Source organism: Periplaneta americana, chromosome 13, assembly GCF_040183065.1.
Source record: "Periplaneta americana isolate PAMFEO1 chromosome 13, P.americana_PAMFEO1_priV1, whole genome shotgun sequence".
NCBI classification, from domain to species: domain Eukaryota; kingdom Metazoa; phylum Arthropoda; class Insecta; order Blattodea; family Blattidae; genus Periplaneta; species Periplaneta americana.
Window position 1 is genome coordinate 44,370,253 of NC_091129.1, and position 69,755 is coordinate 44,440,007.

At 35.6% G+C, this 69,755-nt stretch overlaps 6 non-coding genes across 6 annotated transcripts; 3 read left to right on the forward strand and 3 right to left on the reverse strand.

Annotated features, from left to right (window-relative positions):
* Nucleotides 1-22,370: 22,370 nt before the first annotated feature.
* TRNAS-GGA (transfer RNA serine (anticodon GGA)) lies at nucleotides 22,371-22,442 on the reverse strand. The gene has a single exon. It is a non-coding gene; the product is annotated as a tRNA-Ser (tRNA).
* A 310-nt stretch (nucleotides 22,443-22,752) lies between these two features.
* Nucleotides 22,753-22,824, reverse strand: TRNAS-GGA (transfer RNA serine (anticodon GGA)). The gene has a single exon. It is a non-coding gene; the product is annotated as a tRNA-Ser (tRNA).
* A 310-nt stretch (nucleotides 22,825-23,134) lies between these two features.
* TRNAS-GGA (transfer RNA serine (anticodon GGA)) lies at nucleotides 23,135-23,206 on the reverse strand. The gene has a single exon. It is a non-coding gene; the product is annotated as a tRNA-Ser (tRNA).
* A 53-nt stretch (nucleotides 23,207-23,259) lies between these two features.
* On the forward strand, nucleotides 23,260-23,331 carry TRNAS-GGA (transfer RNA serine (anticodon GGA)). The gene has a single exon. It is a non-coding gene; the product is annotated as a tRNA-Ser (tRNA).
* Nucleotides 23,332-23,608: 277 nt separating this feature from the next.
* TRNAS-GGA (transfer RNA serine (anticodon GGA)) lies at nucleotides 23,609-23,680 on the forward strand. The gene has a single exon. It is a non-coding gene; the product is annotated as a tRNA-Ser (tRNA).
* A 310-nt stretch (nucleotides 23,681-23,990) lies between these two features.
* Nucleotides 23,991-24,062, forward strand: TRNAS-GGA (transfer RNA serine (anticodon GGA)). Its single transcript has one exon. It is a non-coding gene; the product is annotated as a tRNA-Ser (tRNA).
* Nucleotides 24,063-69,755: the final 45,693 nt, after the last annotated feature.

Genomic DNA, 69,755 nt, shown 5'->3' on the forward strand with positions numbered 1-69,755 from the left:
CTACTGATAAAGCTATCAGTAGTTATTGTTGTTATTATTATCATTATTATTACTGTTATTATTATTACTACCATTATTATTATTATTATTATTATTATTATTATTATTATTATTACTATTATTATTATTACTATTATTATTATTACTATTATTATTATTACTATTACTATTATTATTATTATTATTACTATTATTATTATTAATATTATTATTATTAATATTATTATTATTATTATTATTAATATTATTAGTAGTAGTAGTAGTAGTAGTAGTAGTAGTAGTAGTAGTAGTAGTAGTAGTAGTAGTAGTAGTAGTAGTAGTAAATCAATAACTAGTAAATAATTGATAATAGTCATCTGAAGATTTAAAAAGAGATTAAAATGGAGATAGCCAATGGCGTAGTAATTATTTTATCATTCAAGGGAAGATGTAGCTTATATATTGAGGCACGTAGATAAGAATTATGGTAATATTTGCTGATAAATAATAATAATAATAATAATAATAATAATAATAATAATAATAATAATAATAATACCTGTTATGCCTGTGTATTCAGCGTAATGCTCTGTAATGTCGCTTCTACATACTAGGTTCAAAAAGTTCCCGGAATTTGCTAGCATCATAGAAACAACGTACCTTAAACACTATTCTACAGCATTCCCTTGAAAATAGTTGCCTTCCGCAACAACACACTTTTGCCAACGCGTGTAGAGTTCCTGGAAGCAGGCCTGGATGCCATTTTGTGAAACCCGTCTTAGTGCTCTCGTCGCGTTTGCGATAACCTCTTCAGCATTGAATCTCCGTCCTTTCAGATGACTTTTCAGACGGGGAAACAGAAAGTAATCAGGTGGTGAGAGATCAGGAGAGTATGGTGGGTGATCCAAAGCAGTTATGTTGTGCCTGGCAAGAAAATTCTTTACAATAATTGCGCGATGAGCAAGTGCATTGCCATGCATAAGGAACCAGTTGTTTTCTACCCACTTTTCTGGACGTTTCCTTCTCACTGCGTCCCAGAGGCGACGGAGGGTTTCTACGTACAATTCTTTCGTTACAGTACGACCTTCTGGAATGAACTCATGGTGCATGAGACCCTGAGAGTCGAAGAAAACTTCCAACATAACTTTGCTCTAAGTGTGCTTAAATGCGACAGGCTCATGTCAGTAGATTTACTGGCATGTGAAAGAACTCCTGCGGGACAAAATTCCGGCACATCCGGCGATGCTGATATAACCTCTGCAGTTGCGAGCTTCGTTAAATAAAACATAACATTTAAAATAACTTTGCCTTTGGAAGTGTCCCTAGGAAATTTTTGCTTCCGAGGAGATGTTTTCGATTTCCACTCAGATGACTGTCGTTTAGGGACTGGGTCGTACAAGTAGCACCAGTTTCATTTTGTTTAAGAAATCACCATCTTCATCAGACATACTGATCATGTCCCCAGCAAAACACAGAACTTGATGTTTGTACTTTGCTCTGTGGACATAATTACTAAATGCGACGAACAAACAAAACACTATGATAAACAATTGCCTACAACTCAAAACCAATAATTGCCATTATCAGCAAACTTTAAGGAAATGACATCATGAATGTTACCAACAAAACAAATGTATAATATCCCTTGTTATATATTAATACGAAAAATGGTAGTAAAATTCCGGGAACTTTTTGAACCTAGTAGTATATACTGCTAGTAATTGAACCGTTGAGCAAAGCAACATATTAAATTTTGTCCGACAGAACAGCGAATAAATTCCTCTTCTCATTCTGTATGAAACCACCTGTTCCTGCACGTAGAGACAGATGGTTTGTACAGCGACATGGTACCGCTACTGCTTACCTTCAGTACGTGAGCTAGACAGAGAGCAATGTATAGGAAACTCCCCTTATCAGTATGAACGTCTTTGATTACACGATGTAATCACGTACCCTGTTTGGTCACCGCTGCTGTACTATAAGATGTGTCTCTGGTCAAGAATTTACCAGTTGAAGAGATGGTTTTTCCCTCTCATGCAATAAAATGCACATTATCTCTGTTGCACAGACTTTCAAGAAATAAATGAGGATAAAGGTAACTGAAACACAATGCAGTTGCATTTGCCCCTCATTCTAACATCCTAAGGAGTTGACGGGAGCCGTAGTGGCTTTCTACTTTTCAAATTGTCTGCTAACAGCTGTAAAACCAAACGTACCAACAATGAAACTGTAGCATGTGTGGAAAATAAATGCAAAGACTTAAACATAAAATATATACATTCAATTATTACTGAACAGTATGACGATTACCGAAAATGAATCAACGCAATCCAGTATAGTTACAAATTTCACAGCCATTTTTGTGCAAGTTGTTAAATAACCGATACATTGTCCTAAGAGCTGCAAGGGAAATCGGAAAAATACACATCTTGATTACACAACTTTTAACACTTTATCACTTCGGAATATATTATGATTTATTGCTTTCACATGTTAAATAATATGTTACGGTACCTTGTTGACTAGTTTCAGCCTGTTGTGGGATATCTTCAGAACTTCAGAACAGCCAGTTCTGAAGATAGCCCACAACAGGCTCAAACTAATCAACAAGGTACCGTAAGCTAGTATTTAACACGTGAAAGCAATGAACCATATATTCCGAAAACGGAAACTTAAAATGTAAGCAGAATCGTGGTGATTAAGACAATCATGTGGAGTCAGCTTTAAACTGTGGTTTACCAGTGTTCGTAAACAAAATGCTCGTGTTGATGGACCCCTCATGCGACAGAATGAAGATGAACTTGCTAAGAAAATGAAAAAGGACGATTTTGTAGCAATACAAATATGGTTTCACTGATGAAAGAAACGGGAAAACATCGTGTACAAACGAACGCATGGTGAATAGACGATTTGTTTAAGTCCTGGCAATATAATTTATCCTTTCAGTTTTATATTGTGTTGCAGTGGAAGTCTACTTGATTTCAATGAAAGATTGACAACAATAAATAATTGAAGGTTTTTTGAGAAAGACTATGGGTCCAAAAAATGCAAATTTTAGATATTAAGCATATGGTGAGCGTATTGTAGCGGCATCTACTGAATTAGCTGCTAGGGGAAAAACTAGCATTAGGCCTATGTTATAGGAGTGGAAATTTTCAGTGGTTTTCATGAAACAACCATAGTCCAAAGACTTTTCTTGTGAAAACATTCATTGTCCAGCCAGGACGGTGGTAGCATTTACAAATATCTCATTGACATCATCTTGAAACATTTATCCAATCAATTTTAAACTGTAGAGATTGGCAGTACTGCTTCTTACGTACGCGGCAAAAGCCACCTCAGACAAAAATACTTTGGCACGTGAATTGTTGTATTAGTTATGGAGGTATCTTTAGGTGCAGAAGTAACCCCATGCAACGTAAGCAACGAAAGCAGACGAAATAAGATTTAATAAAGAAAAAGAAGAGTAAACGAGAGACAAACTACAGCCAAAACAGAGTATTTTTTCTTAAAACAATCATTGTCCACAGTTACCTACAATTACATATGTAGTTCTAAGAGGCAATTTAAGTCATAAATGTACTTAATCTTTCCCAAGTTTCTACAACATCTTAAGAAATGGCATGATGAATTTCATACTTGAAGTGTCAACAACACCCATGCCAAATAATTTTTGTTTTTCCTGAAAATTTATATTTTAGGACTATGATTTTTAAAATCCTTTAACTTATTTAATTGCTGATAGTAATAGAATTTTCTTGTAGTTTTATATATTGTATTACAGTGTACTTTATTTTAGTGTAGGGTAAGTAACTTAGAAAACTGAAAACAATTTTTTCGGTCATTTTTATCAGTCGGTTAATGTTATTAGATTAGCGTCTATCAAAAATGATCATAATAAGAGACGTGCACTGTACTTCACATTGTTAGTGAAACATTTCCAGAATCCACACTATGTCTTGTATATCATATTTCTGAGTGAATTCCTCATAGAACGGGAAGAAAAGCGATCCTATTAAAGGTCCCGAAAGATCATTAAGGTGGCGGAATGTTAAGGCTTTCACTTCACGAAAAAATCAGAACTGAACAACAATAAGAATATCAGCTCTACGTGAAGCCCACTTTTATCCCAAGGGCGTACAACTGATACTCATTCCTGTTAGTGGCTGCGCGAAGCCCACAGTTATAGTATAGTCAAAATTATTAAATCAATAAAAAAATAACATTAATTCTGACGGGAATAGAACCAGAAACCTTCCGGCATGTAGCGTAAAGTCATAATCGGGAATCGACTGTACTTCTTATAACTTGTATACAATTCCCTTAATTTTATTTGTCCGATATTCCCCATATTTAGGGGTATTTGTGTACTTTATTGACAAAATATAAGATTTAGTCTATAGTTTTACTGAATTAAGAAAGAAATATAAAATGTAAAACTATGGCATTTCTATAATTTTCAGTATAAGTTATAAGAAACACACGATTTATGTACAACACCTCAGAAAGTAGAAGTATATTATTTGTAAATGCTTTTGAGTAATCCACCGCGTCCTGAAACTTGATGTATCAAGGCTAATGCCAATCACAGTCACCGTGAAAGCCTAAAAACTCATAGAAGTATATTACTTTATAATTTCAAAATATTAGAAATTTACATATGATGCAGGATACATTTTCATGTTATTTACTTAGTTTTTTTTATTCAATGCAGTGGCACTTGACTAGAGTCATTGGCCGTACAATGGCGATAAAAACTAAAAGGAAAGAAAACGAAATAAAGTGAACAATGTCCAAGGAAACTATGAAGGAGAGGATGTCAGCACTGCTGCATTCTTTCTCTGGACTCCCAGTACCTATCCACGAAGCTGACAGATGAAAGCGCTGGACAAGTCTTAATATGGTTTGAGTCCATGTTGTCGGAACATCCACAGAGCATGCAGTGGGTGCTGGATAATACACCCAGGCGGTGGAGGTGATTAGCGAGACAGTCGTGACCGACTGCGGTGCGGAACGTCGCAACAGCTTCTCTTCTGGGCCATTTGGGGAGACTGGAGTTTAGTGCGTCCTTCCAGTGTTTATCTTTAATTAGGTCCTCCAAACTCTTATGGAAACGTTGTCTCATTCAACTGCTTATATGTGTAGATGCTCTATGGAATGGCAGCATGTTAGAATATGAAAGGGGGATAGTTGTTCCTTTCTTTGTCAGAAAGTCTGCTGCTTCATTCCCGGCTATACCGCAGTGAGAAGGTATCCACTGCAGATGTACAATTTTATTTAGTTTCTTGATGTCTTCTCTGCATTGTTGAATGTCATCATTAGCTGGTTGTAGTAAGTAGTTTCCAATTACAGATATCGCTGCTTTTGAGTCACTGAGGAGGACAATGTTTGGAAATGGGGTACAATGATAGACTCACCTCCTCGTTGTGTACTCTGGAAACGTTTATAACAAACGGCTAAGTAGTCTATCACCTAAGCAGAAGAATCAATGTTATTTATTTTATTCCATAGATCTTACATCTGCTTGTAGCTTTGAAATGTGTAACAAGTAAAAAGTTATAATATATATAATAGGCCTATATAAAGAGCAGATTAATTGCATTTACAAGCATGAACAATAAAATACATCAGTTGTGTAAAAGATATAAGTCACTAATGGTACTTGACCTTTCGTCATCCGCTCATATGAAGCCAATTATATAGACAAATTTACCAACAGAATCGTTAACCAGGTTGCGCTATAGGAGGCTGGTCTACGCTACACCCGCGATGAGACGAGATTATGATGGAGATTTGTTGCGATGCCACAGAGGAACCGGAACTCCTGGAGAAAACCCCTGTGTTAACTGGACCACGGACTTGCCCAACACAAGTTATAAATCAGGGATACGCCAGGGATCGAACCCGGGTCCAGCGTTCTAGCCATTAGACTACTATGGCGGCTGTATGGAAAAATATTGTTAATTCTGTTCTGAACTTTTTCTCTCGGCATTTCAAACCTTCTAGATAATTAGATTTTGCATTGACGACAGTAGGTAGTACATGAATACTGACTCCATTCTTACAATATCTGAAACTATGACAAAATAAATGAATGGTTATTTGATTTGTGCAAATGGTGATCTGATTTGTGTCTTGTATTAAAACTATCAATATCCTGATTCATTCCAAATACCCATATCCTCGATATTAACATAACACGTCACCATTGAAAAAAATATAGTAGGAAAGGTCAATATTTCTACATTTTGAAAAATCTTTTATCATTATCTCCTTTTATGCTCTCCCAACTTTATCCTTAGACTTTTTTACATACAATAAAAATAGAGGGTGGAAGTGAAATAACCCTGCAGCTCTCAAGAGCGAATAGCTCATGATGTATATAACAAAAATGTGTAATAACCATATTGGTGGAAAGTTCACAGTTTACTTAGAAAAAAAAATCTTTTCCAAATGTTTTATAGTGTCTTATTCATTAACTGCTTGTATTGCCAGTGAGATCGTGATTTTTGTCCAAATCGACAGAAAATCTAATAATAAGTCATTTATTCCTGTGGCGGATTTCCATAGCGTGGACAGTTTTCGTGTAAATTTCATTTATAAAGAAGCTAATTTCAAGCTACTGAACGACGGAAAACAGATTGCAACGTTGCAGTCATAGAGGGAAAGGGTCACCTAGCGCAGTCTTGTCAAGGTCAGTGCCACTATGAGAAGGTTGACGCTGACGTGGCAATCTCCTATAAAAAATAATCTACTACGAACTACAGCCTTTGGGATACTTACATATTATGTTACAACGTTCTCGCGTTAAATGTTAAATTTATGATATTATAAGCAAAATCGGTATTCTCGTAATCGTGGTAGTCTACAAGAAAATTTGCCTGCCAAATAAGGTAAATATTTACTCTCACCCCTATCGGAAAAAAGTAGAGAACAACTTATATTACGTTGTCAAATTTGCTATTCTCTTTCTTAAATTTATACGAAAGCACTCTTATACACTACTGAAATACGTGAAATATGCAAAAGTTATAGCCTAGATCATTCTCAATTACATTCTCCCCAACATTAGACAGCAATCAAGATATTATATACATTAGTTATCCTGTAAGACGGTGTTAAACGTTTGGACAAAATATACTTTTTTTTTCATTTTTTATACAAAAGTATGAAATTCCCATTGATATGGTAACAGTAGTGTGTTGTGTAAAACATGTTAAAATCCATCCGAATTCCTGCAGGGTTATTTAACTTCCACTCTGTATATTTTCTCGAACATTTTTTTTAATTGTTAATAATATGAGTCTATACTTAATTTTATTAGCAATAAGTAGTAGATTTATAGCTCGTTTTGTACACTGCTTCTATTATTGAGTATCTGAGTACATAAATAGCTCAAAGGAGGACTTGTCCACTCAAAACATAAATTTCGAAAGAGATACGAAAACCCTAAATATATTAGAACAGGTCAAAGTCTACATAGTTTTTAAAATGAATATATTACATTTTTGTTGAATGTCAGATCCAAATTTTGTTTCTGAGTCTGTACTAAAGATCTCAACTCCTTTATCACAGATAAATTTAAAATCCAATACTTGAAGATAATTTTCTACATGAAGTCAAGGAATTTAATTGTGAAACTATGTTAAGTTTAGATAAGCAAGTTGGTAAAAAAAAAAAAGTTTTTTCCCCGTCTGTATGTTTATTCGTCCGTCCATCTGCCTGTTATTATGTCTGTCCGTCCACAACTGTGTGTTTGTGTTTGTTGATATAACGAATTTGTTAGCAAACGAATCTTTGTGCACATTTTTTTTTTTTTTTTTTTTGCAATTTACAAATTATAACAATAAAGTACAACATAGGCTGACGCGATTCATTTCGATATCATGTAACAAAACATGTTCTTTAATAGCGCAAAAATCAATTAGACGAGTGTCTTCCAAAATACAGTATGTATGAAATGCGTAGGTCATGTCACTCTGGTCAAAAATGTCACACAATACCAAGGGAGGTCTGATGTTCTCTTGTTAGGAGGGTCAATGTTGCCAAGCTTACGGCATCAGGCCACATGTGTCATATGTAGTTGCTTTCTTGTGCTGTATCATTGCATCTGTTATTGTTAGTGTAGAAGTGTAAGTCGTAAGCATTTCATATACTCCGCCATAGGCGTACTTTAAATATTCTGGTGAAAACTACAAAGCGCTTGACTCCACTTGAACTCATACCACGACTATGTGGCAACCGAGCCTAGACTGATAGCAACATGATGTCACCTCCTATTTAGTCGCCTTATAAGATGGAAATTCGTATACCTGCAGGAGTTAGCACTTTTACAATGACGTAAGGGGGTTCCCAGACGCTATGTCCACGGATATTTCGTCTACTGTTTCGTACGTCCCTTTGATATTCTGTCCACTATATTTATTCGTCCTCTGGTGTTTTATGTCCACTATTATTTCGTCCACAGTTTAAATGTTCATTATGCTATTTTGTCCTCTGAAAGTTTGATCCACATTTTATGATGTTCTCTTTATTAAGTTGTCCATTTTATTGTCTCGTCCAGTACACTGCGTCCAATATTCCTGCTTGTCCATTTGCATAAACGTTTTAAAACTAATACACTATTACTACTACACCACTACCACTATAATAATAATAATAATAATAATAATAATAATAATAATAATAATAATAATAATAATATTTACTCACTATAAAAACGTACAATATGATGAAATAAAATGTTATGAAATTCCAAGCTAGACTATATCAAATTTTTTTCTCCGATTACTTCTGAGTACAATTTAATGCGGTAACTTATAGCGCGTAGATACAGGTTAATGTTGTTATTGTTACGATATTCTTGATATCTGCCCACTATTTGTTCAATTAGTGTTTGGTTAATGATATGCTTTTTTCTTAATAGGATAGCAAATTTTAGAATGGCCTCCCGACAACTGTATGATCAGTGCTTTGTTTTCTTGTTGGTTATTCTGTAAGTGCTCTAAGAATTTCCAAATGGACGAATGGTGAGTTACTAGTAATTTTTGAAACCTCGAATCCCAGCATTCTACAAATTTACTTGTCCTTTGCATTCATTTAAAACTCGGTCGCATAAATTCCACAATTGTGGTGGATATATTTGTGCAAATGGCCTTCGCCTACCCCTGCCAGGACTGTTTCTATATGTGTTATGAGATCCTGGATGTTTTCATTGCTATGTTTAATAAGTCCTTCAAATACTCTCCCAGATCGTTAATTGGAATGAATGGTAATGCCAGTAATCGACGAATATCAGTCCGGACCACTCCATCTTCATTGTAACTCTCTTTGAGTTTGAGGTTTATCATATGTTGCCATATCGTTTGCCAATAGTGAAACAAACAGCCCTTTACTTAATTATCAGGAAATGTGTGTTGCACGCCATTAATTGAACTAATTTCAAAATCTTTCATTACATACTGCGGATTTAGTTGTGTCAGCAGCATTCTTCAGATGGGCGAAAATTTTTCTATATATTCCCTCATCTTTTCTACTACACAGTGCACACACAAGAAGAAAAATGTAATAAATGCCAGTACCGTGAACTGTATATAGTTGATAAAATAAGCGAGGCACAGTTTTGAAAGTGTCGTCACAAAACAAATTTGTACTTCTATAGGGTAAACTAGGGTCTGTTGGACAGTCGGACATGTTGGACACTCCGTACTTTAACGTGTTACCACGCCACTTGTGGGCACCACATTCAGCTAGAAGTCAATGACGGAAGTAGGCACGATTGGGGCTACTTCCGTCATTGACTTCTAGCAGAATGTGGTGCCCACAAGTGGCGTGGTAACACGTTAAAGTACAGAGTGTCCAACATGCCCGACTGTCCAACAGACCCTAGTTTACCCTATACATGATTCAATCCGTCTCGTATATAAACTACTAGAATTCGATCGGGATCTTCCACATTACTATCATACTGTAAAAACTTTTCCCCATTCAAAGCAGTATTATAGGGAGGGCCGATAATGCAGTCTTGAAGGGGAATTGGCAATGGTGGACGATTTCTCTTTTGAGCCCTGTTTACTGTTCTTAATAAACTATTTCTCTCTGGTATCAATATATGGACTTCCTCTTCGCCACCGATAGCTAATAGTTCCTCCCTTATAATTGAGGACCGTTTTTGCAAAACTTGCTAATTGAAAAAACTAAATTTTACAGGCGAGACAAAACACTATAGTAAGCAAGTTTTGCTGTATCTCTCACTTATAGCAGAAAGAAAGTTTTGAAAAAAACGATCACATTTTGACACACTACAATGAAGAGAAATAACCCAATTTTACTAAGACGCCTTGAACATCATGTAGAGGCCTGCCTTATGTTAACGAATCCATCAAAATCTCAATTTTGCAAATTTTGCAGTTAGCAAGTTTTGCAAATACGGGCCTCAATTAGGGACCGGATTTTTATGTAATATCAAGGTGTGAAATATGTACATATTTATGTAAGAAAAATAAGCTGAATATGTACCAAAATATGTAAAATCATGAAAATATTGAACATCAATATCTGGCAGATACAGGATAGGTAAGACTCTCCAGTTGTGATTTCATAGAGCACCCGACTTTTTTTTACCGCACACTTGACACATTAAAATTTTTCCATCTGTAGTGAAAGCTTCGTCCATCGCAATCCATGGTATTATTTTTTGTAGTTAGGGTTGAAGATACAGGGGCCAATTTACTTACTTAAAAGCAGTAGATAAACTCACTTGCACTTTATATTGTAATTACTAAAACTAGAGAACTGAGTGAAATCAATGACACAACAGTACTGCAAGTACTGTTTCGCTGTACTGGATTAGGAGAAAATAAGAGGAGATCTGGGACATATGCATTTTAGCTGCTCCCTGTAAGAAACAAAGTACCTACTAAAATCTCAAACTGTAGGCATTTACAAACTATTGTTTGAAAAGTAACATTCCTGTCTCATTCAGAAGGGTAGGATTATTCCAGCCGAGAACCATACTTAATAATTGCTCGGAAAATCCCATTTCCGTATACGTCTACCAAATTTAAAGTAAAGAGGTCAAGCAATAACCTGAAAAGCTATTTATTTTAATCTTTCAACATCTTTCCAATTTGTTCCTTTACTTCAGCTTCTTTTCAAAAGTCTGCTACTTTATTGCGCCTCATGCCAGACTTGACACGGGTTTTTCCTGGAAGGATTAGGAAGAGGGTGAGTAAGGTTGCAAATTGCATGGGAACGGCTTGTTAAGACGTGTGCAGAACAATTATAGTTGGAGACAAATCATGTCGTCCCGTCCCACTTCACCGCATGAAGGCAACGCTACTTTCTGAGGGATTCTTACAATACAAGGTAGTTGTATGAGAAAGGTTGCCTTTGTTCATTCATATATATATATATATATATATATATATATAGTGGGCGGTATGGGGTGAGTGCGTCTTTTACTTCCTGGAACTAAGAATGTTATGTTTCGTCCCGAAATATGTCCTTTCTTGCGTAGGTAAAAAGGCTTTTTAAATCTATGTATTTCAAATTGTAAACTTTCCCAGCAGAAGTTTTTTTTTTCCTTTTAGAGAAGTAAAAATGAATAAAACCCGTAAATATGTAGATTTATGTAATACCAAGCCATAATATGTAATGTGGGGCAAATATTTAAAAACATGTAGTATAAAATTTTAATATATTAATGATAATTACAAGATTCGCAAAGATTTGTTATTTATATACGGTTAGGTGGAAAGGAATATAATATGTAATTGCATAAAAATCCGGTCCCTACTTATAATTCTTCATGGAAGTGCAGTAGGAAGTTCTTCTGCCTTGCGTTTCATGCGTCCCGTTGCATTTTTTACTTCCGTTTTAGCTCCATTGGCGATATAAGTGTGCTCTCCTTCTTTCGTAATACGTATTTCAGCAGTGTGATGTCTGTTGGTTATGCAACGGGCATTGCATATTCCCTTTTTTCACAGCGCCAATATGAATCGTTTATTGTAAAAACACCAGAAGGGACATTTCTTACAAACTGCATTTTTTTTTGTGGATTTTGATTGCCAGCATGAATGCGCATCTTTTTATATAAAAACATTATATCTAGCATGACTGTAACATAGAAAAAAATTGGACAAGAAATATGCATTTATTGTAAAACCCCACAAGTAACATCATATTATATGGAGTTTTCCAAATAAACTAGCCTGCCACACTAGCTGACAGCATCACTGTCGCACCCAACTGCTGATTTAAGTCACAGCCGGATCAGTATTTTATTCTGTCTATTGGTGATTAAGTGTTGTCTTTACTATCATTATCTGTTTTGAGTATTTTGTTACAAGATGGATAGTGCAAGTGATGAAAATGTTGCTAATGAGTAGGGCTAGGATTTTGATGAAATTGCATCTTTTTTCTAGAAACTTTGCTGCTTTAGTATTTATATGTTATATGATAAACTGAGTGTTTTAAAACGTATTTGTTAGGGCATTTTTTAATATTTTTTACCTCTTACAACTCATAAGAGAATTTTTTTGTTTTATTCGGTCATTTTTGGGGTATTTTCATTTAATTCTGACCATAAATCCCCATTATTGATGTAAAATATTATTTATTTCTTTGATATTTTCTCTACACATTTTTTCAATTAATACTCATTATTATTTATATTATTTTAATCGTGTTTCTACACAAATATTGTCATTTTAAAGTAGTACATCCCCCACGTAATGGATCAGTCCAACCACCCCTTCAATATAGACTCCTCTGTACCTGCTGGCTCCGGATAAGAATGGCCTTGTAGTGGACTACATGGAACTACATCAGGTAAAATAATTAATTAAAGTCCACTACTTAAAAAAATTATGTAAAATTAAATAAACTTGAATATTGGCACTAGAATTTAATTTAATTACTAGTCTAAATATTAATATTCCTACTAAGCCAATTATGTAACATCAATTTTAGGGCATTTTAAGGGCATTTTTAAAGAGTTTTAATTCATAAATGCATTGTCTTTAGGATATTTTTTCATGATTTATAGGTCATCAGAATCCTAGCCCTACTGATGAGGATTATTGAGAACTCGTCTAAGTTCAAGGTAAAACGAGTCACAGCTAATGATGTGGTTAACTTCAAAGCTTGGTGGCGAAAATTTTATCAGCTATCTAGCATATCTGATTCATCTTATGGTCGTGGTGTACCAAAGAATAAAAAGGTACATTTTGAAATTTCAAAGATGAATGAGTTTTTTCACTACAATGAACAAGAAAGTAAAGTTCTTTGTAAAGAGTTCATTGACAGCTTTGTACAGGCAGAAGTATTCACTATTAGAATTTCTGAGAAAAGTGTTTGTGTTGAAAGTTTACCGTTTGAACTGCCAACGGACCTAGCTTATAACAGCTCGAGGCTACCAATCAATGTTAACAATGGAGGACCTTAAGAAGATTCTGCAGTACATACCGGATGAAGTGAAAGGATTCTACACAGAACTGTACACATGGCCTACCACCAACAAAGATAGTAATGACAGTGGGAACGAAGACTAGAAAAATAATAAGTCCTGATGAGAAAAATGTGTTGCAACAGAAAAAAACTTTAAATTTTTGTGATTTTATACTCTAGTTTTTACATAGACTATAAAGTTTGTTCATACTTTCATTCACTCTCATAGTAGGAAAAAGGCAATGCTTTGCTTAGTTTCAGTTTGTTTGTTGGAAACCCCCATAAAATCCTAATTAATTTAATTATTTTGGGGACTGTATATACTGTATATTATAAAACACAACTAATGTGAATAAACCTCATATTTAGCAACTAATATCACTTGTTAAATACATTTTGACAATAAAAATAAAAGTAATGAAACTAAACAGTTTTTACTGGTTTTCAAAAAGTTTTGTTTTTTCACTTGTGGGGTCTTAGAAATAAACAATTCATATATACTTCTACCATTCCTACTGTGTGAATGAAAGTGGTAAGTATAATTATTGTGGACTAGCATGTCCTGCTCTCTTACGGTTATTATAATATTTTAAATGTTTTCACTTACTTCAAAATTTAATCCTGAACCTATGAACTACGTATTTCCATAATATGAATATTATTACGGTATAAAATAATTAAATACATTTCCATAGTAGCCATTTTTTTGTAAATTGCACATTGGAAGTACTTGTTACCCAAAAATGAACAAAATATCGAGGACAAAATATTTAGTAGGCACAGAAACTAGTAGACAAAGAAAAATTGGGAAAAAATTATGAACAAAATAATTCTTGACCGAAATATTAATGGAAAAAGTTTTAATGCACGAAATGTTTTCTGGACTAATTTCCTTGGGCAAAATAGCTGTGGACGTGAGATAGTGGACAAATTGTCTGATAAACGTACTGCAATGGGTGTATCGTCCTGGAAACCGTAAGGAAGGAGGCTTCGACGGACATGTACTCGCTATTTCAAACGGCTCCAAATGTCCTATCCTACCACTCACGAATATTTTTAAATTTGTTTAAACACTCTGTATATAGCTATGTATGCTATGTATATATTTGTTCGTTTATGTATTTATTGTTCGTTACTGTGTTTCAACCTCTCAGTCCATCTGATAAGTAATTTCTGCTTAATTAGTCGCCAGTATTAACACATTTAGTAAACGGAACATGGAAAGCTGTTTATGTGGTATGCATAAGACCTGAAAAGTATGACTCAATAATAATATTATGTATGAAGTCTCTGAACTGAAACTTATGAACTGCTGATTAGATTTACTTCACAGAATACATAAATAAACTTAAACAAATTACTGGACGGGAAAGACCCATCCAACGTCAAACATCTTGCATATTAATCGAAACTACGTGTTTCCATGAGGAAAGTTGGTTAGCTCGTCATCTGACCACATATTGTATAAAAGAAATGAATGGATAACTTCGGAAAATCTTCGAGAATTATAAACACGTCGGCTTCTCCTGCTATTTTCATGACAGAAATTTTTCATTAATTCTGCATCCTATAATTGAAGAACTGGATTCCAAACTGGTCCAAGTCCAAATGACAAGTTATGAGGAAAATGACAAAACTGATCAAATAAATTTGACGTCCTTGGTGTCTGCATATGTTTTTTGTTAAATGGATCTAAGTCAAGACTTGGGAGAGTCTGTTAAATAAACTTACACAGAAATATATAGACTTGAAAAGGATGAATTAAAACGTGAATAAAACAAGTTAAAATCTAGAAAAAAAAAATGACTTAGGATACTTTGAAACCCATCTCTTCAAATATCTCTGAAAATCTTTTTAATGTGAAACAGATATTAACTGAAGAATTATGGATATCATAATCAATATTGCAAGTATTTAAGATTTTTAAGTACCGGTAACATATTAAGCTTTCTCAAATCATTAGAAACTTAGTCACATGATAGGGATACTTCTTTGCCGCATATAGGACAGACTAGGAAGCCATTAAGGGTTATCCACATAGCCTGTAGTGTTCCCACATCCTTTCTACTTTCCCAAGCCAGCAAGGACTTTTAACATCTGCGCTAGTCTCTGAGTCGATATTGCTTCTGAGGCTGCCAATGAGAGATAAATATGAGATCTGTAAGTTGTTAATAACCAATCCTTCCAGATCACTAATTAAGATTAGAGTATCAAAATCAACGATGTATCGCTAACAAATTTACCATACGTACCAAAATCCTTGATATGATGATGATGATGATGATGATGATAATGATAATTAAACATATGTTCAGTATTCTAACAAAATATAATAGTTTGGAATAAATTCCTGTTCCTGTTTCGCCGTTTGATTTTAGCCTGTCCTCTTCGATCTCACGACAAGACGTATTCATTCTGCTTGACCCACAAACCACACGGGCTAATAGTGGATCTAAGGCTTCATGATGGAATCAGCACGATCTGAATTCCTTTTTGGGACAACGTAATAGATAACATTGCAACCGGGTGCAGCCTAAGTTTAACGTGAGCAAAAAATCATTGACGAAATTTGACTGGAAGTATCTTATTCAGAATAACCGTTCTTCTAAATTTTGGAAATGCCGCGTTTGTGACTTTCGTGCCAAAGAGCTGGTCTTCTATCCAGTAGGCTCGGGTTCCATCCCCGACCAAGTCGTTTTTGAATTTGTGATGGACAAAGTAAACGTTACAGAGGAATTTTTCCCTGGGTACTTCCGTTTTCTTCTATCATTTCACCAAAATTCTTCACCTTCCCTCATTTCATCCATCATATGCAATAGTAAAAAAGGATGGGTGAAGTCTTGGGAGTATTGTGTGTTTCCAATGATGGTATGGGAAGAGTTTGAGGCTCTGGACTCCTGGGCTTATCAATCTATTCTTCTGCGAATGGAACTTGGCTCTACAAGGGGCTGAAGTAAGATGGCCCACCTGTCAAAGTCGGATTCACGAATGCCACCCAGACCACTTGTCGGACTTAAACAAGTGTAAAGTACTCTCTTGGGTCCAGTCCTCTAAAAGCCAAGCCAATAAATGTTAATCTACCGAAAAAAAAAAATAGCCCTAATTCTTCTAGACGTAAATAATGATGATGTTTGTTTCATTTTATACTTTCGTTGCCGGTAATTTCTCCACATCATTGATATAAAACAAGATTCTTATATAAATTCTGACCCTTGTGGTCCTACGACTTTCATTACTTTGGACAACTTTAAGCAACTGTAAATCAAAACAGCATAAACTGGCATCCCCTGAGTCCTGAGAGTTTAGAATATTATATCATAACTTCATACGTGATTATGATATGAGATATGTGCAGAAACCCGAAGTATAGTATAATATACCTGCATTTGTGCCCTAAATATAGCCTGCAGAATTTTTGCAGCATTTTTCCTCATGTCAGTGACTTTTTTATGAAGTGTATAATTGTATTGAACTTTAAAAATAAAAAAAACAAATATCTCAGGAAGTTAAGGTCTTGAATAAGGCATCTGAATTTTATCCTTTGAGTGTCTGAATGACATAGGATGAAGCTCATAATTTGAACGGAAATATGACGAGTTTCCATATCTGGCTTTATTCGTATTATTCGTTCTACCTTATGATATGATCTCTTAAAAATAACTACAGCGCTTTGTGTGGAGTATGGCGTTGTATCGAGTAGAAACATGGACATTAAGACGAAGTGAAGAGAAGCGAATAGAAATATTTTAAATCTGGATATCGAGAAGAATGGAGCGTGTGAAATGGACAGACAGAATAAGAAATGATGCTACTTTGGAAATAGTAGGTGAAGAAAAAATTATGCTGAAACTAATCAAGAAAGGATAAAGGAATTGGCTGTGTCACTGACTGAGAAAAAAATTGTCTGCTGAAGGATGCATGGAAGAAATGGTGAACGGGGGAAGAGTTCGGGGCATGAGAATATATCAGATGATAGACGGCGGTTATGGCGAATCCTCGGCCTCATCTCGCCAAATACCATTTCGCTATCACCAATCTCATCGACGCTAAATAACCTTGTAGTGGATACAGCGTCGTTAAATAACCAAATAAAAAAACTCATTTTGAATAGCGCATAGTCAAATGCTGAAAAGTGAATGGATTTTTTAAAAGAATTTAGTCTTTTTGCTAGGATCATATGCGGAGAGAAAGACGAAGACAGAAAACATGAAATATTTTAGGATGATGGGTTTGCAGTGAAGGACTTACCCTTGGACAGGAAACTGTGAATAAAATGACCAAAAACACAATAGCAAAAAGACTAAATTCTTTTAAAAAATCCATTCACTTTTCAGCATTTGACTATGCACTATTCAAAACGAGTTTTTTTTATTTGGTTATTTAACGACGCTGTATCAACTACAAGCTTATTTAGCGTCGATGAGATTGGTGATAGCGAAATGGTATTTGGCGAGATGAGGCCGAGGATTCGCCACAGATTACCTGGTGTTCACCTTACGGTTGGGGAAAACCTAGGAAAAAACCCAACCAGGTAATCAGCCCAAGCGAGAATCGAACCCGCGCCGAGCGCAACTTCAGACCGGCAGGCAAGCGTCTTAACCGACTGAGCCACGCCGGTGGAAAAAAAAAGTTTTAATGGTGGAACAGCAGTAGGGCTAATTATACTCGTATATTTGAAAGGTTTCCCCTACTATTCCCTTACTTTCCTGTTTCTAAAGCAGTTTTTAAAAGTGACAATGGAACAGAAATTGCAATGAGAATTGCAAATTGTAAAAGTGTTTGGAATGAGCTCGTGATCAAGAGGGTCGAACAAGCAACAGTTTCTTGCCACCTTACAAGTCAATTCCGAGTTGTATTCCTGGTCGCCAGAAACAGAGATCAGCTCAAAAAATTGGATGTGTTGAATTATACTGTTTCGAAACAATTTTAAAATGTCACTTAACGACGCTATCAACTGTGATACTGAATAGCGTCGGTGGAATTAGTATTTTGGCGAAATGGACCCAATGATTCGCTTTGGGATTATATGGGACTCGCCTGTAAACTAATTAAACAGACCTTCGCTTTAGAGCACCAGTTCTTGCCAGCAGACCGTGTCGGTGCCTAGTTTACAATTTGGTGTGAGTTCTTTTAAAATATCACGTTCCTTGTCCACGACCTCCACGACATTCACAGTACCTATGGCGTCAGCAATATATTTATAACCATAAGTATGACAAAGTTAATATTATTATTCAAATTGAAGCCTTAGATATACTAATTGGTTATACAAATAAGAATAATTATGTACTATAATTGCGAATAATGAAAGGAAGCTCAACGATAAGGGAAAGTAATCCTACGCTCTTGCTGCAACGTGCATTGAATATTAATTATAAGTGCTACTTAGAAAATAAGTAGACTAAACTTTGTTCAACAGTTTTCATTTAAAAGCTTACTATAATTTTCCTATGCTCTTTTCTGAGAAAGGAAGTTTTCGACTTAAAATTAGGATAGCTTGCTTGGGAAGCACTGTTTCACAACGACCGAGACACGGAATTCAAATCCCGGCGAAAAAGTTCTAACCTATTTTTGGTTGACAAATTCAAGGTTTGAGGTTTTTTCATAGGGTTCTTCCTTCTTCTCTAGCCATTCCACAACACTCTCAATAGTTTCCCTTTTATTATCATCTTCGCTCGAAAATTAGGGCTCCATTTGTGTTTGTACGATGCTGAGTCAATCATTCACCATGGTAAGTCTTCCTCGAAATTTGTCCAAAGATTGGTTAAGTGGTAGTGGTGGTGGGTTCTACACTCGCAGATCTAAAAAAAACGAATAATTGAAACTCTCTGCATCTTTCCTCCTCTTGATGGGAACACGACTCAAAGAATATCTAAGAGGTACGGCAGACCACTGCTGGAAAGAAGTAGGACTCACAGATATCATATCTCCAGAGGAATGAGTGGTGTGGCGGATAATGGGACCAGCCTAGCCTGGCAGCAAAATTGACACTTAGCTCTTTCCATAACGGACAAAAACTAATTTGACTGAATTGCTTAGGAATGCTCCATCCCCCCCCCCATATTGCATATTATAAAAGATAAATGAAATGAGTTTCCTAGTACGCAGTGTCTGTCCATAAATTGCTGTGTTTCGGTGAACTTTACTAGATATTATATACAGGTTTATTTTCAATTTTTAATGCGAATTATTCCTAAACCCAATAGATAGGCTCCACTCCAGCCTTGTAATCATTACCCTAAGCCAAGAGTTCCTAGTTATAGGATTGGCATCCCTTATCGAAACATAATTCTTACACGCAAGTGGACCAAGAAATGTCTAACAGAGTGATTTATATAGAACTGACACATTTCTTTCTTTAATTATTCCGTTGGAAATTCATTCAATGACCCAATTTTAGCACCAAATTAAGCAGAATGTTCCGGAGTTTCGATTCCTTGTCACTAGATGCGCAGATGTTTATGTTTTATTCCTATTGTTGGCAGCACTGACCCAATTTTAGCACCAAATTAAGCAGAATGTTCTGGAGTTTCGATTCCTTGTCACTAGATGCGCAGATGTTTATGTTTTATTCCTATTGTTGGCAGCTGTTTTCGAAATTTTGTGTCAACGTGAAAATGCAGTACACATTAAATCAACGACTCTTCCTTGTGAAGCAATACTGGATTACGAATTCAATTACAGCTACTCAAAGGGCATACCAGAGAGAATTTGGTGTTCGCAATCCTCCCAAAAGAAACACAATACTGGGACTGGTAAACAAATTGGAAACAACTGGATCTCTGGTGAGTGAAAAGGGCAAGCATCGTTCATCTAGGCTTCCCACGGTTGTTGTTGGCGTAAGAGCACGACTGGAGCAGTCACCCAAAAAATCATTAAGACGTTTGTCGCAGGAGACAGGGTACACCTACTCAATGTGTCAGAGAGCCTAAAGCTATATAGGGTTACGGTTGTTCATCAGCTACAGGAACCAGATAAGGATAAAAGATTGAATTATTGTCGTTGGTTTCAGACGTTCATTGTGCAAAATCCTGCCATATTGTCCATCACATGGTTCACAGATGAAGCATGGTTCCATTTATCCGGTTATGTGACGACCGAATAATTTCCAGGAACCTGTGGCCACCGAGATCTCCGGATTTGACAACGCCGGACTTCTTTCTATGGGGTTACTTAAAAGACAGGGTTTACGCCACACGTCCCCAGACATTGGACGATCTGAAGCACAACATCACACAGGAGATTCAAGCTATTGACAACAGAGTCCTTCAACGACGTGTTGAGTTGTGCCTTATGCAGGATGGAGGACAGTTTCAACATTTGCTATAGAGGTAAATAATCTCCCAAAATTCCTCTACATTTTAGGTATAATAAGTTGTCGCTAGCACAATTCGTTTTGAAACAATTAATGAAAGAAATGTGTCAGTTCTATATAAATCACTCTGTACATACCTACACATGTCGTATGTAAATTTGTGAAACATAAAATGGCCGGCCGTGTTTTTGATCTGAGGGCCAAACGATAAAGTTGTCGACTTAGATTCAACATGCATAAAAAGACTCCGGCTAGCTCAGGAAGTAGTGCGCTTTCCTGCTGATCTGAAGTTGCAATCGGGAGTGGGTTCGATTCCCGCGTGTGCTAATTACCTCACTGGATTTTTCCGAGGTCTTTCTAAATCGTAAGGCGAATATCAGATAATCTATAGCGAATCCTTGACCTCATCTCACCAAACACCATCTCATAATTACCAATTCCATCGACGGTAAATAATCCATTAGTTAATATAGCGTCGTTAAATAACCAAAGAAAAATATACATGAAAGCAGTATTATACGATTAAAACTAATCTTAACATTGTGGCATACAACAACATGCATTGCACACAAGATTTAAAATGTTAAGAAGCTACACTTACTTGTGTAATTTATTTCTAATTGAAAAATTTATATTAGAGATAATAATAATAATGTATACCAATCACCTTCATCGTTGCACGTGTGCATTTCTCCCTTGTAGTTTTATGGTAGCGCGTTAGCCTACTAGAAAAGTATTCCATGTTCTATCCCCAGCCGTGATTGCTAGGCCTATTTACTATTATTATATTTTTGCTATATGCTATCAGAATTGTGTGTTTATTTAATAGCCTACATTTTTGGAAAATCATATAGCCCTGAAAACGGCTGTTTTGGGTCTCCATTTAAAAAGCAAAACCAATGACCTTTGTTTTCAATGACTTCATGTAGTTGAGTGGAAAGAGATACATTAATTTTTTGTTAATACTCAGGAATGTATATTATAAGACTGAAACAGTTATGTAGACCACAGCAATAACTACTATTTATAATAAATTATTAGCACTATCGCTATGCAGTCTACCCTGTAATGAATGAAGGACGGGAATACAAATAAAATATATAAAAGGATCAAGTTAAATAAAATCACTATGGGGGCTATTCATAGACATTTCGCTAGCCCGCGCTACGAGCGTGCTAAACTAGCCCCGGCTATCGACTGGTTACTTGTACAGGATTCATATCATATCACATCGCTAACACTGGTTTATGAATATGAAAAACGTTAGTTCGCTGATCATCCACCGGAAGCCCGCGCTAAGATTGTCTATGAACATGGCCCTACAAATCCAATAAAAATTTACAGAGTATAGCTAAAATATGATTTGCTTTAAATGAAAATCAGTCTCTTTCGTATTTTTACAACTGGAGTTAGTTTCATAACGCTAATATATAAATAAAGACCAAATATAAGAAATTAAAGTAAAATATCCGTAAAAAGTTATGTAAATATAATACTCTAATATTTTAATAACGTTTAAAACTTTATGAAAAAATTTATTTTGATGTACCGAAGTACATGTGATATTTCCATGCAGATATTCTGCTTTCTCAGATGATGAGAGAGAGATGGAACGGAGAAAAATTCTCTCCGGCGCCGGGATTTGAACCCGGGTTTTCAGCTCTCCGTGCTGATGCTTTAACCACTAAGCCACGCCGGATACAATCCCGACACCGTTGAGAATCGTCTCAGATTAAGCTCCATCTCTTGGGTTCCCTCTAGTGGCCGCCCTCTGCACTACGTCATAGATGTCTATGCACGCAGGACCGAAGTCCATACATGTGTAGAGGTGCACTCAGATGAGTGACTGGTTGGCCGGGGTCCGACGGTATGGGCGCCGTCTTTAAATCACAAAGTGATTTATTACGCATATCATATTTATTTTGATGTACCGAAGTACATGTGATATTTCCATGCAGATATTCTGCTTTCTCAGATGATGAGAGAGAGATGGAACGGAGAAAAATTCTCTCCGGCGCCGGGATTTGAACCCGGGTTTTCAGCTCTCCGTGCTGATGCTTTAACCACTAAGCCACGCCGGATACAATCCCGACACCGTTGAGAATCGTCTCAGATTAAGCTCCATCTCTTGGGTTCCCTCTAGTGGCCGCCCTCTGCACTACGTCATAGATGTCTATGCACGCAGGACCGAAGTCCATACATGTGTAGAGGTGCACTCAGATGAGTGACTGGTTGGCCGGGGTCCGACGGTATGGGCGCCGTCTTTAAATCACAAAGTGATTTATTACGCATATCATATTTATTTTGATGTACCGAAGTACATGTGATATTTCCATGCAGATATTCTGCTTTCTCAGATGATGAGAGAGAGATGGAACGGAGAAAAATTCTCTCCGGCGCCGGGATTTGAACCCGGGTTTTCAGCTCTCCGTGCTGATGCTTTAACCACTAAGCCACGCCGGATACAATCCCGACACCGTTGAGAATCGTCTCAGATTAAGCTCCATCTCTTGGGTTCCGGCGTGGCTTAGTGGTTAAAGCATCAGCACGGAGAGCTGAAAACCCGGGTTCAAATCCCGGCGCCGGAGAGAATTTTTCTCCGTTCCATCTCTCTCTCATCATCTGAGAAAGCAGAACATCAAAATAAATATGATATGCGTAATAAATCACTTTGTGATTTAAAGACGGCGCCCATACCGTCGGACCCCGGCCAACCAGTCACTCATCTGAGTGCACCTCTACACATGTATGGACTTCGGTCCTGCGTGCATAGACATCTATGACGCAGTGCAGAGGGCGGCCACTAGAGGGAACCCAAGAGATGGAGCTTAATCTGAGACGATTCTCAACGGTGTCGGGATTGTATCCGGCGTGGCTTAGTGGTTAAAGCATCAGCACGGAGAGCTGAAAACCCGGGTTCAAATCCCGGCGCCGGAGAGAATTTTTCTCCGTTCCATCTCTCTCTCATCATCTGAGAAAGCAGAATATCTGCATGGAAATATCACATGTACTTCGGTACATCAAAATAAATATGATATGCGTAATAAATCACTTTGTGATTTAAAGACGGCGCCCATACCGTCGGACCCCGGCCAACCAGTCACTCATCTGAGTGCACCTCTACACATGTATGGACTTCGGTCCTGCGTGCATAGACATCTATGACGTAGTGCAGAGGGCGGCCACTAGAGGGAACCCAAGAGATGGAGCTTAATCTGAGACGATTCTCAACGGTGTCGGGATTGTATCCGGCGTGGCTTAGTGGTTAAAGCATCAGCACGGAGAGCTGAAAACCCGGGTTCAAATCCCGGCGCCGGAGAGAATTTTTCTCCGTTCCATCTCTCTCTCATCTTTATGAAAAAAGACAAAATATACCAGTGACTCGTTAAAATTTTCATCCCCATGGAATATGAACATTACAAATTCACGAGGGAATAATCTATAACCTCGTATCTTACCCACTACACCATGAGGTGCAGATACATTAATTTGATAAAGAAAATCCACTGAAGGCTATTAGTGTGGGTTAAAGTAAATTCGGTATTGTCACTTCAAAGCAACTTACTGCCTTCATTCGATTATTATTACTTATTTTTATTTTCGTAGGTTATTTTATGTCGCTTTATCAACATATTAGGTTATTTAGCGTCTGAATGAGATGAAGGTGACAATGCATGTGAAATGAGTCCGGGATCCACCACCGAAAGTTACCCAGCATTTGCTCATATATTGGGTTGAGGGAAAACCGCGGAAAAAACCTCAACCAGGTAACTTGCCCCGACCGGGAATCGAACCCGGACCACCTGGTTTCGCAGCCAGACGCGCTAACCGTTACTCCACAGGTGTGGACCGATGATGATGATTATTATTATTATTATTATTATTATTATTATTATTATTATTATTATTATTATTATTATCACTTAAGTATTATTTATTGTTCCATGGATTTTAATAGCACAAGATTTTTCATTGAAGGTATAATCTTGTCGAGTGTATAAGTAAACTGTACACTAAATATAGATCGAAAATCCATATGAAAAATGACCACGAGTGTAAGGTTGAATTTCGATTCTGTAAATTCAGACTACTAATCTTTTCATGTGCGTACAATGCACAGGATGGAAGGAAGCTAAATTTGAGAGATGAGTCAGGGCAGTGAGATAACAAAGTGTAAAATAGCAATTTTAGCTCAATTTTGGAAAACGACAGATGTTAAAGAGTTGAAGTCCTGTAGATGAAATAACAATAAATATGACCTTATTGGTTTGCTGCGTAGCATTGAATGTTTGACCGTAATTTTATTGAAGTTTGTGACAGAAAGAAGTGACAACCGTGAATTCAGCCAAAGTAGGAGCAAGACGGAAGAAACACTATACCGCATCCATTCTTAAAGTAATCCGCACCAAAACAAACCCATGTGACCAGCTCGCGTTTCATTGGTTATGGCACCGAATCACAATGTATAAGCAATAAGCGCGCGAAAAAAGTAGATCCCTTCATTGAATTAAAAATATGTCCCCTGAATATACTTGTTATTCTTCCATAATTGAAATAATAATATCCAAAACATACAAATGATTATAAGATGTACCTAATCACTCTGAGATCAATAATTACAATTTAAAATAATTTATTACATAGGCATTACGCATTTGAGGGCAGCAGTACTTCAGTCGCTTCTGATGCAACAAAATGGCTGAAGGTGCTGAGTCTTCTGTTGCTGTGTCGCCAACTAAATTTGTAAAACACAAGTCAGCAAACCTTTGGCTAGTGGCCAAAAAACAGTTAATTTAAACATATTTCACAAGTTCAGTGAAAAATATCCAGAACTTCCAATAAAAGAGATAGTGAATTTAATGTCTGAGTTTACAGGTGTGTCGTGTACAAGCATTAATAATGCTCGGAAAGAAAAAATAAAAACTGGTAAGGTTGTAACTCCCGGTAAATTTTATTCATAACTCTTTAAAAGAGTACATGAACTTAAACGCACAATGAAAAGGATATGAATAACATTGGCAACAATCACTTCAAATTTAATCAACGGTCTGCCAACGGAAAAAAGGACAGTTTTTCAATAATAGTGTCACAATGCGATCATAGCACTCTTTTCAATGTCATGCCCTCTCACCGTGTATATAATATACTGTATAATTGATGCTTAAACTACTAATTGTTCTGCTAAAACTTACCAACTTATTATTAATACTATTAATAGTAACTAATTCTATGTATAGTATGTATTTGTATTTTACTTCGTTTATTACGCTAATATACTGCGTACCGTACTTATATCATATGCCATAATTATGTACTTCACACGTGCTCCCTGTCAATGTGACAGTAATTGCGGCGCGAATTGCGGAAGGATACAATTGGGGTTTGTTTATGTTAGGATCACTTTAAGAGTGGATGGGCTTTAGAGCGGGAAGGAGGAAATGCACAGCCACCAATGTCCATCTGTGACACGTCATGTTACTGAAACCTTTGGTGTAGGTATAGAGGATTCCACTTTAAGAAAAATAGTATTGAACATATGGACGCTGTTCCATCAACTATTTATAAGTATTTTTCTTGAAACTGGGAATCAATCAGTTCCGTTTAATTCCTAGAACATAATTTCATTGAGAACTAGATCGATTTCTTGTGCTGAAATTGTGTTACACCTCTAAAATTACCATATATTTAATTTACGAATAACGGGGTAACAGCTAAATTGATGGAATAGTCTTCCGCTTTCTTGCCGAAGATCTCCGCTGAAAAACTTAACAGACAAGTAGGGATAGTACAGTTAAAGCTAAGATTTCACACTGATAAAACACTCTTATTTGAAGAAGTACACAAAATTTAACTGTCAGCAAAACAACAAAGGCATTAGGTATGTATCTTAGGTTCTTGTTTGATTATAGTGTGAAGTTAATAACGGAAAAAGTGTGCTGTACATTGTTCTAAATTTGTATTATAAGCACTTCTTAACATTTTTAATAACGGAAAATGTGTACTGCACATAATCTTAACTTTGTTTTATACGCGCTCCGTAACATTTAATAACGGAAAACGTGTGCTGCAAATAATCTTAAATTTGTATTATAAATAAGCGCTTCTTAACATTTTTAATAACGGAAAAAGTGTGCTGCACATAATCTTAAGTCTGTATTATAAGCACTTCTTAACCCAATAAAATGACACTTTTATTATTACTGTTATTATTATTATTATTATTATTATTATTATTATTATTATTATTATTATTATTATTATTCAAATACTTGAGGTGTACTATAAGCAGTAACATGAGCTGTTGTCAAGAAGTCAAAAGGGGAATAGCAATGGCAAAGAAAGCTTTTAATAGAAAAAGAAGCATATCCTGCGACCTCTGGAGAAAGAACTAAGGAAGAAACTAGTGAAGTGCTTTGTGTGGAGTGTAGCATTGTATGGGGCATAAACATGGACATTATGATGAAGTGAAGAGAAGCGAATAGAAGCATTTGAAATGTGGATATGGAGAAGCATGGAGCGCGTGAAATGGACAAAGTAAGAAACGAAGCTGTGTTGGAGAAAGTGGATGAAGAAAGAATGATGCTGAAACTGATCAGAAAGAGGAAAGGAATTGGCTGGGTCACTGGTTGAGAAGAAACTGCCTTCTGAAGGATGCACTGGAAGGAATGGTGAACGGGAGAAGAGTTCGGGGCAGAAGAAGATATCAGATGTTAGACGACATTAAGATATATGGATCATATGAGGAGACAGAAGGCAGAAAATAGGAAAGACTGGAGAATGCTGGGTTTGCAGTGAAATACTTGCCCTTGGACAGAACACTATGAATGATTGAATGAATAGTTATTATTATTATTATTATTATTATTATTATTATTATTATTACTGATATTTATATTTTCGGTAACGTTTTAGGTCCCTAAAACAATATTTTAATGCCAACTTTTGATCATTATGGAGCCTAGTTGAGGTGTCTGAAAGTTGGTTAATGGCCTAAATATCCGAAGTCTAGTTATAATGTAAACAAAATATGTTTGTTTTTGCAGGCATCATTATGGCAGTAATAGGTTTTTTATCATTATTTCAACGGACTCAACATACCTATGTTGTGCGATAAACTTGCTAGAACGCTGTACGTATTAGGAAGAGAGTGAGATACAGATACTATATCTCACTCGTTCTACTAACGGAGGCATCTTGCGGCAACAGTGTACCAGCCAAGACCCGTAAGACCAATGCTTTTTTCTTAAGGTGGAATACTCTATACATACCAATAATTTTGCGATTCAACTGCTACTGTTACGTGAATATGTGCTGCAATTTTGCTATCTTTTCGCTTTTGTTTGTATAGACCTAAATATCTCCGAAACCATCGAAAAACCACTACGATTAGGGGAGAGTCGGGTAGTCTCGGACATTGGGTAATATCGGACAGTGAGTTTCTTTCATCTACCACACGATGATAGTACCTGATTGACATGGTTACGTTTCTGTGATGTCGCATAGAGAAACGTAACCATGTCATTCAGGTACTACCATATGGTGGTAGATGAAAGAAACGCACTGTCCGACATTACCCGATGTCCGATACTACCCGACTCTCCCCTATATTAAAATTTTACGTTTAAATATCCTCTCTGATTCATCCTTCAAAAAGACCATGTTTAGTTCCCTTCCACCCGGTATTCAGCACTTAAACCGCATATTTTATAAGTTAGCCTACACTTAAAAAATTAAGTCAAATGTGTTAATTTTGGGATTACACGGACAGTATTCTGTATGTAATCCAGAGAACAAAAGTTTATCTTAGTTAAGCTATATGGTTTGAATAGGCCTAATATTAAACTAAAAAGAAGTATATCGATAGGTAGATGGATTTATTCAGCAATATTATATAAACAGACGGACTACACTTTCAGAATTTACCTTTAAATACAATGGAAAGGTCTTTTGACCATACGTACTTAACAAAACAAGTCCTATTTTGTACGTAGATTTCGCCCCCTTCACATATGATTAAATCCAACCACTCTCCATAAAACGCACAGATTAATATGAAAACGGCACAAAAAAACATTACATTATATATCCTAATCTAACATACATTAATTTCATATAGTGTTCTGCCCAAGGGCAGGTCTTTCACTGCAAACACAGCTTTCCCAATCTTTCCTATTTTCTGCCTACCTCTTCGTTTCCTCATATGATCCATTTATCTTAATGTCGTTTATCATCTGATATCTTCATCTACCCCGAACTTTTCTCCCGTTCACCATTTCTTCCAGTGCATCCTTCAGAAGGCAGTTCCTCCTCACCCAGTGACCCAACAAATTCCTTTTCCTCTTCCTGATCAGTTTCAGCATCATTCTTTCTTCACCCACTCTTCACAACACAGCTTCATTTTTTATCCTGTCTGTCCACTTCACACGTACCATTCTTCTCCATAACTAAATTTCAAATGCTTCTATTCGTTTTTCTTCACTTCGTCGTAATGTCCATGTTTCTGCCTCATACAATGCCACACTCCATACAAAGCACTTCACTAGTCTCTTCCTTAGTTCTTTTTCCAGAGGTGCGCAGAAAATGCTCCTTTTTCTATTAAAAGCTTCTTTTGCCATTGTTATCCTCCTTTTGACTTCTTGGCAGCAACTCATGTTACTGCTTATAGTACACCCCAAGTATTTGAAGCTGTCCACTTGCTCTACTGCCTCATTTAGAATTCCCAAGTTTTTATTCAGCATTTTTCTTCCTATCACCATGGTCTTCGTCTTATTTGCTTTTGTCTTCATCCCATACAGCTCACACCTGCCATTTAGCTCCAGTAGCATGTCCTTTAGTATCATTTCCTCTTCTGCTAACAAGGCCATATCTTCAGCAAATCTTATTCATTTTATTTTCCTTCCTCCTACTATCACTCCTCCATGTTCTGAATACTGTTCTTTACTAAATTCTCCAAGTAGATGTTGAACAGAGTAGGTGATAAAGACATCCTTGACGTCCTCCTTACCCAATTTCACTTCCTTCTGACATTTCTTCTCCTATCCTGACTTTCACTCGTTGTTTCATATAAAGATTACAGAACTGTCTTCTTTCTTTCCAATCCACACCAATTTTTTTTAGGATCCCCATCAGTTTATTCCAATCCACTCCAATCCACAAATACTACACACACTTCTTCATTCTTCTCTAGGTATCTTTCGCCGATTGTCCGTAGCAGTTCAATTGCATCCGTCGTACTTTTTCCCTTCCTGAAGCCAAACTGCTCTTCTTCCAACTGTTCTTCCATCTTAGAATATGAACTTCGATTTAGTATTCGCTATATACAAACAGGCATAAAATTGTATAATTCAATACCATTATCTCTTCGTCTGCTCGTATCATAAATTTCAACAGCTGATGTTCTAAGCTGTCTCGCTATACAAATCGAAGTCCTAGTCACACTGGTTGTAAGAGTGACCACAAACTGGAAAAATATGGGTCACTTTAAACGTTTACCTTCGTTGACAACCGTGAACAAAAACGGACCAATATGAGATTCTTATTTTGACTGAATCTGAAAAGAGAACTGTCTCCTCAATATTTGTAGAGTTCGTATATTGTGAACATAGTCCTACTGTGTTAGAATCCTTTTTCGGCTTTGTCTCTAGGAAGTAGCAAAAGAAGCTGGAGTCATCATTGTGATAGTGGATACTGAAGATGTAAAATTACAGTAGTCTCTAAAAGAACTGAAAGTAACATTCAATCTGGGACGTGCTAAATTCTGGACATAGTCAAACTCTAACACAAACATTTGTTCGTGGTAATCTAGAAGCATAATCTGTCCTCTTGCAAAAGTTGAAATGGGATCTTTACTCTTTTTCTAGAGTTGTGCCCATTTCTGGCCTGTAGTAAGAGCTAATATGATTGTACAACATCTTTATATTGAGATTGAAATTTTCGAAGTATAGCTTTTTAGATTTTCCTTTCTTGGTATGATAGCTGAATCCAGAATTTATTTTTCGTTTTATCGTCGCTTTGTTTGTTACCGGTACATCGTTCACCACAGTCACTTTCATATTTGCTTGAACCGAAAGATGCATCATCATTCATCACTGAACACATACAATTCACTGGGCTTTTTAAAAAATGAGTAACATTAAAACAATAATAAATTGAGCTCTCTCTTAAGTCCCAAGTATGTACGTAAGAATTAGAAAACACAACCTTCCAACTATCACCTGATAACTAACATTAAACTGTGAAAACAACTCAACACTTATACTGCGCCACAGACCACTAGAAAAGAGATATAAAATCGAAACTTTATAGGGTGACAAAATACACACTAGAGAATCTAATAATGCATTGAACGGAAAAAGGGCAACACATGGATTACGCCCGCTTTCGATTCAACTACTCAATTAAACATGAGATCTGATTATAAATGTGGTTAGGGTTTTCCAAACAGTGGAGTTCAATCTCTTGCTTCTCGATATTAATTAAACGCATCTTCACATCACGCCATATTTTATATATTATATTTCTTCTACAGGATGTAATTAAATTCAACACAAACTTCTAGGGATGATAGAAGAGACCAAAACAAACTTTTATTAAGTAACCTTGAGTGTGAAACTAATTACTGAATAATAAAACCAGAAACACTACTGCATTGTAAGGAATAAAGGCTACAGTTGTAACGTTAATTATTATACACCCATGCTTCAAAACCATCAATATTTACATTTATCAGCAAACACGCCATGACGTCAGAGTGCAATATTTTTGCTTTGACCACGCAGTACGTTATTGTTCATTGAGAGTAGAGAGATGGAACAGTTCGTTTGGGCTGAATTAACATATGCGCACTTAGTTTATGGTGAATTTGAACCGCAGATTCGGTGAACAGTGGATTGGCCGCGGTGCCATTGAATGGCCTACTCGTTCTCCTGACCTCACCCCACTTGACTTTTGTGTGTGGGGGGCACTTGAAGAGCCTGGTGTACGAGACTCCAATTGAATCGGAGGACGAACTCATTGCTCGTGTGCTTGCAGCTCTGACTCTCTACAGCTCATGCCTGGGTCTTTGAACGTTTACGACAGGAAATGACACGTCGTTGCAGAGTTTGTATTGAAGCAGGAGGCTAACACTTTTCAATTGTTTTTGTGAATGATTACAAATTGAAATGGTTTTGAAGCATGAGTGTCATAAGTAACATTACAACTGTAGTAGCCTATGTTTATTCTTTACAGTACAGTACAGTTTCTGGTTCTGTCATTCAATAATTAGTTTCAGACCCATGGTCATTTAACAAAAAACGTATGTTTTGGTCTCTTTTATTATCCCTATAACTTTAGGTATTGAATTTAGTTATAGTTTGTATTATTTTCTCCTTTTTCCTACACTCAATCCATTCCTATATGATGCAGTCTTCTCTGGAATTTATAAAATCTTCCTTTCCCCCACCACTCTCTTTATTAAACATTGTAACAAATTGCCCGTAAAAGAGATTCGTTTTAGGAAATCCGTTTGTATCTGATTAAATTTCCCCTCATTTTCCCAACTCCAAATTTCAGTCCTTTAACATAAATGATCTTATCACAGCTTCATATACTAGCTCTAATGTTGTATGTAAGAGTAGTAATCATTCACACATAATGAGGGATTAAATGAGGAACATATAAAACTTACAGCATGAAAATTGATGTCAATCTCGTGACACAAGCTTTTCTGATTTTTACTATTTTTTTTTGGTATTGTTGTCTAATTTTATTTCCCTTCTGAATACTTTTCTCTAATTTATAACGTTTTATAATGTTATGGATATGTTCCCCTTTACTACTGAATTCATAATTATATTTATTTACACTCATTCATAATACTTATGAATATATTGCATAATTCACTTAAAATTTGAATGTTGTTGCAAATTATGTGTTCATTTTCAGTAATTTATCTCCCAGTTTTCTCCTCGCAGACGTGTGTGAGATATTTTCATTACTGCGAATAAAATTATCGCTTATGGATAAACCCTAAATGTATCGTAGTAGCGATAGTTCTTGAAGAGACTTTCATGTTATTTTCTCCTTGGACGAGGTATGATACTACAAGAGATCAATTCCAACATTTTTACGGAGATCTTCCTTTTCAGCGACTCTGATACCAGAAAAAAAAGTTTTTGTAGTACCCTCTGTCCGTTTGACTATCTGTCTGCCATGGTACAGAGATTTCTCCTTGCCATTGTTCCAACATATTCATATAGTATTTAGCGTTTAGGACTCAAATTTATCTGTAAAATATGTACATGAAATATAATTTTGGTACAAATTTAATGGGTATTTGTTTGGAATTCAAAACACAATGGATATCGAGTTCCAATCAAAGCCAACTATATACTCGTGATTTTTCGCGTCAAGTACAAGGAACTCAAAAATGAAGCGGTATAATTCGTATCATGTAAAATATGACTTTCGAAGATAAATTAATTATTATATAGGCTAAAGAATGTTATCTCTCATTGCGATGTAGTGCACGTTTAGTGTACGTTTCCACCTACCCGAACAGATGACTGCGCAGAAAGTGAGTTCAAACATATATTTACAAATAAATAACGGTTTACTAGTTTTAATACACTACTTCCTTTAAATAATTACCAGTTATTAGTTGTAAATCTATCTACTTTGCTGTGGGTTAATTTCTATATGAAGAAGGTCCTACAGAAAACGAAGTAGTATAGAGTATCTTAATAAACCACTACTGTATTTTAACCTTCTAATTTCTAATACCTAATTTCAAAGTCGTGCATTTTATAAATGAAATCAAATATCTTCTTAGTTTTAGGACTATGTGAAATCCAAAATGTAACATTAATGTACTTAGTTGGGTACACAGAAATGATTTCATTTTTGTATTTGCCTTTTCAATAATAGCTTGATAAAATAATCTACAAATAGGCCTTAGTATATCGGTAGCAACTTTATAGAGGAAATCAATTGCAGGCAAGCACATAATACGAATAATGGGAAGGTATGTGTCATCTTCGTGTCATCAATTAGTTTTTACTTAAGGCTATATATAGAAATAGCTATAGTATAAATCAATTTCAATATAAATAATGACATCGATCTTCTGTTTCGTTGGTAATTTGATGTTATGGCTCATTTTATGCACGGCAGTAAATGAATGCCAACGTCAAGACATTTCCGCAATGAGCTTTATTTCAGATTGAAATAACTCACGCACATGGACGTATGCTACAATTATTCATAGTATAAAAGCGCCACAGAAAAAAAAAGTCATTTCTGCAACTAATTTTGGATAGTGCACAATAATTTTTACACGTCTTACATAAATCATTCTGGTGATAATTCATTTCATAATATTTCTGAGAGAAATGATTATAACGTAAGAAAGATTCAGAAAAAAGACAGTTGCAGCTAATTTTAAATAAGTGTATTATTTGTAAAATAAAGATATATTACGTTTAAGCACAATTACCATTATTATTATTATTATTATTATTATTATTATTAAATGTATGTGCAAAGCAGTTCTTTCACTGTAAACCCAGCATTATTCAACCTTTCCAATTTTCTGTCTTCCTCTTTGACTTCACATAATGTCCGGGCATCATATGGATCATATTGCACATGACGTAGAAAAGTGGCAGAACTCAAGAAACTTAAGTTCATTCTTTAGCACGTTTATCGGAGTTCGGGGTGATCACTTGCATTATTTCATCCTAGTTTTCACTAATTGATCCTCCGTAGCTTAGCAACAGAATCAATTCTTTGTTCGTGGTGCTTTCGGGGCTTTGTATTCTTTGGGATTGTGGATTCGGGGAAAATTCTTCGGACTTTGTATCCTTCGGGCTTTTGGACTCTGAGAAAATGCTTCAGGTCTTTTGATTCGGGCGTTTGGATTCGGAGGATTGTCTTTTGGAGTATGTATACATTTGGAGTATTTGATTCTGGCGATTGCATTCGGGAGAATGGACGGCATCGGATCCATAGATCTTAAGAGCCTTTTCACACTGTCACTGATAGAGATACATTCGTTTGAATTGGAGCGTTCATACCGGGACACTGCAGGTCTGACCCAGTCACAGTGACGCAACAGTGACTGGCTCTCTTCACATGTGACGGACAAGGTCACTGTGCCCAGACCAGTCAATACCCGACATCTTCCTCTCTTCTTAGTACCATGACCCGACATTCATTTCTTTGAATTGGGGTGTTCATACTGGGACATCGATCGCAAGACACAGCTTGCAGATTGCCAACAAAACACTCACTCAGTACTCGAGCACAGTGAAACTAGTCATAATCCAGCCATGAGTTTAGATTTGATTAACACAGAAGATTTTATAAGTGAAGTATAAAGTCGACCTGCTATTTGGGATATCAAAAGCGATGACTATAGCAATAAAGTGATGAAAACCAATACTTGGCAAGATACAGTTAAGTTTGTGCCTGACTTCAATGAGAAAAGTATGGATGAAAGAAACAAAATTGGTACCTATAGTCCTGTCGCTGTAATTTCCGCCAGCCAATCGCGTTGCAGGTCGGCTACATTTAAACGTGTGCGTCTTGTGATTCGCTGATGAAGTTATTCATTTCCTAAGGCTCGATAAATACTTAATATAATCGTCCGCCATTTTGGCTCTTTCGTAGGCGTTTGCAGAAAGCACACGAAGACGTTATTTGCAGCTCAATTATTTGCTGAATTACAGTGCGTTTGATTTATTATCATAGGAGCTACGACATGATGTTTAACGGTGTGACAAATAGATTCCTCGTATGGTAGCTCGGCAACGAAAGAACAAAAATGGCGAAAGATACTACCTACCTAGACTTTATAGAGCCTTCACTTCCTAAGACGTAAGCAAAGAGAAGGAGTCACGCCGGGATAACAGCGTCGCGACTATAAGTTGCATATTTTTTTTCCACTGTAAAAATTCTAAATTACATTTCATGTGATTCTAAGTAACGATATATGACAATATGGTTTGTAATTGTTAACATACTAATTTACAATGGAAAGTTATATTTAACAATACAAAACATTTAGCATTTAACTACGAGTATACATATAACAAATATAATGATAGAAAAAAAAAACTTAAATGAAATATTGACAAGTAGGAACTACAAATGTTCACATAACATTTCTAATAATCCTTGTTATACAGTGTCCAGCAGTTGGTTCTGATTAGTTTGGTAGAGCTGTAAAATGAAAGTAGCGAAAATGAAATGTTGTCAAGGCAACATGAACTTCCAAACATGCAATTTTGTTATTCATGTATGCTTGGCCAGTTAACATATGCATTTTTGTGATATCAGTATATATTGAAAGTAAGTACGTTGTTCAAACACAGCGTAAATTTCGCCGTCAGTTCAATGTTCAGAGACACGGTAGGATTCCTTCGAGGAACACAATAGTGAGTTGGTTTAACATGTTTAATGCCAGAGGCAATTTACACCCTTCTTTTCATGGTAGAGGGCGTTATGTTCGTACTCCAGAAAATATCCAAAGAATGAGATTGGCTGTACAACGCAGTCCGTCAAGATCTGCAGTGAGACATGCTGCGGCCTTGCGCATATCTGACAGGACAGTTCGTCGGATATTGCACAAGGATCTAAAATTTCATCCCTACAAGATTCAAGTTGCTCAGCAGTTGAAATCACAAGATCGGGCCTCTCGACTTTATTTTGCAATGGAATTTGATGTCATTCTTCAAGAAAATGATAATGTCAGACTAGGCATTTTCACTTAATTGGCTTCGTCAAGAAGCAAAATTTCAGATATTAGAGTCACACAAATCCTATGGCACTGCATGAACGGCCATTACATTGTGAAAAGCTGACCGTATGCTGTGCTGTTTCTGCTGCAGTCATAATTGGTCCCTAATTTTTCGAAGATGGAAATTAGAGAGCTGTTACGGTGAATGGTGAACGGTATGGACATATGTTACACACATTTAGAGGCGCACTAAACAGGGATGACATGTGGTTTCAACAAGATGGGACTACGGCCCATACTGCCAGAAACACACTGCGATTGTTGAGAAATTTCTTCACAGGCCGCATAATTTCTCGGTTTGGAGATACCAATTGGCTGACTCGATCCCCAGATCTAACAGCTTCTGACTTCTTTTTGTGTGGACATCTCAAAGCAAGAGTGTTTCAAACCAGACCACACTCTATTCAGGATCTGAAGAACAGGATACAGGCTGAAGTGCAGGAAGTCAACGAAACCCCAGGTTTATAGCAAAGTGTCATGAACAATTTTTCGTGTAAGATTACAACAGGTCATAAGATACCAAGGGGATCACTTGAAATGTGTAATTTTCAAAACATGAAGACATTTCAATAAATTGCATTATTCAAGCTACATACTGTGTTATTCCTTAATTTTTAAACCTTATAGTCCTGTTGTGCCCAAGGATTATGATAAGCAATCACAACTTTGTTATGACCATAAGCAATATATTTTCACTTTATTTTAAAGTAATGAAATCGTACTTATTAAATAATTGAGATATGCTTTGACATACGACAGAGATCGCTTCCTGTTTCGACAGATTACAGAGTACAGTTTAGCTAACTCATAAAAGTCAGAGTCCAGTCCTTGAACAAGGCAGGAATGCGTACGCTTGCATTTCAGCACGAAGTCAGTCTTAGCAACAGCTGACATATAACGAAAGATACATATATTATGCAGCGCCTCTCGCGAGACATTTTAATTGGCGAATCATTCCGAAGTCTCAATTTCTATTGGTTACCGGTAAATCAAAAACAGAGATTCAATCGTGAGAGTTCCTTGAATCTGTAGTGTTCTAACAAGGGAGCTTTCTATCATGGTGAATTGAAAAGGCAGTAATGCCGTATATTTTTGGAAAGTGGAGGCAAAAGAAGTCAGCAGATGAAATTTTTCCGCCTGAGCTCCATAGGGCCAAAAGTTATGCGACTTCAAATTTAACATGAGAGTCTGTGGGAACTGATTCAATGTGCAAACTTAGAGGTTAAAATGAAGTTGTTTTTTAAGTCACTGCATTGGAAACGAGATATTGTAGCTATTGTGCATTTTAAATAATACTGCGTATTATCGCTAGGAGGCGATCACCTACTTTTATTACGGAAATGTAAGTCTTTCTCGAGCTAATTCTGGTGTTACAGTTACTCTTACGTTTCATTTGTGTTATATACAGAATGGATCCGAAAGTTGTGGTTCAGATGCTGGTGCGCAAGTTTGGCACCAGTGACGCTAAAACGTCAGTCGTATTCATCCTGATGTTTCATCAGTTGAAGAAAGGACGAACAGGAGACCGCTCTTATTTATGAAACACCAGATTTGGACGTGGAAGATGGGCAGCAAGATTATGGTGACATAGAAGACGAACTAATGACGAGACGCCAAAAAGACGGCCAGAAAGCGGAGGACGCTGAAGACACGGAGACGTCGCGTCGTCGCACATCAGCACGTCTTCTTACGTCCCTCTCATAAAAGAATTAGAACGTAGTCGACGACGATTACAAGCAGAAATCAACTATACGAACGATACAGTCAGCGGAAAGAGAAGATTCTTCAATTCTGCAAAAAAAAAAAAATAGATTCCTTCTCATCACACGGAAGATACTTTACGATTGTGATGCAGAAATGAAGAAGAAGAAGAAGAAGAAGAAGAAGAAGAAGAAGAAGAAGAAGAAGAAACCTGGAATGGCTGACATTAATGCCATGGTTCTGCAACATTTCAAAGAAATGTCAAGTACGAACGCTGTCATTCATGACAGAACTATCAGGCTTTGGGGCATACAGGTGAAGGCTCAAATTGATTCTGATAACCATCTCAACTTCAGAGCTTCTGACTCTAGGGTATGGAGATTCAAGGAGTAGAATCGTACCGTTTCTCGTTCTGTGACGCATAAAGTGAGTAGAAACTTTGCATCAAAGAGACAGAGGTGAAGCAGAAATCAGACAGCTTCATGTCGAAGATGAAGCAGTTTTTCATCGATCGTGGCTTCACTCCTCGCTAGATCCTCAACACTGTTCAAAGTCGATTTGAAAAAAAAAAGATATTCACTCCGGATGAACCCTGCTTTTCAAAGGAGGGAAGAAATTTTATGCCACAATAGGATCAGAGGCTGCCACGATGCATTCCTACATGATTATGCCAGTCATTTCCATGGACGGACAAATCTCCTCCCCAATGTATCTTCTGTCAGCTGATTCACAGAAAATGTTCCCTAAAAATAAACCTGCTGACCCATGTAACATCAAATCATATGCTTCTGATTCAGCGAGTATGCAGAAGGCAGATGTGATGGATATGCTTTCGCAAGTATTTTCGCGCAGAATTTCTTCATTGTATGAAGATCGATATCCATAATGTTTACAATTAAGATGTACAGGAGCTGAATATCTCGTTTGCAATGCAGTGACTTCAAAAACAACTTCATTTTAACGTTTAAGTATGCACGTTGAGTCACTTCCCACAGACTGTCATGTTAAATTTAAAGTCCCTTAACTTTTGTCCCTATGGAGCTCAGGCGGAAAAATTTCACCTGCTGACTTACTTTTGCTTCCTCTTTCCAAAAATATACGGCATTACAGCCTTTTCAATTCACCATGATAGAAGGTTCCCTTGTAAGTGACGACCGGAAACGCCGATCTGAAATAATGGTCAAGAATCAGAAGCGTTGTGTTTAGTGAATGCAATACCGTCTCTTTAGAAGATTCGCGGGTAAAATAGCGTCACTCTGTTACGTCACAAAGGACGCAGTTCGAGAACTTATAAATGGACATGAAACGTCCAAATCGCGGTTATTAGTTATTGGTCAAGACAGCGGTCATACAGTAGCGGTCGTAACTTCCCGACGTCCAGGAAGTTCAGAAAATGGCATCATCTGCGAACAGCACCAGGGTTCGCCTCACTATCTACTGTAAGTAAAATCAACAGTTCAATTCTTGTACTTTATATTTAACTAGTTCATTCTGATACTTTAAAATTAACAGCAACTTTGATTCTTCTTAAATCGTTCAATTTCAATCTTCAATATCTTATCTGTAATAAATTGATATCTTATTAATAAACTCAGTATTAGTGAATGTCTACACTTGTGATTATTTTGAAAGCCTGAGATCACATTCTAAGTAGGAATCCCTCCTATCCATAAGCAAATACAGTTTATAAATTATCAGAGAGTTAGGAAGTATAACGCAGTGTCTAGTTTGTTGTGTTGTCTTGATAGTAGATTATAACTCGCGATTATCTCAAGGATAAGCCATCCGCCCTTGTCATGGCAAGTGGCACGACAAAATACTGGTGTCAGATATGATAGGGCACAACAATAAATTTTGGTGTCAGATATGATATAATAAAATATTGGTGTCAGATGTGGTACAACAGTCCCTTTACAACAGCATGTTGAAACTCGTCAGAACCAAATGCCGGACCCTCTACTTTCCAACAGCACATGAAGAGCAACGATGAACTTATCAGTGATATTTTTATACTATTTTAAAATATATAATATACTACTACCAGTTAAAATCTGTCAAATATGTTCAAAATACATCACCTTAAAGTAAGAGACAATTTTTCATCTGATGAGATAGCTTTCCTTAGTATCGTGTCCATTCCTGTGATTTCCTCTTTCACATTTTTCTAGTAGTTCATCAAATGAAGTTTTTGACATTCGGAAGTACTGAAAAAATGTCCTGTCATTTTATCTCTGGTCGTCATACAGAGTGTAAACCAAGTCTTTCTCCAGTCTATCATTTAGCGAGAATGTCTGGGTAATGAACGCTTTTTCTTCATCCTCCTCGTCCACACCTGTGGAGTAACGGTCAGCACGTCTGGCCGCGAAACCAGGTGGCCCGGGTTCGAATCCCGGTCGGGGCAAGTTATCTGGTTGAGGTTTTTTCCGGGGTTTTCCCTCAACCCAATACGAGCAAATGCTGGCTAACTTTCGGTGCTGGACCCCGGACTCATTTCACCGGCATTATCACCATTTCATTCAGACGCTAAATAACCTGAGATGTTGATACAGCGTCGTAAAATAACCCAATAAAATAAAAAATTCATCCTCCTCCTGTTCAATAGCAGTAACGACAAAAGGTCTCGCGCGAATCCATTTCACTAACTAATCACAAGTTATTTTATCAGAAGCTACTAACTAATCAGCTGGCAATACTAGCTGTGTTCGACACCAGTGACCCACGAGTGTTCACTGCAATCACCGGTGACCGTCATCCGAGACCGTCACCGGTGTCCCAGTATGAAAAGGAGCTTAATGTCGTCTATAATTTATTATTATTATTATCATTATTATTATTATTATTATTATTATTATTTAAATTAACAATATTTCGCCAGTGATTTCTATCATGACAAATCAAAGTCCAGTCATTCACTTTTAGAATTTCAGTGCCCTTTATCAAATTGTCCATACATTTGAAGATTGGTTTTTATAATGATCCTCGTCCTCTTGGAAGCTCTTATATCACCTCATTAATTTTCCGACGACAAGGGTTCTTTAGTGCACGGTTACCATATGTACCAAATTATCCGGGACCGTATCGAGATTTGTATCTCGGAATTGCGGAAATAATTCTCGGAACGCACTAATTTACCGGTTTTCAGCGAACAATGAAATAAAAAATATTGCTTCCCATTGTTTTACACAATTTTATTTTCTTCGGTTTATGGGCAAGACTCCTCAAAAGAGTTAACTTGACAATACACACATATGATTTTAGTTCACGATTAAACTAGGTTCATATTGACTGAAACATCTGATTTCATTGATATGTCTGTCAGAGAAAAAGGATTATCTCAAGTCTGGGTATAGTTATTGTTTTTGTGTCCATTAGTCTTTAGCTTCAGAGTTCGATATTTGAAGTTCGTATTATGTAATAATTTTGTATTCCTCTAAATTCCTTGGTAACTTTGGAACCGCAATAATGCAAAGAAGAAAATTGTGTTTCTTGTTACCAAACCTTGTTTCAGATTACTGGTAACTTATTATACGAGATAAGCAACAACGAAAAAAAAAATATATATATGAGGTGGAATTATTGACTTGTGTACGTACCTAGTATTTCTGTTGCCAACGCAAGACAATTGATTAATGTATTTTTGTCCCATTTTCACTTCACACAAAGACGAAAGGAAAGTGTCCCGGATTTTGACTTTTTAAATATGGCTACCCTACTTAATGGCATTTACTATACAGTTGAACTTCCTGCATTAGATTAATTTATTAAAAACGTACAAAATCTATCTAATATTTTAGGAAAATCGCTGCAGACAAACAGACAGTCTTCATATCAACAACCATCTCCTCTGTTCTACTGGAATAAAAAGTAAATTTCGTAGAATTTTGTGGTATCATAATACTTTTCCTTTATACCGCACTTCATGTAATGAGGAAGTTCAACAATAAGTCACAAGGTTCGTGTATTGCCGCGTAGTTATATCGATTAATGTACATTTGAAGGACAGGAGATACGTGTGCTTTTATTTCAATTCCAACGTTTCCTTAATGTTCCTTTAAGTAGAATATGCATACAGTGACAGTTAAATATTTTTCTCTTTTATGAGCTACTACAGTTAAGAATGCACAAGTTAAGAAGTCCATTAGTTGTTTTACATACTTGCTGGAAACATGATGATGCGGTGGTCACTGTCTGCCATCGCTGTGGTGCTCCTATTACATGGTAAGGTATAACAAAGCAATAACATTATTATATTCAAACACTTCTGGGTATATACTGTCAATTATAATATGGTTATTTCTAACACAGATGAATGAGGTGACATTGTTTATAAATTCTTTTAAAATATTGAAACTAGGTTTCGCTATAGTGTTACTGTACATATATATATATATATATATATATATATATATATATATATATATATATATATATATATATATATATCGGTATAGTAGAATGAGAGAGTTTTAGGTATTAAATGTTGGTGTCGATTTTTACATCGCTTTTCATTCATTCATCCATTCACTCATTCATCCATTCATTCATTCATTCGTTCGTTTATTCATTCATTCTGCCACTTACCGACTCGTTCGTTCATTCTTTCTTTCGTACGGTCCTGCTTTCTTTCGTTCGTTCGTTCGTTCGTTCGTTCGTTCGTTCGTTCATTCATTCATTCATTCATTCACTTACTCACTCACTCCTCACTAATCCAGGCATTCATTCATCCATTCATTATGAGTCTATGTTTAAATACGAAATTAATTAGGCTGAGTAGAAACTAATAAACACGGACAATAGGACTCCAAGGAAATTATTAACTCCTACGATACGATCGACACAACGCAATGATTAACCCCAAAAATACGATCGACACAACTCAATGATTAACTCAAACTATACAACCGACAATTAAATGACTAACATTAACGATACGACCGCCCCAACGAAATGATTACACCCAAAGATACAACCAGAAAATTACATCACCAGAAAATATCCTTCTTCCAGTTTCTCCAAAGTCTTTTAAAAAGTGATGTGTAAAAGATTATATCATCATATTGAAAGATACACCATTCTAGTCCCAGAACAGTTTGGATTTAGTAAAAATAAATGCACAGGAAATGCAACATTTAGTTTAACTGACAAAATTCTGGAGGTAATTAATAAAAAATTCCAAATTTGACGGATTTTCTTTGTTTTATCCAAAGCATATGACTGTATAAATCATAAAATGCTGCTAGACAAATTAAATTATAATGGGATTAAAGACGTTGCACATCAATGGTTTCACTCATATCTCACAGATAGGGAACAGAAAGTCGAAATCAATACAACTATGAAATATGCCTTGACATGGAGAACTACTAATAATGGAAATCCTCAAGGATCAATATTAGGTTCTCTACTTATTCATAAATGATCTTTCCCCCTAATGAAAGATGTAGATCATCCTATATTATTTGCACATCACACAAGTATAGTAAATACAGTCTAGTCCAACACATTCCAAACTTCAACAGAGGCAATTCTCCTCAAAATATGTTATTGGTTCTCAACAAATAAATTCGTATTCAATTGTAACAAAGCTACTGTAACATAATCCAATTTAAATCCTCCCAAAATTCAACTTCGCAAATTTTAAGCGCAATAATTAACAATAGGTCCCTAATAGAAACAAAAACAACCAAATATCTTGTACATACATCTTGATTACACAACTTTTAACACTTTATCACTTCGGAATATGTATTATATGACTTTCTTGTGTTAAATTCTATCGTACCTGGTTTACATGTTACGACCTATTATAGGTCATCCTCAGAACTGGTCGTTGTTGGTCTTGGCGCCTTTTGTTTTGTTTCCTGTGAGGGTGTGTTCGTGTGGTGTAATGTGGAGTCAAAGAGTATGTGTCTTCTGAAATTGAGTTGTGTGTTGAGAATTTGATTGGGGTGTGTTTTGTGTGTCTGTATATTTCATATTGTTCTAGTGTGTTTAGTTTCTGGTCTTTTGGTTGAATGTGTAATATTTCCATGTCTGTGTTGATGTCTCTGTAGGTGTGGTTACCATTTGAGATGTGTTCTGCATATGTTGAGGTGTTTTGTAATTTTGTTATGGCTGTGATGTGTTCTTTGTAACGTGTTTGAAATGATCTGCCCGTCTGTCCTATGTAGAAGTTGTTGCAAGTGTTACATTTGAGTTTGTATACGCCTGTGTGGTTGTATTTGTTTGTTTGTGTTGTTTGTGTGTTGAGATGTTTTTATAAAGTGTTATTTGTTCTGTATGCGATGTTGTAATTTAATTTCTTGAATGAGGTTGCAATCTTGTGTGTGTTTTTGTTTTCGTATGTTAGTGTGATGTATTTTTTGTGTTCTTGTGCTTGTGTTGTATTCTTATGTTTTTTGTGATTATGTTTTGTCTTACGTATTATGTTGTCTATTATGTCGAAACATGTAAACCAGGTACGATAGAATTTAACACAAGAAAGTCATATAATACATATTCCAAATTTCTTGGCTTATAATTCGATAATGTGTTAAATTGGAAAAATCATATTAAATAAATTATCTTCAAACTGAATTCAATACGTTTTGCCATTAGCCACCTATGCTACAGACAGTATATATGAATGAATGAATGAATGAATGAATGAATGAATGAATGAATTTAGCCATTATGTCCCGTGAAGGGCAAAGGCCTCCTATAAAAGGGGTGGCTCGTTATTACTCGCCTGGTGAGCCATTCCAGGCGAGATTTCACTATGTCGGTCTGTATACCTTTAAAACTGATGTATACTATATAGCAGTAGTCGTCATTGTAAGCTATTAACACTATACACTGTAGCATTCCTAACTATTTCTAGTTCGTATTAATTCTAGTTCTTTCCACTAAGATCTGTCCCTTGCTTTTCTTGACCACTGTTTGCCCGTCGTCTTCACAAACATATCCGCCCATCTGAGTCGTGGTCTTCCCTGATTCCTTCTTCCGATATGTGGGTCCCACATGGTGGCCGCGTGCGTCCATCTTGAGTGCTCCATTCTCGCCACGTGCCCCCCCCCCCACTTCCACTTCGTCATCATAGCACGTTCTGCTGCATCGGATGTGTTAGCCAGTTTGTCTTTTAGCGTGACTCCTAATATTTTCCTCTGCATCTTTCTCTGGCAAATGTGGATCGCTGCATATTGCTTCGTAGACAGAGCCCATGTCTGACACCCGTATAGGATTACTGGTAGGATGTAGGTCTCTAGAGTCTCAAACCTTAGTTTGCGGCTGATTTCTTTGTCCAACAATATGAATTTTAAATTCCAGAACACCTTCCAAGCCGATGTTATTCTTCTTTTTATATTTTTTTCTTTTATTGTTCTTTTATCGGTGTTCTGCTTGAAGCCTACATGTTGTCCTAAGTACTTATATTCAGTACCTTAAATATCAATACCTTACACAAAATATACTTTGCATACTTTCACTCGGTAATGAGTTATGAAATTATTCTGGGGAAATTCTGCAGATAGTAACAGTACATTCAGTCTACAAAAAGAGTAATTAGAATAATAGTAGGTGCCAAATCTAAGGCATCGTGTAGGACGATTTAAAAAAACTGCAAATAATGCCCAAGGCTTGTCAATATATTTTTATTAATAAACTTCTTCGTATGTAATCGTGAAAACTTTGTAACTAATTCAACAGTTCATGGCATAAAGACGCATCAAAAATTACTTTCATACTCAATCGGCAAGTCTATCGTGCTAACAAAAAGGAGTGCGTTATATGTAGTAAATATTTTAATAGCCTCTCTATGGATACGAAGAAACAAACTCAAAACTTAAAGATTATTTAGGGTCAAATTAAAGAATTACCTAATTTTTCACGTCTTCTATTCTGTAAGTCGATTTATGACATTCAACAACGTATCATGAATATTTCTGTGTTGTATTAAGTATTGACATTAAACCTTTGTGTTGTACTAGTAGACTATATTGTAAAACTCTTCTGCATATATTTCAACTGTGACTACAATTAAGATTTTATAATAGCCTAATATTATGATTTTTTGGCATATTCCATATTCTAGCTGTGAAGCGATGTACGAATACCATGGAATGTAAATGAATACACTACAATACAACACAACCCACACAATGAAATGATAAACATCCGACTATACAACCAACACAACGAAGGGTTTAAACGCAATGGTACTACTGTCCCCAGCGAAGTAATTAATCCCAAAGATACGATCGATACGAGGAAATGATAAATCCCAACTATACAAGCAACCAACACAATGAAATATTTAAACCCAATGGTACGACTGTCCCCAACGAAGTGATTAATCCCAACTATACGATCGACACAAAGAAATGATAAATTCCGACTGTGAAGGATGAAACGAATTCATGATACGGTATGAAATTAATGAGTGAAGTGAAACGAATAAAAAATGAAGTGGTGGGAGAGGCAAATGAAGAAAAGATGAGGACATAAAGAACGAGCGAACAAATGGATGAACGAAAGAAAGAAATAGAGAATGAATAAGTGAGTGAGTGAGTGAGTGAGTGAGTGAGTGAGTGAGTGAGTGAGTGAGTGGCAGAATGAACGAATGAATGAATGAATGAAAAGTGATGTAAAATCGAGCGAGCAAATAAATGAACGGACGAAATAAGAAACTAATGAATGAATATAAAGTGATGTAAAAATCGAACGAGCAAATGAATGAACAAATGAAAGAAGAAACTAATGAATGAATATAAAGTTATGTAAAAATCGAGGCAGCAAATGAATGAACGAACGAAAGAAGGAACTAATGAATGAATGTAAAGGGACATGATGAACGGGCCAACGAGAAAGAAATAAGGAAAGAAGACAAAACAGACAGAGAAAGTGGGACAGAGAAAGAAAGAAAGAAAGAATGAAAGAAAAAAGAAATTAGGGAAGGACTAACAAATGGATAAATAAACTAATGGAGGAAAGAAAGAAACAAAGAAAGAAAGAAGGTAAAACGAAAGAAAATAGGGAAGGACTAGCGCATGGATAAATAAACGAATGAAGAAAAGGAAGACAAACAAATAAACAAATAAAGAATAAATAAATAAATAAATAAATAAATAAATAAATAAATAAAGAAGAAGGGAAAAAGAAAAAATTAGGGAAGGACTAGCGAGTGGATAAATAAACGACTGAAGGAAAGAAAGAAAAAAAGAAAGTAGGGAAGAATTAGCGAATGGATAAATACGAATAAAGGAAACAGAAAAAGAAAGAAAGGGGAAAAAAGTAAATAGGAAGGACTAGCGAATGATTAAATAAACGAATGAAGAAGGAAAAAAGAGATACAGAAAGAAACAAACTAACTAACAAACAAAGAAGGAATAGAGAAAGAAAGAAAGTAGGGAAGAATTAGCGAATGGATAAATAAACGAATGAAGGGAAGAAAGAAAGAGAGAAAGAAAGAAAAAAAGAAACAAACAGAGAATAAAGAAAGAAAGTAGGAAAGGATTAGCGAATGGATAAATAAACGAATGAAAGGAAGAAAGAGAGAAAAAAAGGAAAAAGAAAGAAACAAAGAAGGAATAAAAAAGTAGGGAAGCGAATGGATAAATAAACGAATGAAGGGAAGAAAGAATCAAACAAACAAACAAAGAAGAAAGAAACAAACAAACAAACAAACAAAGAAGGAATAAAGAAAGAAAGTAGGAAAGGATTAGCGAATGGATAAATAAACGAATGAAAGGACGAAAGAGAGAAAGAAAGAAATAAAAAATAAATAATTAACAAACAAAGAAGGAATAAAGAAAGAAAGTAGGAAAGGATTAGCGAATGGATAAATAAACGAATGAAAGGAAGAAAGGGAGAAAGAAAGAAAGAAAAAAGAAGAAAATAAAAAACAAACAAACAAAGAAGGAATAAAGAAAGAAAGTAGGAAAGGGTCATCATATGGATAAATAAACAAATGAAAGCAAGAAAGAAAGAAAGAAAGAAATAAATAAACAAACAAAGAAGGAATAAAGAAAGAAAGTAGGAAAGGATTAGCGAATGGATAAATAAACGAATGAAAGAAAGAAAGAAAGAAAGAGATAAATAAAAAAGAAAAAAGAAAGAAAAGTAAAAGAAACCAACGCGTTACAAACGGATTTCACAACTCTAAAAAATAACATTTTTTCCCGTCAGATTTAACAACTGGCCCACTGTCCAACGTAAGAACTAGCAAAGATATGAATGCAGGAGGGAATGAAATAATTGAGAATGGATAATTGAATGAATTAGGGAACTTAATAAAAATCAGTAAATTAATCTCTTAACGTTGTACTCGATTTATAGAAATGCAAGGAACACTGATATTCCGCTTGTAATAGCATATTACGATACAAGATTGGGAAGTGCTTTATGCAAAATCGAGGACAAGTTTGAAAAATGGGCACAGCGAGTTTTTCAATTTCCGGGATTTTGTAATGTTCTTCACAAACGTGTATTGTATAGTATTTTTTGCACGACAGTATATTTTGAAAATAATATTTTTAAAGATATTATATACAGTACCTACGTACGTTAGTCTATAAACAGCTGACTGATTCTCAGCAAGAAGTTTGTCATAGGCGTCGGTAGATGGCAGAAATAGTTTTAATTACAACCATAGTGCAGTTATTTGTAATGTTTCAACATACTTATCTACGCTGGCAACTCTGAATTCAATAAAATCAACTTCCAATAGTGACGACCGTTTTCTGTAACGACAAACAAACACACTATCGAGCAAAAATTAATTAAAAATAATATTGTAACAAGTGGGGAGCAAACTTCCAAACCCGAAATGTCCATAATTAGTTGAAAATTATAAGAGTACTTTGCTATATTGCTATTGATATATACTTACTTCCATGTGAACTTTTAAAAACATTTTCTAATGGAAATGACACAGATATAGTCGATATAGATATTCTTTGACACTATCATACCATCGTCCTTTTCATTAATATTTACATTAGCTTATTAGTCTATTATTATTAGTATTATTATTAATATTATTTACCTCGCAAGCCATGAAAATGTTAGCTTATGAATAAAACCATGCACTGTTTTCTCATTACTTAAGTTTCGCCAGTAATGTATGCTTACTTGGCACTTCTTTCAACGTAATAAAATTGTCCGAAGTATCTTTTTCTCTGTGACCTTTCCTAAATGTATGTTTCTCTCATTCCGTTTCTTAAAACTGAATGCTTTCATTATTATGCATTTAAGTTTTATTGGTTTAATATGAACGTCATACCCATTCTTAACAATAACTTTTAAATATCATCATTTTTAATCCTCCATTATTGTTCAAAGATAGTTTCCTGATAGAAAATATTCTCTTTAATGCCTACTTCCTCACAGGTTACCGTTTCTGCGTGGTTTTCGGTGTCACACCTTTGGCGAATGATATGGAATGAGCGCTAGTACGAATCCTCTTAAGCCCAATTGTATGATCGTAGAATAAATCTTGAAATAGCTATTCATGAAATGGCCAAACTATAGAATAAATGGAGTATAGTATTGTATGACGTTCGTTTATTCCAAGGTTATCTATTCTATAGTTAGCCGAATTGAGAACAAAGGTTGCCAATTTTTACATGTTGTTTTGTTTATAAAGTGCATTCAGAATACCAGTAACTGTTGAAATTTAGTTTCTAAACATATCACTATTTTGTCAACAAATATTATTATTATTATTATTATTATTATTATTATTATTATTATTATTAAAATATAAGTAAATCAAAATTAATTAGAACTCAAAACTATAAGATAGAAGATACACTTAAGCTAGTTGTGACAGTGAATGACTATAAGAACTTGCTAGATAAACTAACGCCATAACTTTTAAACAAAAGGCAAGAGCATGGGAGTCTATAGCTAGGTTATACAGATGGTGATTCACGAGGATTTACCGTCCTTTACGGAGCTTATCTCTGAAAATATTTTGAGTAAAAAATGTCATGTAAACATAGTTCCTATTCTCAATATTTTGAGAGTTATACTAATTTAAAGTTGTTTGTAAAATAAATGTTTTCTTTAGTTTGAAGTTAAAGAATAATACAAATAGAGAATGAACCATTCAGAAGTATCATTTCTTTAATTGGTAAGTATTATGAAGCTAAAAATTTGTTGTGAAGTCCTTAGTTGCCTCGTACGGACATCTTTTCCTATTTTTAACTATAAAATTGCATTATTCTTACGCACTTATCACAACAATTATTACAAATCACACCACTTCCACCGACTTAATTACTTGCAGTTCGATTTTGCATCCTAATTTACAGTCTTAGAGAGTTTACAACACATTTTAAAAAATGTCGCCGTCCGCTTGAGTGCACTTGGCAGCACGCTTGTGAACGGCACTCGTCGCTCTACGTAACTGCATACGGCTATCTTTGATTTCCGTAGCGCTCGCGCTGGCTGCTGACTGCACGCTGACCAAGATCACGCGTTCACAGCAATGAGTTCTAATAACGAAACGTAACTCTATAATTATTGAGAATAGGACCATGTTTTTATCACATTTTTTGCTCAGAATGTCTTCGGAAATAAGCTCCGTAAAGGACGGTCATGGCCATCGTGACAACCGGCTAATATAAATACAAGTTCAAAGTTCTAAAAAAAAAAATGAAATTGCTATATTAAACTCCTGTTAAATGACTATGACTAAGAATGTGACGTCGACTGTGGATCTCGTTGGTCACGATGAAAACTATAATGTCACAATATTAACAAATCGTCAACTATGAAGACAAAAATTGTAGCCAATGCCTCCTAGTCTACTAGAAATGCTAACAGATAGTAATTTTATTTAGCTTTGCCTCCAGAAACAGAAATAATATAAAAATAAATTTATGACGTTATAACTAGTCCTACTATAGCTACACAACAAACATGACGTTATAATTAATTAATAATAATAATAATAATAATAATAATAATAATAATAACAATAATAAGAACAATAAGAATAATAATAATACATTTATTTATTCTGATGGTGTTAAAGCCATCAGGCCTTCTCTTCCACCTACTATAGCTACACAACAAACATGACGTTGTACCTTAATTAGACGTACTATAAAGACAATGTAGTATTAGTACTCCGTGACTCCTAGCCTAGAAAATCTCAATAGTATGTTATCTATTTAATAAGATAATTAATTCACACAGAATTTCCATTTAGTTGTGAAAAATATATATATTGTACGTAACTAGTACGAAAGGGTCTTACGATCACTCGTTTCCAAACTTGGCTAACGCCTCATCCGTAAACGTCTCCCTCGTACAAGTAATATCACTTTCTGTCCTAGTTACGTAAATAACTGTGAAGACATGTACTGTACCAACATATAATTTTGTTGTAATCACTATATTTTACTTTTACTTACTTAAAACAGGAAAATATCATTAATATATGTCGAAAAGTTATAGGCCTACTGTATTTATGATAAAATTTTACACTGGTATTTGTCAATTTGTCTTTTGAATAATCTTTTCTATTATACGGAAGTTAACAGTACCACTTTAAAATCTTATTTATCTTTAAAGTGTTCTGAAAGAATACGCAATGCATTTTAAAACCTTAGTCCAGTGGTCGTCAGCACTCGCTAAAATGAGTAACGGGTAAGTAGTGTATCGGAATATGTACCGTCGTGCAGAGGGAGAAAGCATACCCGCCAGCAGCAACGGATGCACGCTAGTGCATCTCTTATCCGCGGGTAAGAGACGCTAGCCCGAGGGTGCACTGTGCTGATGACCGCTTACCTTAGACCTTCAAGTCATTGAGACTAAACCCTCTTCCGAATAAAAGTTCGGTCACCCAATAGCATTTTCTTTCAGTGTTTATAAATCTAAGCTCCTATTGATATTCTTTCATTTTCTATTCTTCTAATCTGCCACATCCAATTGCTTGTTGCATCTGATATTTTAAAATTTAAATCAAGTTCTGATCACATTTTTTCGTTTCTAACCTTATTTCTGCTCCTTTTTATTTTTCTGACGAATCTCATTTTCTCTCTGTTTTTTTTTCTTTTTTTTTTTTCTTTTTTTTTTTAACTTTATATTCAGTTAGGCCTACAAGATATCGCATATATTACAGGACAGGAGTTGTCACTGCTTCAAACAATATACGCGTATTTTAGATTTTAGCCATATATTTATTTTTAATATTCCTCCTAGTTCTACACACCATGTTAGATTTATTCAGTAGTACTGAAGTCTTTTTTAATTTCTTATTATATTTATAAAAGTAGTCTATGTTCATGCCATGAAAAACGTCTTCAGAAACTATGCGAAACATGTTTCTCTTTTCTGAATTGTTTTTCCCTAGAGCTAATAATATGAGAATAAAAACACCGATGACAATATTATATTTAGAAAGCATTTCTTTATCAGTTACCACTTTTAAGTATGGTGGACCCATAGAATCTTATATTAATATTACTCTAATTATTTTCACAGATGTTTCCAGCCAGAACGTCACGACAGTAAATGAGACAATAATTCACCAGAACTCTACAAGTAGCAATCAAACGACGACAACACCCATGAACATAATAGATTTACAACATAATGTAACTTCGGGCAATATTACAGTATCGGTTGGAGCTGAAATTTCACTAGGTCCAAATATATCAAAGAACTTACCAAATACGCATCATAAGCTTCATTCAAAATCACAATCGAATACAAATTCCAATAGCCCTAGAAGAAAGACCGTGGAAAATCCTAGTATTTTCGAAATAATACATGATTTAAGAGAAAGTCATGCAAATTTCAGCGAAACGGTTTCTCAGTACTTAGCTGCAAAGAGTAACCGAATCAGATATAAAGGGACAAATACATTGTTTCAGAGAATACATCGTCGACGAAGACTGAGAGCAGAAAGATTTCTGAGGCACAGACCGATTAGGCGTGGTTTGTACCACTTAATTCAAGTGCCTAAAAATATCGTGGCATACTACAGACCACGGAATGTTATTAAAAGAGCCAGAGCAAATTTCTTTGAATATCTTTCAAAACGTGCGCTTATTCCTGCAGTCCAATTTAAACAAGGTACACTTCATGCCTTAGCCTATCGATTATCTATTTTATTGGATAATATCAATTACCACAGGCCGAAATATGTTCTCAGGAGAATCATAGGAGTGCCAATCCTTTGGAAATACACTTTAGGCCCACCAGACAGAACAAGGTTTTACGAAGTTAACGACGATATAGATGATAACCCGATGCAATCAGACAATGCCTCCAACGTGGACAGTTCAAATGAGCTTGAAAAAGACGAAGAAGACGTAAAGTGTGATATCGACATTCCAGAAAACTCGGGTAATACTAACTGTACAGAGAATGAAGATGTTCGATATGGTCAAATTATTCTATGTTCAGATGTTGGCTGCATGGAAATCGAGACGGATATGCCTAATGCTGAAGAAGAAAAATGATTTCCTGTTGTCATACTATTCATGAGTGTATTTATTTAGCAATAAGGGAAGGGAGGTGTGTAAAAACACTTCTAGTCCATAACTGTTCAGGTATTCAATAATGCATTTCGAAAGTCAATATTAATGTTTATTCATAACTGTAAAAATATTTTGAATAGCACATATTTATATGTATACTCATGAAATAAAAATGGCTGGCTTATAAACGTCTTCATGGAGGCCATGCATTGTAGCTGTACAGAAATTTTGCATCATACTGTCTTTTTGACTTCACTTACTATTTTTCCTTCATTCCTTTAGAACTAAGGTAACACAGTTATGCAGTTACCTGTTTCTAATTCAGATAATGATGTAACTCACGAAACTTCCAAATACAAGAATTTAACAACAAATAATTTTCCAGATGCCCTTGATGTTCACCGCTCATATATGTGGAAAGAACATTGGCAAAGGCTTGTTGTCGAAATATCTGATGGCTCAATGGTGTAATGACTACCTAGGAAACAAAAGTTGCCTTCTTTGATTTTCGAACTTAGCTTGATTCCTTAAAGTTTGTATTATAACACGAAATTACTTTTATGCTCGACCATGCCGAAATGTAGTAATTATACACCTGGTAGCAGTCCTTTAATGCATGTCATTAAAGTACACCTACTCATTAAAGTACAGGTGTTTTCAGCCAATGAAACTCAGCTTACAGGTGTTCAGCCAATGACTAGTCAGCTTTGTACCGTTATAAAACCGCAAGTATCGATTATTCTCGGATATGCAATCGAAGAGAATTAGCGAAAAGTCACGGAGGCTGGAAATCTAATACTGTCGCAGAAGGTTATGTTCTGTTACTATAATAATTAGCGTTAATTGTAAATAATATTCAAATAAATTCAATTTGTCATCTCGTTTTTCAATGTCGAATTCAATAATCAAGGTTATATCAAGTTTAACGGGATTACATCAAGGCCAATGATATTATTGTTCCTCGGAAAAAATCAATACTTTCGCGTCTGCGCACATCTCACAATTCACGGCCTAGAATAAGGTCACTTCCGATCTTGTCAGATACAAATAAAATGTATACATCTGAATAATTTCAAGTTAGAAATATGGTCGAGCATAAAAAGTCGTATGAAACTCGCCTATAATGGTAATTAAGAAGCTCGTATGAAAATTATGAAACTCGCTTGCACTCGTTTCATAAACATCCATATTCGCTTCTTAATTACTATCATTATAGGCTCGTTGCATAGTGTACTATTATCCCACTATTACTGGAGTAATATTTTGTCCATTATATGTTATTAGTATGGCAATTTACTAACCTACACGAAATAAAAATACTAAAGACATATTATAAACAATCTTGCATTTGTCTGACACTGCATTGGTGTGTTTCTAAGCTACCCATATTTTATGGTGTACATTTGATTAGCAATAAGCAATATGTTTTTACGCTAGATGATATTGTAACTTTGATAAAAGGACTTGTGCTATTAAAGTCCATCACTATAAAACATATATGTTATGATAAATCAAACGAGTCGCCTAGAAGCAAACTGCATTTACTCCATATTATGAAAAAAGAGAGCGAGGTTTCAGTGCAGAAATATGCAGGAAATGTGATAAACTGCTCGTTTCTAGTAAAACTGGAATTTATCTGTCCTAACTTTAGTAGTAAAATCATAGTTTGGAGTTTAACTGCACCAGTTTTTCGTATTTTCTGACAAATCAGATTTCTGGATAAAGTGTAATTTGGTTCTAGATAACTCAAATAAAGACAATAAATTATTTTGAATTGACAATGTAAATTTTACTTTAGTCTACACTAATGCCTCTTACAGAGCTTTTCTAATCGAATGATTATGTCTGCACCTCATCATGTACAATGTGAATTTTACGTTAGTCTACACTAATGGCTCTTACATAGCTTTTCTAATTGAATGACTATGTCTGCACCTCGTCATGTATTGGCTAAGATATGAGATTTATATATTATTTCCTCGTGAATGTTCGATGTTCAAACTCCATGAGAATAAGAAATGTTGAGTTACAGCATATTTTTTGTCTTTCAATCATAAAGTTATAAACATTATTAAAAATACCAGTAATTAAATTGACGTAATCTTTCTATGCACATTTTATTTCAATTTCTTTAATTTGTTATTCCATCGTTAATGTTTTTATAATATTAACGTTATGAAATAACTCCAGTTTGAAAAAATACGAAATATACTATGAGTTTAATTTAAAGAAAACAGATTTTAGCTAAAGTGTAAATTAATACTAAATTTATAACGATTTTAATTAATACGAAAGTTTTAAATATCATGTCTCTCTTCCCATCCTTCATTGATTATAGAATAGAATACATAGTAAATTTATGCCTCTAACTACTGTTTCGCGCTCATTTCAAGTAGCACTGCCGGCGATAAGTTTCCGTGAGTGTACATTTACTATTTAGTGAATATTTCCTCTAGGTTTAATTATTTAAAATACTTCAACCTCAGAGGTTAAGAATCGTTTATTCTATGATTAAAAAAAAATTTTTTTTTCATTGGGAATATCCAATGCTAGATCAAGAATTTGTATTTAAAATAACTTATAATTATCTCGGTTTATGTTTCTGTTTTCCTTTTCACTTAACAAAGTAAAAACAGAGAATATTTTTAAGATATTTGCAATAAAAACAATTTAACGAAATTACTTATTCATTTTGTGCTTATTTCTTCTAATTTTATCAGAATTTAACAATATAACACAGTGAAGAAGTTATTACTTGGTCAATAACATTGATCAGTAATTAACGAACATTCTAATATACATTATAAATAAAAATATATCTTCTTTTAAGAAGGTATTCAAGATATTGAAAAGGCATTAAATCACAATATGTTTTTATTATTACTTTTGCTCTACTCTATAGCAAATGTAAAAAGTAAATATAGTGAAATTATTCTGAAACCAACAAGCAGAAGGACATAGGCAATCCACACACACTCCATCGACAACAAGAGAATATACCATATATTTATCCCAGTTATCAATATCACGTATACCAGAGCAATCTATAATTTTGTAACTATTGGAAGAATGCTTAAACAGGTTAGTGCATTACACTTTCTCATTGTGATAAGAGCTTCAATTATAATTAATGTAGCTGGATTCTACTGGTTATTGCTCCAAAAATCTGTCTATGGAATTAAATGTTTATACTTTTGTGTCTGTAAACGTTTTGTCTCCTTTCAAAAGATCTGCATAACTTTGTGACAAATTATGGATATTTTCCGCCATTGTTGAAACAGTACATTACTTTTTCATCATCTTTTGTAATGAATTAAATTGTATTTCATGAATTTAATCATCAAACTAGAAATTATTTTACGAGGAATGTAACTTAAGCTTATTATATTCCTTGTTCAATAATAACGATTCTACCGGTGATACTCTTTACAATTTTGTAAATCGATATTAAATATTTACTGAACTAATAATTTTAAATTTAGAAGCTATCGTTACAAGTGCAACTTAATTATGGCACCTACACATTGCAGCTTCTCAAAACTATGACAGTGAAATCCTAATCAGCAACACAAAGAATGGTTTTAATGAAACAGTACAGCGCGGCGCATGCATTATGTCCAGATACTCCTCCACTCTTCCTACAGAGCTGCGCACGAGATCTACCTACGAATTATAGGGGAATGGATTTGTCTTTGCCTTGAACTCGGTAGACACACGCCCGACCTTCCCTTCTATTCCTACCCTCTCTACAGAAACGTTGTTCTCGTACTGCACATCGCGAGTGTCTTGACAAAATGCATGAGCTGTAGAAAGCACTAGTTTATTACCGGAGACGTGTTTGCTTAGCCTACATTATTTTATTTATTAGTAATGCAAGAGTCAAATATATCACTGATATGCATTTCAAAACCTTTTCCAGAGGTCAAGGATTTTATAACTGATCTTTTATGTTCCTTGCATGTTGAACACAAAAATATAACTCATTTTGCTCAAATTAATTATGGTTTATTTAACGACGCTCGCAACTGTAGAGGTTATATCAGCGTCGCCGGTGTGCCGGAATTTTGTCCCGCAGGAATTCTTTTACATGCCAGTAAATCTACTGACATGAGCCTGCCGCATTTAAACACACTTAAATGCCATCGAGCTGGGCCGAGATCGAACCCGCAACCTCGAGCATAGAAGGCCAGCGCTATACCAACTAGCCTACCGAGACCGACCATTTTTGTTCAATCAGGTCTGTTTTTTTTTTTTTTTACTAGCTAAGTTTTCAGTTAGTCTGTATTTACAAAATAAAGCGTACAAGTAAGAAAATATGATGTTTACCGATACTAAACGGACTTAAATTCCCATCAGATGTACATTAAATATATAATATAGTACATAAATACAGTTAATGTGACAGAAAGGGCCTTTTCAAGAAATTTTATTCCTGTTCCAGACTTTGAAATTCACACTTGAGTCGCGGACTATACCTTGCAACTCTGTAGAGTGGCAACCCAGTAGAAGAGAAAGAGGGGGGTAAAATCACCGTCTTTCTTGTAGTCCCATATAGTCTGAGCTTGAGCTTTCTCACAAGGGAAGTACCCAGCTCTAACGGTTAACACCGAGTGTAAGTGCGTTTAAAATACAGAGCTGTGCTTGTTCTACCACCCATCAAGGTTATTTATCTGTAAAACTCCGCAGTCGTGTACAATCAATGATTGAAGAATAGCGAATCTAATGACTAGAGAAGCACAAATCGCTGAAGAAACAACACCGTGTAACAGACAGTTATGACAAGGAGATCCACAAAATACATAAATGAGGTTTTATGTGGTGCAGTAGTTAAAATAGATTGGGTTAAGACTTGGGCCAGTACGTTTTTCCGATACTGATATAAAATGAGCTCGAGCTTGTCAGGTGAGGGGATGGGACTAGGTTCTGTGAGGGCTCAGGCAGGATAGCCCACCTATCACATCGGATTCACGAGTGCCACTCAGACCGCCTGTGGAAGTTGAACGACTATCGCATAAATGGCGCGAAATGGACCAATACAGCTACATCTAAGTATGTATAGGCTAAGGATCCGTTCCTCGAAAATCCAAGCCAACCCAAGCCAAGGTAGTAAGCTGAATGATTTAATGTTATGATTCGTCTGAAGTCTAATGATCCATAATATGAGTTTTTAGGTTTTCACGGTGATTGTGAATGAAATTACGCTTTTCGGTATTCCACCGTGTCCTGGAACTTGACATTTCCAACGTTTCGGAACTACATACGGGCTATTCCATCTCAAATCGACCGAAATATAGAGAAAATTGACCTTGCAATTTTTAAATACAATGAAACTTTTTCTGTCCTTAGACAACTGTGATACAATGCTTTGTGCAAAGTATGAGGCATCAGAACTTCATAGTGTTTAAATAAAAAATATTTAAATTTATCGTATTTTCATAAAATTAGCAAATTTAAACTGTTGTGGCTCCGAAACCCTTTCACCTAATGATCGAAATCATGGTTTATTTTGATGCTTAAAAGTTAAAGTCTATATTGACATGTAAACAGTTTTTCTTACTTTTTATGGAAATGGAGAAATTTAGATTTTTCTTCATTAAGAAGCCTTTGCCCACGAATTTTTTTTTTTAATCTGAGGTTAGATTCCGCATTTAAAGTACAAATAAACACATACTTTATACTGGTGCAACGTTGATAAGAAAGTAATGAAAATATCAAATAAAGAAAATAAATAGTAGGCGCGTGAACTAACAAGCTGACTGTGAGGCGGGAGCTAGCCGAGGGAAGCAAGGCCAGGGGACATAAACACGTGACGTATCGTCTAGCAGCGCATAGCTGGAATAGCTTTATCACAGGTTTTCATAAACACAGGAGTAAAATGACGCCCAACGCCCGCTTATCTTCATCTCTCGGCTAGTGCGTGCGGTACTGCGCCGTTCAAGTCCAGGCGTGTGAAAATAATGTATTTAATAAACTCGAAACTTATTGCCGTGACACTAAGCAAACAATGCCGAATCCCTCTTAATAATTCAAGGTTTTTTCTCAATATTTTTTTACATTTTCACAAATGGGCAAAAAGCCTAAAAGTAAGTAAAATCAGATTATCTCTCTCTCTCTCTCTGTATACAATAAAAATAAGGATTATTTATCATAACCTACCAAATGTCAGCTTCAAAATGACCTCTCGTTCAATGTTCTGCAGTAAATGGTTCCAGAGTTCTGAGCGCTGAAAGAGGCTTGTTTTTTCTAAAATACGCAAATTTGTCGCTCAACAATTAAATACGAAAATCGTTTGACTTTCGATAGTATATTTTTGCAAATGCACTCTCCTTAGCACCTTGTATAAATAGATAAAAAATTAGGGTATAAAAAATGAGAGGTTTTTTACTGATCGATTTTATATGGAATAGCCCATACAGATTCCATCATCAAGGTAAGACTAGATAGATCGCCTACTTTGTTGGGCTCTTTGTGTCATGGTAATCTGGACGACGACTCCAACAGAGTAGGCGACTCTTTGGTCTTACCCTGATGATGGAACCTGTATGTAGTTCCGAAACGTTGGAAATCAGCGTATTCCGAATCTCACCGGTCCGGTGGCATCAATGACGTCACATTGCAGCAAATAAGGAACAAAACTGCTGGAAGAATCGATGGCTGTCATGGCGACTGTACAAGTTGTTGTCTGTGCTATGCTAGCAAAATTTTGCGAAATTTTCGTACTGCCATCTCGTTCAAAGAAAAGATAGCATAAACAATTTATTTCTTGAACCGGTAGTAATAACGGGTCCGTTGAGATGTTCGCTCATAAGCCATTAACATATTGTTTTTACGTTGTGCTCATTACAAACAATGCAGCAGAACTAAAGCAGAACACACCGCCATGACACAACAGTGCACGATGTTATTCGTCTGCTAATTCCCGCCCTATACAAGAACCAATCAGATTCACTGATGGCAGCTGATGGAGACTGCCACCACCTCTGCAAGTTGATGGCACCGGTGCGACACCGGTGGAGCATCAATGACGTCATCGGTGGAATTCGGAACACCGTGATGCCATCGGATTGCTCACCGGTGAGATTCGGAATACGCTCAATGTCAAGTTCCAGGTAACGGTAGATACCCAAAAGCCTAATTCCTAGATACTGATCCAGTTTAATTGGAGACAAATTATGAAAGAAAGGCTACAGATATATGATTTGCGAGGACATGGATTGCAATTAATATCTCTGTTAGAAAAGCAATTCTGTAACGAAGCCTGCTTTGTGTTTTTAAATAGTCTACACAGTAATTAAAGAAACGAATCAAATCAATCACTTACTTTTCTTGACATTGACATTTAGAGACGCTGGACGGAACGCTAAGGCATGAAGTCTGTGGGAATCCGACACACACTAACCTAAATCTTAATATTTCTTCATATCAGCATTCTTCAAATGAATGTTCAACTTTATTCACACAGTGGGATCTGTATGTGAGCAATGAAGTACTTCCTCAGGACTACACTTTAATAGATTTTGTCTCAAATCAACAATGAATGCAGAATACTACACCAGTCTTCTGAAAGGCAGTCTGAAAGAATCCATCAGATTTAGAAGATGTGAAAAATTTTGTAACAAAAACCGTCCTCACTGCGAAAATATCACACAAGATACTGCACTTGACTGGGAAGTACTTCCACATCTTCCATATAAGACGGATTTGTTTCCGTGAAACGTCACTTGTATTGATTGCTAAAGAATTAATAATATGAAGGATAATATTTGCAACAAAAAAGCTGATATTGCAAAAACTAAGGAAATAGCTACTCATTTAATCAAACAGCTACATACACGTATGTTCTTCCCATAAAGAACTAGGACGCTCTCTGGTCATTGGTAAAATAGGACCTAATTTTGGAACTTAATGAAGGTTTGGATTTTTATGTTCCATGTTATGGTAACAATTAAATAAAATCCGGATGAAATTTAACTTTCCTAAGTAGTAAATATTACAATACGTAAAGTTTATTCTTTTTTGGTCCTACAGCATTTACCTGTTGAGGTAATAACCATTCTTCCTAAGTAGGTCTAATACTATACTAATACAAGAGATGTAGTCCTATGACGATGACACACTTTTCATTAATAACAGTTATAACCTGAGTTGGACTGGGAATTTCTGTGAAATGAATGTTGTTCTCAACGAAAAGTAGCCTATAGATAATTCTAGAAACGGGTATGAGTAATTATTCTTAATTTCTCCGAAATAAAAAGTTTAGGGAATGGGGACATACTGGGCAGCTCATTTCTTCTAAGTTCCCATTGTATTCAAGAAACAAAATTAAAAGTAAAATCGTTAGGAAAAAATTCCAGATCACTGTCACTTTATATTCTTTATTTGAGTGGCGAATCATGGTCGAAATTTTTTGAAGGCGCGGGTGTCAAAAAATTTTCATTTTAAGGTAAAGTATGCATTTGTTCGTCAAATTATATTTATAGTATGTCTGTATCTCACGAAGGAAATGGTACTCACACTTAAAATTTAAAGTTAAAAGAGAGCAAAAAAGTATCTACAGAGCAATGAGCTCTAATTGAAGGTAAGATTTTCTATTCTTCTCACATGGTGAACCAGTCCATAAGAGACCTAACATATGAAGAGTGTCCATTATCAAGAAAAACAAGTTTTAATGCCTGAACATTTCTAGTTTTTAACAAGTGTACCAAATGATTAACGTTACTTTACACGGACATTTTCACTTTTACATTTTTGTAATTGAACAGTTGTGTAGTCCCAGTTGTCACCTACACAATGCATATAAAATCGCTAAACATGAACCTTCCTTGTTTCCCCCCCCCCAACACCCTTCGCATATGTATTATGACAAGTCCCAATTAGTTAATTTTCACATTATACATACATTGTCAATTTAATGTCCCAGGCTGTTCAGTAATCTTTATATGAAACATCGAGTCAAAGTCAGGATAGGATAAGAAATTTCAGAAGGAAGTGAAATAGGGAGAGGAGTACTACAAGGATGCCCTTTCATCAACTACACTGTTCAACATCTACTTGGAAGATTTTGTGAAGAACTGTTTCCAGAACATAGGAGGAGTGATAGTAGGAGCAGAAAGAATAAAGTGTATAAGATTTGCTGATGATGTGGCGTTATTAGCAGAAGAGCATATGATACTATGGGATATGCTACTCGAGCTCAGTGACAGCTGTGAGCAATATGGAATGAGGATAAATGCAAATGAGACCAAGACTATGGTCATAGGAAGAAAAGTAAGGAAGATAAACTTGCGAATTCTGAGACAGTAGAGCAAGTGGAGAGCTTCAAATACTTGGGCTGTACTATAAGCAGTAAAATGAACTGTTGTCATGAAGTCAAAAGGAGAATAGCAATGGCCAAAGAAGCTTTTAATAGAAAAAAGAGCATTTTCTGCGGACCTCTGCAGAAAGAACTAAGGATGAGACTAGTGAAGTGCTTTGTGTGGAGTGTAACATTGTATGGGGCAAAAACATGGACATTACGACAAAGTGAAAAGAGGCGAATAGAAGCATTTGAAATGTGGTTATGGAAGAGGATGGGGCTTGTGAAGTGGACAGGCAGAATAAGAAACGAAGCTGTGTTGGAAAGAGTGGATGAAGAAAGAATGATGCTAAAACTGATCAAAAAGAGAAAAACGAATTGTCTGGGTCACTGGTTGAGAAGAAACTGCCTACTGAAGGATGCACTGGAAGGAATGGTGAACGGTAGAAGAGTTCGCGGAAGAAGAAGACATCAGATGATAGACGACATTAAGATATCGTATATGGATCATATGAGGTGACAAAGAGGAAGTCAGGAAATAGGAAAAGCTGGAGAATGCTGGGTTTGCAGGTCTTAAACACCATTCGGACTTCATGTAGCTCACTGTAGTGCGCCTCCATAATGAACTGTCCCTGGCCATTGGCGTTCATATCCTCCCTGCTGCTTTCACAAATTCGTCAGTCCATCTCTGGCACCCGCAACTTCCCTGCCTCTTTCCAAATCGATAGTCCCATACCATGGTTGCGTAGGCCTATCTTCCCTACTGCAACCTAATCACGTGTTCTCCTCACTTCCATTTCAGTTGTCTTGCTTGTTCCTCTGCATCCTTCATGCCGGTTTTCCTCCTAACTTCCTCGCTCCTTATTCTATCACACAGACGAACTTCTAATATGCTCATTTCAATTCTCCTCTGAGCTTATCCATCCTTCAGTAGTACAAATATATGAACGTACAAAGATCTATTTAAAACTAATCCATGAAAATAATTAAAACCTCAATTTTAATTTTAACAATATTATATTAGTGTCGACGATTATTATTACAAATCATATAAAAATTCAACTGTAGAACACATGTGCTTCGCATTACAGAAAACTCGGGGTAGTGTTGCTTAAGGAAAGAGCGGAAAAGCGAGCCGCTGACCCATATAATAAATGTACGAGTTTCCCATCCTCGTCCTTCCTCTTTTCAAAGACTCTTATGGCCGTGTGCACCATTCTCGATCATCTAGCCCGTTGATCAGCAATCACGGAAACATGGTTAGTTCTTGACAATGATCAAGTTACAGATGCGGTGCACCTACATTTTCCCTCGATCAACTCAGTACCGTCAGCTGACGGTACGCTCGCTTGAGAAGAATCATCTGAGCGATTGGTTACCCCGCATAAAACAGCGAACGAACGCACTCTGTCAATTATCGCTTCGTTTTTGTTTGTCGGACTGCTTTCACACATCCTCGCAGTTTTCAAATAACAAGTTTCAATAATCATGGAAGAAAAAAGGAAAAGAGCACCGAACTTCTCACAGTTCGAAGTGGGAATTCTTTTAGAACTCGTCAGCAATTATGCATCCATATTACAGAATAAAAGTACTGACGGAAGTTCTCTAAGAGAAAAGCAGGCTACCTGGTTGGATTTAACCTCACAATTCACACGAGTTATACGTGTTTACATAATTCCACATAATTTGTAACGTAATTTACACAGTGGTTATTTCATATTATTGATAATAATTGGGAAAATTTCAGTATACGGATACCTCACTGACAATTATCTTGAAATAGGCTACTAAAAAGAGCAGATTTGTGTTTGTTGAATTCTCATCTTGCTTACGAAAAGACACATTTCAGTGCCAATAATTTATTTGGGAAAATTTCAGTATACGGATACGTCACTGACAATTATTTTGAAATAGGCTACTAAAAAGAGCAGATTTGTATGCGTTTGTCAAATGCTCATCATCTTGCTTACGAAAAGACACATTTCAGTGCCAATAATTTATTTGGGAAAATTTCAGTATACGGATACCTCACTGACAATTATTTTGAAACAGGCTACTAAAAAGAGCAGATTTGTATGTGTTTGTCAAATGCTCATCATCTTGCTTACGAAAAGACACATTTCGGTGCCAATAATTTATTTGGGAAAATTTCAGTATACGGATATCTCACTGACAATTATTTATAAAAAAAATAAAATAAAAAAAAAAAGCAATTCGTCTGTGTATGTCGAATACGCATCATCATGCATACGAAAAGGAAGTTTTTAGTGCCAATTTATTTTGTGTGCACAAGGTTGGAATTTTGGAGTAAGAGGAAAAGGAATGTATCTGAAATTTATCCATTTATTTTGTGTTCACAAGGTTGGAATTTTGAAGTAAGAGGGAAAGGAAGGTATCCGTATAATTTCTCTTAATTCAAGCGTAAATAGCCTAATTGTCCAAAACGTCATGTAGGTCCTAATAGTTTCAAACGGCAAATCTATAGCTAATAAGTGATAATCTCGCATTCTACAAAATTATCATTTAGTTTTGCTATATTATTACCGGCATAGAATAACTACTTTATTATTATGTTAACAATATTGGACAATTAGGGCTAAATAATATTTTGTCTTCAAGTAAAGTCCCGATCTTCCAAAGCAGAAACATATTTAAAACATTAGTCTATTTTGAGAAAAAAAAAACATTTTTATTATTCATCTACAAACTTACTCTTTCTACAATAACACCAATTCTATTATTTCCGCAGTGATTTGCGTTTTCAAGATACATCATTTCATCTTCAATTCCATGAAGCACGTCAAATCGTGCCGCCATTTTCGTTTTCTCGACTTGACCATGTTCAATTCAAGATAATCGGTCCCACACCCGTGATCAAATTTGATCATCATCAACTCGCTTGTTTAACTTTGATCGAGATTGATACTCCGCAAATTGGCTTTGAAGATGGCCAAGTGCCGACTTAACCATGGTCAAATTTTAATCGAGAATGGTGCACACGGGCATTAGGGCTTCACTTGCTGCTACTTCAGTCGATAGTAGGTAAATGCGTGCTTAAACATTGAATGTCTACTATCTAAACTGAAAAAGTACAGCGCTTTCCTATAGTTTCTATAGAAAGGTCTTAAAATTCGTAAGGTTAATGTCAATATTAATGCCGTAAAGTTTCTAGCGGAGAGTGCCTGGCCTATTAACTTTATGAAACATAATGTTCATAATATGCACATTGATTCGTAGATACTGAATATAAACTAAATCCGTCCAATAGTATTTATCAAATAAATCCACGGATGGCATTTCAAATATACGGAAAACGTGTATTCCCGCTAAAATATCGACATCTCTTTTTTGAGCCGCATTACAGAAAACTCGGGATACTGTTGCCTTAGAAACGGCGCGGAAACGCGAGCCGCTGACCCATATAACAAATGTACGAGTTTCCCACCCTCGTCCTTCCTCTTTCCAAAGACCCTTAGTGCTTCACTTGCTGTTACTTCAAGCGAAACTAGGTAAATGCATGGTTAATCATTAATTGAAAAAGTACAGCGCTTTCGTATAGTTTCTATAAATAATAATAATCCGTGGCGCTACAGCCCGTTAAGGGCCTAGACCGACCAGACGGCTGCTGGCCTCACGCCCACATGTCGAAGCAGAGGTGGACGATCATCCAACCAGAATGGCGGTATCGTATGGTTAGCACGATGATCCTCCCAGCCGTTATAGCTGGCTTCCGCAACCGGAATTTTCTATAAAATGGTCTTAAAATTCATAAGATTAATATTTATTAATGCCTTAAAGTTTCTAGCGGGGAGCATCTGGCCTATTATTCTTATTAAATATAATTTTCATAATTATGCACATTGATTGATAGCTACTGCATATGAACAAAATCCGTGCAATATTATCTATCGAATAAATCCACAAAAACGGATGAGATACGGAAAACGTGCATTCCCGCTAAAATATCGACATCGCCTTTTTGAGCCACACAATATTTATTTCATTATAATCACTACAGACAGGACGTTTACGCACTAATAATTCTCAAAACAGATAGAAAAAAAGAAATTGTAAACAGCTAGAATTAAGAAAAGACAAAAAGGCTGTAATTTAACTATTTTTCATTTTCATTAACATTCATACGCTGCATATTAATGTTATCCAAAGTTTTCTGGCTGAACTTCAGTTAAATTTTGATCAAAGCTACTATTGACCTTACAAAACCTAATGGTTGAACATTAAAACTACATAAACGCTTGATTACTTTCCCTTCTGGCATGTTTTCATCTTCTGTTAGAGCGCACAGATTTGAGATTAGAACAGCCTTTTTCAATCTTTTTTTTTAACATGTCACACACTAACTATGTAAATTAAAATCCTGCAGCACACTCATATAATCTAAGCCGATGTGGGAATTTTGAGGGTTTTTAGAAGGAATGTGTTTATTGAATGTTGAATTATGTCGCGTTCGCTGAAAGTTGATTCTTGTGGAATTTAGTTATTCATGTGAGGATGCTGAGTTTTTATAACGGTCGTATATTGTACAACGCTTTATGGTACTTTGAATCGTATATCTTAAGATAAAATAAATTAATAGTTGTATTTTGCATGTTGTTGGTACAGAAATTGAGAATTTGTAGATGAAATAACAATTGAGAATTTGTAGATAAAATAACAATCAGTTACTATGATAGGAAAAACGTCATTAATTTGATCCAAAAAACTGTAACGTATATTTCTGAAAAGGAATTTTAAAATGTTACATTTGTTCGAATCGAATTTCTGCATAATTAAAGGACAAAACTAAAATTTATTTCAGTTATTTATTATCAAATACTCTCTCCTTCAAATTGACTGATCATATTGGGAATTAACTCAATGACTTTCTCCAAACAAGCTATAAAATGCAAATCTAGTCTTTCAGGTAAAGCTCCCTGTATTCAAGCTATAAAATGTTTCATATAAAACAATTTTTATCTCGAAAAGGAAACAAATAAGAACAAAATCGCATTAAACATTTTTGTTTGAAATATCTCAAAGGATAACCCGCTGAAATTAATGGCATTACTTACAGTTTACCTGTATACTACAATTTTTTTTAAATTTATTGTTCAAATCTTGTTGCTATTTTCAATAACATAACACAACCTAAATATTAGAATATAAATACCTGTTCTAATGAGAAGCAATATAGTCGCGTACAATTAATTTGCTATGTATTTTTTTAAATAATGTTATTTTTAACTACTAGGGGAGACCAGGGCAAAACGAATAACCCGGGCAAAGAGAATAATGCCTATTTCTTAGAAACGCCAACAGGTAGCGCTTTCTGCTATGTTAGGGAAGAATCCTTACCAGATTTTGCTGCTGGAACTGACTTGTCGTCATTCTAGCTAGTAAGAGAAGAAGTCAGCGTGTGTTTGAAGAAAATTGACTGTTTTCTTAAAATATTTAAATGTAATAGAAACATATGTAAAACATACAATACTGCAGAAACTCTTTGTTATGTGATAGTAATATATAGGCGATAGAATTACTTCTAAAATGCCGTACTTATGAAGAAGATTATTGACGTTTATGTTTGTATAACTTAAATGAAAAGCAAAGTGGCGTCTGCGGGCAAAGTGAATAGGGCAAAGTAGATAACTTATCCGCTTTGCCCTACCACCTTTATTTGACTATATAAGTGTCAGCTATAGTTTTGTATGTATTTGTCTATTGTAATAAAGCGTGTTAGATCATTTTACATAGTGGAGACATTAAGTCACACTAATTAAATTATAAATCAGCAACACTTATCTTAATTTTTACTTAAAAAGGTCATAATGTGTTTTCAGATGGTTTAATTTTTCAAGAAGAAGGCGGAGCAAACCAGATAGTCTGAAGAAGCCATGAAGAAAGCACTTGAAGAAATAAAATCTTCCAATCAGTGGTTCTGCTATCTGGCCATACAACCATAATGTGTTTGTTGATGAAGATTTTGCTCCAGATGAACATACAGATCTCCCACTTGTGACAGAAATCAGCGAAACGACAGCTGGCTCAGATTTAACAAATTCTGCGGTGCCAGCTTCTTCAGCGGCTGAAGAAATAGTTAATGCTCACTCAGAATCAACCACATCTGTGATGTCGGCATCTTCAGAGATTGAAGGAATATTCAATACATCAATTACACTCAGATTTTCAGTTCCGGTTACACCAAAACCCTCAACATCGTCAGCAGGAGAACCCAAGTCAGATCTTTTGATTTAGACCAGTGCCAAAAGTGGATGATCGAAAGATACGAGTTAAATAAAGAAAATGTCAGCGCTCTGAAGCTCTTACATCTAAACAGATTAAAAACGTTGAAAGAGAAGTAACTTATGGGCAGGAGGAAAAGCAGAAGAAATCCAAGTCTTCAGTGCAAGTGATACGTCGACTTGTTCAAATTTGTATTTTGTACTAATCTAACGTGCCGTAAAGGGCTGCAATAACATTTCTTATAGTCTCATATGCCTCATTAACATCGTGTATATGTGTTGATTTAATTTTATTATCAGTGAATAGAAATTAAATAGAAAGGTGAAAATGTTATAAGGATGTTCGCTTTGCCCGTGTACCCGGGCAAAGCGAATAATGAACTATATTTTCTTTCTCAACTCATATCACTCTCCGTAGGTACGAGAAACGAATTGCTGTTTTGTAGATATGTGGACAACATGTGTCACAACCAGTCATTAAGTTTTCATTTCGGGAGCACCAAAATATAGCCTGTGGCATTATTCATCC